Source organism: Grus americana, chromosome 2 (genome assembly GCF_028858705.1).
Source record: "Grus americana isolate bGruAme1 chromosome 2, bGruAme1.mat, whole genome shotgun sequence".
Classification (NCBI taxonomy): Eukaryota; Metazoa; Chordata; class Aves; order Gruiformes; family Gruidae; genus Grus; species Grus americana.
Window position 1 is genome coordinate 30,000,849 of NC_072853.1, and position 60,948 is coordinate 30,061,796.

Here is a 60,948-nt window from a genome sequence, read left to right on the forward strand (position 1 = left end):
CTTACAAAAACCATTTATTCTCAATCCTTAGTATTGACCGATTTGGTAAAATTCTCAGTCTTAGGATCCGAACGCACATAAGGAAAATCTGGAAGAGAAACCCTCACTCTTTGTAAACTTAAACAGCAGTCCCACTTCCCAGTCTAAAATGCCCCAGCTCTTACTCTTTCTCTGACCATGTTCACAGGAGCATGTCTTTAACATAAGACATTTATGCTTCAAATGCCTTTAAATAATCCATTAAATGGGTTAGATATAAAACTAACCTGAGCACCTTTAGAATTATGGTCCAGATCCTGCCCCTTACGTACCTTTTTGGAAGGAATGAAATATATCAGAACTGAAATAGTTCTGCAATATAGCTACTGAGAGGCAAAGTCCTAGGACAGAAAGCACAGCATGAATCCACATTCCCTACATGTCATGGAGAAGTGCTCAACAAAAGCATCTTCTGTGTCAGTAAACTAAAAACTCTGAGGAACACAGTGGGAGGGTAGATCTGCAATTGTGAGGATCCATCAGCCAAAGCCTTGATGCTACTGATCATGTTGGGGACAAAGATACAAAAATGACTTCCAGAAATAGATAAGAGGTTGTGTTTGCTCATGTTTCATAACCCACTTCCAGAAAGCAGAGGAGGTTGCTATATCTAGTAATCCTGACATAGCGATTCCTCCCAAATGACTTTATTTAGGCTTTGCTCAAGGGACCAGGAATTAGTGCAAGATCCTTGGCTGATTAGCAGACTATCACCTCTATATATTGTTTCCATCCCTCATGATTATTCACTTCTTAGAGATGTGTAAGACAAAAGATCATTAACCCAAGAGTACATAGTCTCATTTTGAACAAGTACAAGAATAATTCCAGTTCAAAGAGGCAAAGGCACGTAGTTGGCTAAGAGATTTAGGTTGGGCAGTTATATTTACTTCTCATACATATGCTTGGACTTCACACTTCAGCTAGATATGTTTCCACATAATACTAATCACCATTAAAACTAGGGCTTTGTCAGGAGGGATGAAGAAATGATTTGAAGCTTATTCTGAATTTAGGTCCAGGGCATGCACAAAAATATTTTAATAAAAGGCTATGTACATTCAAAGTAACAATCTAAGAATTACTATATTTCTCCGTAGCATAATTGTGTCTTCACACCTGGATCTAGACATACGCATTTCCAAAACTCATCAAATCAGAATGTATAAATTTTGCTTTCATTATAAATATAAGGGTACCTTTATTCTTCCAAGTTATTCACATATTTCACAGAAATCTCAGCAACTAAAATGTTTTCATCTCTAACTACAGAAATTTCCCATATTGACATTTTGCTGAGAACATGAGAAAGAAGCTATGAAGCTATGGCACTAGCCAGCCACACAAAGGGCCAAATTATAGAGCCAGTGAAAAGACTTTCAACGTATAACCATAGAAATTAATGTAATTGCCAGCCTCCTGCTTTCATAACAAAAGAGTAAAGCTTGAGAAATTGCTGTGGTACTTTTGTAATTCCTGTTATGAGGTCTAGAAAGAATCAGCTCCTGCTGCATGAGGTTGTTAGAGAGTTCTCACCCAAAGAATCTTGTTCCTTGCATGTTTTCTTTTCAGAACTAAGTGAAGAAAGATATATAAAGAGTGGTCGAGAAAGTCCACTATTAAAATAGAAAAATTCCTTCTTCCTTTATGAGGCAGATCAATAGCAATTACAAGTAAGATCAGACTCACCTTTCATCGCATGCTGCCACTTATATAGCATTCCCCAACCCCAGTTTTGGCTTATTCATATAAACACTGATACATACTGCGTCTTTAATTCAAGCTTTTTTTCCCAAGCAGGAATTCTTTCATTTTCTCTTTGCCTCTTTCTCCTCATCCCGACGTTGTTTGTACGAGGAGATCAAGGCAATGGAGAAGCATTGCTCTCAAGACCTGAGCCTTTGCCAAAAGGCTGTGCGTACTAAGGCCACACGTACTTCTCCAGGGTTGTATCTGTACTTGTAATACTGAATTATTTCTGCAAGAGACCGAGAATGCTAACAACCGCTCATTTACATCTGTTTCACCCCTAAAGTAAACTTTTAATATAGTATGTACAAAATGGAATACAGAGCAGAAGAGACAGGTAAGAAATGTGTGGGAGAGTTATCCAACCTATCTGGGGTTCCCAAATTGTAAGCAATGAGACCATGGCAGGTGTTTCACACTGTCCTCAGAGATTGCATCCAGAGCCTTTCAATGTGAAGTTTGGTGGCAAATATACACAACAGTGTAAGCAGAGAGAATTTGAGAGCTGAAGTCCCTCTGGATATTTTGCACATCACCAGAAGAGAGCAAAGAAGTCATACTTCACAAGAATGGCTATCAGCTGCTTCTAAAGAAAGCTGGCAAAGTTATCTATAATTTTACTCGAAGAAAGGAATACTTTAGTTGTTTGACCTTTATTGAATATAACACACACACCCCCAAACTTGAAAATCAGCTTGTCACACCCAGAAAAGTAATTGGCTTAAGAAATATTAAGTAGAAAATATTTTCCCATTTGTCATTTCATTATTGTGACTCAGCATAGTGGTGTATTAATGATAAAATGTAGGTAGAAATGATACCATAAGATTTTCATATTTTATCTTCAAAAATAATTGAAAATATTGCTGCTGGCAATGACATGATCTTTTAAGGGAGTGAATGAAGTACTGCTTTTCAAAAGGATATAGTCAGAAAGTGTCATATTAGTCTCATCCATACATGAAAAGCATCTGAAGGGGATAAAATCCCAGTATTTTTAGCTACTAGGGAAGCCCTTTTACTGAACTGCTGGTCAGCTACAGTGCTACAGGTATTTGTACAGTAGGCATGTTATTCAGTAAATCTGAAAAATGCACATATGCAATAGAATAAAAATCTGAGAGAGATGTCTTGCTGACAAAAGGGAGGCATTTTAGTTCATGCCACTTGGTATATATAAGCTTGCCTAAAACTAGCCAAGAAAGATCCAGCCTCAGAACTGCAGCATATCTCAAAAATGTGTTGGGATTGGCATCACATAAGCCAGTTGGCTAAGCGTTATGACATCATCTTGATGACATTTCTCTGTTTGTCTGCTTGGAAGTAACGCGATAACTATGGAATGGGTAGCACCGTAGCACTCTAGCAGCTTAAATACCTCTGCAGTTTTCTGCAGATCAAATAAACAGCCAGCTGGTCACACCAGTTAATACCATACTACCCAGCTATAAACTGAATGTTTTCCCTGTTCATCTTCCCAATTAGGCATATTTACTTATAAATCACTGAGTGATTTATTGGCTGAGCAGGAAAAAAAAGAAGAGATAAATAGAAGGAAGAAGAGGGATGTGAAGCCTCTATTGTGTGACAGAGAGAATAGCCTGGGCAAGGGACATAGGGAGCCCGTGCTGTAAGGAGAATGGGAACTGAGAATGGGAAAAGGACAACAGAGACTGAAGCAAGCAGAAAAGAGAAAGGGGACTGAATAGGAAGGGGCAGCAGTGAAGAAAAAGATGGAAAAATATTTGTGGCACAAGAATTATTTGCATGATAGAAGATAGGCTGGTTGCCAGGAGCCCGTAAAACAGAAAGGAGAAAAGGAAGGCAGCTTACAATGTCTGTGAGTGGAGAAAAAGGCCAGTGGCAAGGTCAATAAATGCATCCAGTAAAAGCAGTAATGCATCGGTACAATCCTCCAGTATACACAGAGTCTCCATCCTAGAAATTTTGTACATCTATGATCAAAAAGAAAGAGGCAAGTCAAAGAGATTATGCTAATTTAAATGAAATTAAGGTAGCTATTTCTTCAGATACTATGAACAAGATTTGGTACAGTACTGTATCCATTATTGTCCTGGAGTGACATTTCATTTGTTTTATTTACTGGCAAAACTTTAATGACCTGAACAGTGGAACAAAATACAGCCTCAGCAAGTTCAAGGATGAAATCATGGGCTGCTATCCAGAGGAACCCAGACTGGCTGGAGAAACAGGCTGATGGGAACCTCATGAAGTTCCACAAAGGCCGTGCAGAGTCCTGCACTTGGGGAGGAACAGCCCCACGCACCAGGACGGGTTAGGGGACGGCTGGCCAGCAGTCAGCTTTGCGCAAAAGGACATGGAGATCCTGGTGGACAACAAATGGAACATGAGTCAGTGGTGTGCCCTTACTGTGATACAAACTGAGCTGCATTAACAAGATCGTAGCCAGTGGGTTGACGGGAGTGATAATTTCCCTGTCTTCAACACTTGTGCAGCTGCTTCTGGAGTCCGATTTTGAGCCTGGTAGTAGAAGAAAGACATCGAATAAGTGTTGCGAGTGCAGTGGAGGGCCAGCAAGACAATCAGAGGTTTGGAGCACATGACAGGCACGGAGAAGCTGAGAGCGCTGGATTTGTTCAGCCAGTAGACCAGGCTAAGATATGCCTGCTTTAATTCTGTTTCACCTCAATGCCTGACTGCAGAACAATTGCACTATATTACAGAGCAGTTTTGGAATGATTGTTTTGCGCCTAGTACAAATATTGATATAACATACCTTCTATTTTAATTAGAAATTTGTAGAAAATAATACAACAAAAAAGAAGCTGCAGAAAGCACCATATTGTTTTGCAGCTGATTGCGCATAGCACGCCTGACAGTGTGCAAAACACATTCACACGGTGCTTTTCATTGAGCATGCCATAGTTGGTGTGACATGTCACAGCCAAGAAGGCAGTTTGTCATATGCCTTCCACTTCACTGAAATTCGTGCCAGGCTATGGAAAACATGGGAGGCATGAATGGAAATCTATCAACAGCCAGATCGTTGTCTGCCAAAATAAAAAGAACAACATACTGAGTTAAATTATGTTGCTATTATGTCACAATCCCCATTTTTTTACACAGTTTCTATTGTCAAAGAGTAGAATCTGATACTTAAAGACTAAGAGTAGATAGCTCTATAAAACATCTTTCTGCCACGATTTATTCTATTTTTATTGCTACTCATGTACAAAATCCCAGAGGTGCTATGGCATACTCTCCACCACCACTTACATTATTTAAAAGTCCACAAGAACAAAAATCTATACAGAAACAAGAAAAAATTCAAATTTTGCTACAATCAGTAATTTTGTCACATTCTTAGGTAGCAGTTTTTATACATGGATGAAATAGAAAAAAAACCCCACAAGTAAACACATCTAGGTGAATGTTAAAAATGTGTTGGCACTCTTGGCTGGAACGCTGGGTAAAACACTTGCTGTATTTCAACATATGTTCCAATCTACCCACTTTGCAATGCAGTGCAGCTACAACACATAATTGTGAGCTCATTTGGATACTTTCTGAATGCCATCTAGCCATTTCTGTCAACTGCATTGTTTTGCCTGCTACCTTTCAATTCCTTTCAAAGCTCTGGAAAATATTTGCTTCTGCATGTGCGTGTGCACATACACACATAACCCATGTTTAACTGCCAGAGCCAACAGGTTTGCTTCGTTGAATATACAGCGGGCTAGGTTAAACAACCAAAATATGCTCAAGAAGTATATTTCTAGATGGGCAGAGGACCACATTAGGTTCAGGATAACAACTTGTATCACTACAGCAGTTGCGATGGTAATGCACGATAAACCAGAAACATGCAGTTCTGTAGAAAGATCTCAGCTGCAAAAGTCTGCGTGGTGTTCATGAGACGGGTCAGCCAGACTGCTGCCTAGTACAGGGAGCTCGTAAAGTACTGCCACAGGTTTGGCAACTCTTTGCAGCCTGCTTGCACAAAAAAATCCAACAGGTCCACATTTCCTACACCAGCAGAGTTTGCAGCCTGCAGTGACCATCTCCTGTGCAAAGAGAAGCATGCTTTTCTAGATCAGACATAGGTAAGCAAGCATCACTAGGAGAAGGATTGATGATGGAGGGGCCCCCAAAATCCTGCCAAAATTTAAAAAAAAAAAAAAATAATGAGAGCAAACCCTAGAACAGAGCCCACTGCTAGAGACAAGCCTGGCACCAGTTAAGCAGTAAGATAGATAGCCAGTGAGACAGACTGGCAAAATACTCTGTAGATCTTATCAAGTACATATAGATAGAAAAGCATGAGGAGGAACCATGTCCACAGCGAGAGCTGATGCTGGATACATAACAGGGAGCCATAGATTATTTTGGAAACATAAGCAAGAGAGGTTCCTGGGCAGTGGACAGTGTAATAGTGTATGTGGAGTTGGATTTACCTTCTGTTATGGTGAAGGCCATGTCATTTCCTTCCCCAGGTGCAACCCAGGGCATATTCCAAATGGAGTTGGTGTAAATAACAGTTATTTGTATGCTGTAATTACATGTCCATATAGTGATATAGAATCAGATCATAAATTCCAGCAAACACTAACAGGATAGATGTATTATACAGATTCCCAGTGATGAGGAGTAGATGGGAAAGCTTTCTGCAGGTAATACTGCCCTGTTCCCTATTCGTCTGGGCTCTCTGGCAAAATTCCACATCCTACTTTAAGATTATGTGAATGTTCTCACATATTCCCTCCACCATTTCCAACTAGGGAAGACTGACATTTGTTGTGCATCAGACAAACCAGACAGTGAGTCAGAAGCTGAGGCAAGGAGACGTTCAACAGCTTGTCATCTTCTGACTGGCTATAACCATGCATTGCTATGATCCCTGTTTACCAGTCGTGAATTTTCCTCTATGCATGCATAGATGGAATTCATCTACTCCTTTTCCTGCCACATAAGGTATTCTTGAGTTCCCTTGCTGACATGGAAATATGTGCACTTACATTCATGATTTCTATCCAGGAAACAAGTTTCAGAGGATGTCTTTTATTCAACAGCTCAGTCACAGTAAATATTGCCAAGTGGAGAGGCTACTCACTTGAACAGGTGCATTATGAACCAGACCTTACAATCCTGTAAGATGAAGATACAAACACAAGTATGAGAAATGAATCCACTGTTTAACTTGAAGTTTTATGGTTCTATGTGCAGTGTTGCCTAAATGTTACTGTGATGCTGTTGCAGGCAAATCTGAATCATGGGACTTCACTTCCTGATTAAAGACATTTTGATACAGCACGAAAAAAAATAGAAAAAGAAAGATAACTCTAATGCAGTGTTGCTTTTTGTTCAGCATTTAGAGAATCACAGAGCAAGAGAATACCAGAAACGTACTTAAAAATGGCTAACCCTTCAGTCAGATCCTGTGACAAGTGGACACCTTGCTTCCAGCATGGATGACAGAGAATAACTAGGACAGTCGAGCTCAGCAAAGTAACATGACCAGCAGATTTTGTCAGGTTTCAAAAAATGACTATTGACTGGCAATGCTCACTTTTATTACATTTAAAAGATACAATTTTAATTATTTTATACTAGTAAATATTAAGCATTGAAAGTTCAAATTGATTGGAATAGAAAACAGCAGAAGGCAAAACTCACTGTAACTCGGATCATATCCCTGGGTAAAAGGTCACAATCAGGGTCCAGCAAGAAGTTGCTTTATAAAGAATTGCCGGGCAAGATTCTCTGCATTAGACCTTCGCTCCCCATCACCTCTAAGAGGAGGAGGAGATACCTGTATACACAGCAAATATTATGATTTGAGGGGTTTAACTCTATAGGAAGCACATACAGGAACTCTGGTTGGCAATGTTAAAAATATTTTATGGGATTTCTCACAGTGGCGTTGAAATAGACTGATGATGGACACCAGTATAAGAACGTAATTATTTTCAGTTAATTATTTTCACTGTTAATACTGTACCATATTCTTTTTGATCTAAGTCCTAGCACAATTACTACTTCAAAGGCAGAAGACATGTTCCATATCCTCTACTTTATTTAGATTACAGTGACTCCATGCCTTTTTCAGAAACTTTCAATGGAAGTTAGAGCAAAGTGCTCTAAGGCATTAGGCATGGAAAGTTGTGTTTCTAAACTTGCATCCCCTACCTTTCCCAACAGAGACAATGAAATCAGTGTTTCAATTATAGGTCTTACACACTGTTGGGCAACAAATCAACTTTCGTCTGTTTATTCAAGGGTCAGTAGCATTTGTTTAGCTATAAATTTAAGAATGCTGCAGACACCGATGCCATCCATTGCTCAATGATGTCTGACAAGAAAAATTATTCCTTGATTATACTCTTTCTCCAACAGGGATTTATTACACAGACAATGCATGACACTGGGGGGGTTCTTAAATTAGGGCTTAATGGCTGGCAGCCTGCAGTGTTAAGAAAGAAAAAAAAAAATCACTGTTCTCTGAAAGAAGCAGACTTTAATGGAGATGTCTTTGGTTTTTAATTCAGCGGAGAAATGATCATAACCATGAAGGATGATTGAGACATCATGTGCAGAGACAAAAGGAATGTGTAGACTGACACAGCTAGTCAGACAGGCTGTCACTAGTAGGAAGGGCAATTTGTCCTGCAGTCCTGATCTCATACTTACTCACATCAGCAACCAGTTTGGTGCATAGCAGTGAGAGATTTTCATCGCCTTACCATGTGATAAGATTCTTTGGGACTTTAGGAACGGGATTAGAGACCCTAGCTGGACTTTTCTCAGCCTACAGAAGCAAAAGCACTTACATACAGAGGCTCTGCATGCACAAACATGCAGGGAATATATGAAAGCTTTTTACACAAAATGGATGCCAATCCGTTACTAACAACGTTTATTTAAACACAGGATCTTATAGCTGAAGAATAACTTAGATAAACTGCATTTTCTTTTAATGCTTATTTAATTACTCCCGCTGGACTAGCAGAATCTGCACTGCGTGGCAGCTCGGGACTCCTGTTAGCTGCAAGTGGTATCAGAAATGTGAGTGTTGAGGAACTGGCTCCACCGTGTGGGCTACAGAAAATGAACAAGTCAGCAAGAAGTGTCCCTTCACTTCAGTTTTCAGTAAGGATGCTTGCATTGTCTATGCGATAAAGGTAGGATGAATAGCGGGAATGTCAGGGGGGGGGAAAAAAAGGAAAAAAAAAGTACTGGGAGGAATTGGAAGAATTAAAAATCTTAATCCAGTAAAGCTTTATTATTGCCACCATACAGGTCTGAGAGAACTGGCCCATGGTCTTGCTTCCAGCGAGGGTGCAGGTCTAACTCCAGGAAGGAGTTTTGAGTTCTTCAACAGTTTTCTGACAGACCTGCAAGATACTAACAGTAAAAGAGTGCCAGTGTGCTACTCAAATTCACCAAAGGCTTATTTTTTCCTAACACCTGCTACATGTTCTGCTTACCGATGGCTTGACAGAATTGTGAAAGCATCGGTTAATGTAAACCTTTGGCTTGGAGAATTAATGGCGCAGTCAGGGAGAGTTACTTTAAGAATGCCTGTATGGGTATCATTCCGTGTAAGTGCTCCTGCTTGTGCTAAGTCCAGGTATGGTTCAGTGGTAGAGCCACTTCTTCTGCATAGCTGATGGCATCATCACTTTCAACCTTCCTGTTGGATTTTCTCCTAGAAAGGCAGGATGCCATCTCCAGGGAGATCTTGTTAAATAGAGTTGTTAACAGAAGTGTTGCAATCTTTGTGCCAATCTTTTCAGTTTTCTGAAGCAGAGACAACTTCTTCGACTGGATGGAGTTTGCTCTACTGTCCTACTTAATTTACCATCTAACAATGATAATTTTCATTCTCATACATATATATTCCTATCAATCCTTCTTCATTTGCATCCATGTTCTTCACAGTCATCCTTACTGAAAGTGAGGTATTCATTTAGACTGTGGACTTAGATTATCTTTGGCTCATCCTGACTGCATAGAAGCTGTATTTCTTTCTTCTCCATCTTCCTTTTTCATGGCTGATTTTCTGTCTACTATGTACTTTTTCAAAAGTAAAAATTGATATGACTTCTGACAAAGTTCACTTTACCTGTATGATCTCTGACATTAAAGATACACTTTCCTTGGCTAATGATTTGCCTTTTCATTTCTTACTGTCACTTACTCCCAACAGCCCTTTTGGTCATTATTCATCAGTAAGTGCAGCATTCCTTTTCTGTGGTTCAAGAGATTTTAGAAGTTTTTGCTTTCAAGAACAGCAAGTGTTTTCCTCATTTCAGTGCATGGACTTTTTCAGTTCAGTTAACCTGTATTCACACAAATACTGAATACTTGCCTTTTAGAAATTAAAAGCTTTGAAGATTCAATTTTATCTGTTCTTCTTTTAATTTGAATGGAAGCAACTTGCAATAACCAATGCAAGATTAATTTCAAGGACAAGCACGCTTGTTCACTGAAATCCAAACTATAATTGCATAGCACATAATCTCCTGTTGGATTCATGATTAACTGATAAAGAAATCTGGCATTTGTTGCATACAGGATTAAGTGGATTCTACACATTCTTGCAAGTATTTTGCTGTCCAGTCCAAATATAGAAAGTTAAAATTTTCGATAATAACAATACTCTATTGGTGTTTCTTTTCCTAGTAATGTCACAAGGTCTCAATCTATATTCAAATCTGTTTCTGTGTTTTACTGACCACAAAACTTTACAGCCTTTCTGTCTCTCCCTCACAAATAACCCTGAACTGGTCCATTTCATTTTATTGCACATTTTTGCAAATCAACATGTACAGCAGCCCTAAACTGAAAAGAAGATACTTTTAAAAATATGTTCTTAAAGAAAAGGTGAGTCTGATTTGATCTGCGATTCATCATTAGCTGTACATTTTCCATACTCCTTTTTTTGGGGAGAGGGAATGTTATAATATTTTCTATTATATTCTTGGGTTTGGAAATAAAGTAATTCCTGAATACATGCTTTGTGCTGCAATATTGACAAAGATAAATGCCAGAATTCATTGAGATAAAAGGCAGATAGATGAGGTTGAACACACACTGTACAGCTGCTTCCTTTGCTGAGGCACAGGACAAAGCGCCTCAGGAAGAAATAGATATTGGTTTATTTTGCTAAACTCACCGACAACATGAACATTCTTTAACTCTGATTACTCAGCAGATAAACACCAGCAATCAGATCCAGGAGAGTCTTTCCCTGAGATATAGTAAAAATAATACAAATTCATTTTGTAGTAGAAATGCATAGCTGGTTGTATGCTGAGGGTCACACCAGGAATTCACAGTTCAGATATGAATTTACACCCGACTGAAAGATGGCCACAGCTGGTGGGAAACTTATTGCAGTTAATAAAAAAGCTTTGAAACTGTAGGGATAAGCTTTTAATTTTCTAGTAATTGCTCTTATGAGGTGTGGGAAGCTGGGAGGGTTTCAGTCTCTGTCAAAACCTAATAGGTAGTAATTCATTTCAATCATTTACCTGCCTTGCTGGATTTAATGTATACCTTATATACATTAAAATAGTCAAGGATCTTGTGCACCACACTGATTAGGGTAGCTTTTTTTTTTTAATTCATCAGTTCCCAGAGGCTTTTTTCTCTATTTAATATAGATGAAGCAGCACGATGAGAATCCACATAACATATTCTTAGTTTGTTACCAAGGTAATCAGTACTCAGCTACACTATTCATCAAAGGGCAAGAAGCAATGGAACAAAGCTACGTACGCTTTACTCTTCAAGAGAAAAACAAAAGCGTAAAGCATATTAGCAATGAGATTGAAGCTTTTATGTAGTAATAGTTTGAAGACAGAATGGAATCAGAGCAAATGCATGATGGAATAATATAAATTTCGGACTGTATTTTCCTTTGTGCCAACTTACAAAGCATGTGTCTGCTGTTGGAACCAAAACTACTATATATCAGTAGATGATAAACTTCTGCCTGTTCTGCCTTTCAAAAGTAGTAGAGGAAACATGCAAATAAAGTGTACACGGTATCTGATTCTGTGGGCAATTAAGATATTATTTCACTTTAACAAGTGTAGTTTGTGTGCTTAAAAAATATAAATTAATCAGGAAATTTCAGAATGATGTAACACTTCAGCTAACTGATCCACGTGCTTCTTACAAGAAACCAAAATTCACATCCAAGTTAGTAAAATTCAAGATCAGATGTGAATTTACGAATTTGTGGAAGATGTAAGAGCATGTTTATGTCCAGGCAAGAAATAAACACAAGAAAGTGATACAAGAAAGTATCACTTGTTCTCCTGAAAACAGAGAACAAGTGATACTGTTCTGATGTCTCATATTTTTGAGGATCTATTTGACTGGATACACAGAAACCAGAATGAGAGATTAAATTAAACTCCAACAGCTAAAAAGGTGATTACCAGAGTGTCTGTCCACGTTTGTATTAGAAGTGTATGTATCAAGGAAAAGAGTAGCGAGGTTTTCTAGTAAGTTCTTGTTACTTTCTATCATCACTCAGCATTAGAAATAAAACCAGAAATCAATTTTTTATGTAAGTCAATTTATTGGTTCTCTGAAGACACGAAAGCTGTTATTTCAAGTGCAGGCAACTAATCCTGTTTTATTGCCCCAATACAAAGAGATTAAAACATCACAGTCAGTGGCTTTTAGGTAGAAAGACTCAGACTCGTCTCAGTTATTTGTGTTGCAATTTTCTCAACACTGAGATCAGCTGTGTATGGATATGAAAAGAAATTTTACAGGTAAGACATAGTACAGTAGAAAAAAAATGTTGCTTATGAGCTTTCTGTAGAAACATTTTTATGTGTTGAGAAGATGTACAGATTCAGGAGTTTAAAGATCTAAGAGACTCTTAAAATCAATACCATTCCAAGTGCTGCACTCGTATTATCAAAAGCTCATCTTCTGATAAGATTAAGCCAATGCCAAAACATTTGTAAACAGGATTCTATCAATACTTCAATTTGTGCTAACATGAACTTGGTTTTTAAAATGAAACTGCTTTATAGTAAGCAAAATACACTTCTGATAAACTGAAACATTAATCCTCAATGGGAATTCAGGAATTCTTTGAACATTTCTAAATGAATACAAAGGATCAAACTCTACCCTCAGTTTCATTCCTGAATTCTCACTGAATCGTGCTGGTAATAACAGCAGAATTTGTCCAACATTGCCCATTTATTACTTCCATGTTGGAGCACCATTTTTCTAGTAAAGGTGAAAAGTGAAATAGTGAAGGAGAACTGGGAAATTCCTTTTCTAGCCATTTGTAACCCCGCTTTTTTCGGACTTTGACATATACCTTATAAATATTGCTGTGAATGTCTTTGTGCCAACATCTCCAGAAGAACACCTTCTGCCACCTACTGATGAGTTAGAGGAATACAGAGAATCCAGAAACTTCATTTGCAGGAGGCTTTATGCACCACCTCTGACCTCCCAATCTCCTGTATGTACAATACTGAATAATCACCCTGATGGTGAATGTAACGTAGCAGATCTTTACTCACACAGTCTGCATGTGGGTTCAACCTAGATGGCACTTGTGTTATGCTGTTTAGGAAGCATGCTGAAATGATGAAGTTTACATGATGAAGGACAGATTTAGAAGTTTCTATCTGCCAGTGATTCCTTGCTTGGATCATATCGCAAGCTGATGTGTTTCCCCAGAAAGTAGCAGAGCTAATCAGACTCCACTTAGAGTCTCTAACTATACAGAGTTGCAATAAACAAACACTTAGGTGACTTAACCTGGATTTTTCAGTAGTGGGGAAGACAAATGAAATGTATGAGTCATCCACAAAGGCCCTCTCCATATGCAACAAAATCCCTAACAGATGAAATCGTTAATATGCAGACTAAGATGTCAAATATAAAAAACCAGACAGAGCACCAAAACTAAAAATCCATCACCCTGGGAGGTAATGTAGAGCAGCAGCAGAAATGCACTTCCTCCTCAGCAATCCTAAGGCTGCTATACTAAATACGAGGCAATGTGATACCAGCAGCACTCTACAGCTGGATGGGTGAAGTACCAGCAGAAGTGAAAGAAGAAAAGATCAATAGGCAGCAACAGGACACGGCGAAGACGGCGAATGCTGAAATGACAGCAAGGTATCTTTTCTTCTTCACACACAGAAGTTGAATATGCCTGATTGTATCCCCAGAATACAAATCTGATCTTGGATAAAAAACTATGAACAAGAGAGGGAAGGAAAAATCTGGTATGTTAAAGAGGAACTTACTCTTTGGATGTTTGCTCTGGAGGTGGGGTATCTGAGGAAGATCACTACTAGAGATGCTGTAGGAGCAGGCATTTTACCTCCTGTTCATGTACTGTTGACCAACTGTTATGTCTGCTTTCCTGAACTACTGGTTCATTTTTCTGCCTTTACTACATTTCCTTTGAAATTAATTTTAAATATTCAAACTAAGCCCATTTTTCTTCCAAGATCACATGGCAGAGAAGTGACACTATCACAAATGATGAGGCATTTGTGGTCAAGAATCATGTATATCTCACATTTCCTTATTAAGGTTAGTATTTGCATACAGTATTTTTTCTGCTTTCAAAATCAGATTCAGTTTTACCACTCAGAATTTCAAGCTGAGAAACATAGATCTGGATCCAGAGGAAAAGCAGTAGACAGCAAAAACTAACTACACTTCGGGATGCAGGGATTTTCTCACTGAGGTTCAGCAAAGTGAGACCTGAGACTTCACTTGAACGAGGCTCTCACTATCCTGCCCTTCACAGGTTGGAGTGGGCGCCAGTTATCAACCAGTGGGTTCACAGGTTCATTCTCACCGTTCTTGGAAAGGCTACGGAGCTTCGCCATCTGCAAGGAAGACAAGATAAGGTGTTCATGTGAATTCACCTGGAAGCAGTGTGGACCTTGATGCCTAGAACAAACTCTGAGACAAAAAAGGAATTTCTTATATAATGACAAGCATACTGGTAGAGATTATTGGCAGAGATCACTGAGGCCCAACAGCTACCACTGTTTTTGTGGATCTTTACACTCTTCATCCACAGATCAGTGCATCATCTGACCCTTGCCTGGGCTTCTTTTGGATTTTTCCCTGACCCACACTCACAATGTGGAGAAAGAGTAGGGGCCTCCTGTGACCCTGCTGGGGCTTGACTGCAGTCAAATCACTTGTGAAAATAGGGCTATCCATGAAGGAGGATGCATGTCTAAGTCTACGCAAGGAAATCTGATAGAAAAAGCTGGTCTGCAGTTCATATTTTGTTCTTTAAGGCGGAGAAATGTATACCAACTGGATTATTAAGTTCAGTCATTAATTCAGCACTTAGCCATTGTTCTCCAAATTAATTTAAATTCAATGTTGCTTTGTTAATTGTTACTCTTTCATCAGAATGCAAAATAAATCTGTTCAGAAAACAGTCAAATCAGTAAAAAGGCTATACCCTGACTGGTACTGCTGAAGCAGAAAATAATATAAATAACCAAAAGTTTTAATGCAAGAAGGTCACCTTTTCCAGACTGGATCTCTATTATTTTTCCTGTGTAAATGCACATTTGAGCTATATGAATACAATTAGTACTCTAATTTGTATTAACATCCAGGTTTGCAGGTTCTAGCTAGTTTGACCCTTCTCACTGACAATTTTTAGGAAGTCAAGATCTGGACCAGCAATTTCTTAAACTGGGAAACCAGCTGTATGTCTCTCTTGCCACTTAATGCTGAAGCACAGAGAATGAACTGGGGCTGCTGCGATGGCTGAATTTTGTGGCTCAGGGGCATTTTTGCCTACGCCAGTTTTCAAAATCCCAGGAACACCTTGGGAAGAAGACTCCCCTCCTGCTGAAGCTATTCCAGGAGGTGTCTAGGAAGAGAGCATGATTCTCAAGGTCAGTTTTACAGTCCATTTCAACAGTCCATTCTGCAGGCAATTACTCACAGTCCTCAGCTAAAGCTTTCCTTATCAAAAAAATGCAAGGGCTTGCAAATCATCACACTGACATACTGAGACACTGTTGAGAACTGGTAAAGGAGTAGCAGAACCAGCTGGAGTTTACCTGGTCTGCGCTGACTTCAATTGGCTCCCTCAAGAGAATCCAAGTGATGCACTCCTCACAGGGGGGCGTAGTGAACGAACCGTGGTAGGTCCAGTAGTCCCGAGATTTGGGGAAAAGAATTGAAGGATCGAAGTGCTGAAAAGGAGCTTCTTTCCCCTTAGAGAAACAAAAAATAATTCTCTGCAGTAACTTTAGGGATATGCATCTTAAAAGACATCATATCTACATTATTATTAAGGAAGTAAATAAATATCAAGATTCATGCAAGAGATCAATTCCCTTTTCTTCCTGTCAAACATTTGCCCTGCAATTAATAATAACTGACATTTTGATTCCATTAATAAATTCAAAGAAATTACAAACTGAATTGTGAGAGACCAAAGCAAATTCATTGTTACATTGTTCTATTCTGGAATTATCAAAATTTTGTTTTACTTTGGATCACTTGGAATAAAAGTTAAAGGCTGTGGCACTGCAGGTACTGGTACCCTTTCTATCCAATAGAACAGTGGCCAAGCATTTATCCGAAATTCATTACAGTCTTCTCCTCTATCTGAAGGAATTTAAAGCTGCATCTCTCTCCTCCCAAAGCTGTGCTCTAATTACAGTGTCATAGCGACACTCTCAATCTTTTTCTTGACACTGTTACATTTTATGTAAAAAATTAAAATATTTCCTGGAAGACTACTGGATCCTGAATATCTTACAACTAAAGGTGATTATCACCAGACAAGGGAGAACAGCAGCCACAAATAAGTAATCTTGGTAAAATGTATGTGATGTCGGGAAAAGATAAATAAGAGATAAAATACAAGATGTGGTTGTTTGCCTATGTGCCTATCTTTCTCCACTTTTCTTCAGCTATTGCTTTTTTCAGAACCACTACAGAGAATATCTGTATGTAAGAAAAGAGACTTCTATTTTTCTGCAGTTAGAAGTCATAAAATCTCCAGTCAGGCAGTCTCAGAATTTAATGCAGTGGATATCACTGCCATCCTGTCATCATTATATGACACAATGTTTCATAGGGTGATTGATCAATTTTTTATTTACTCTGGCAAACTTCTTCTGCATGTAAATGGCCAAAAAATGACAGAGGGATTATAAGAGAAAACTGAATTTGTATCAAGACAGAGATCATTGACACAGGAGGGGGAGAAATGGGTAGGGGAAAAACAAAAAAAAAAAAAACCCCCAAAAAACCTTCAGCGCCCTCAGCAGAAAGAACTGAATTGTACCTGAAGGCTAAGAAAAGGTTGAATATATAAAATTAATATGACTCTGAGTGAGGAGAGAACAGATTTCAGGCTCAGACCCACACATCAATGGCAGTACATACATACATAAATTAAATGCAAGAAATTTACTAAATTTGGAAGAAAGTGCTTACAAAATTTGTAAAATCCAGTCCTGGTGATCTGGTGGTATGTTCAATATCAAATTAAAAAGGGACTTTTCTTTTAGCATCATTAGAATCATAAAGCTTATCATGAAGTAGAATTGCTAAAGTATACCTAGAGGTTAGGTTTATGTTAAATAATAATGATAAATAACAATAGACACAGTATCACAGTTCTTTGCAAAGAACCCCCTTCTGCAGTTTTATCTGTGCAATAGGTATGGGCTTTGGTCCTTAAATCATTAATTATACTGAAAACCAGTTTAGAATAGGTTTGCAATGCTATTTGTGCTAGTATCACAGGAAGACAGAACCTAGGACTGGTGCAGAAAATGTACCATGTAGTCCTTTTTATAAATGAATTCAGTTCCATCTTAAAACTAAGTTTTTCATCTCCCTTACACTGACTGGGAGCTTGCTCCATCGTTCCTACTAGTTTCTTCTCATTTCAGAGTACCAAAATTTCTGACTCAACTATATGTATTTATTTTGGCCACTGCTGTCCTCAAATTCAAAAAGCTTTTAATTTCTTCTTGATATTGGCACACTAGCATATTTTTACAGAGCAGTATCAATAAGACTATCAATTGTGCATGCAAGGATTGACACAAAATCCTCTACAGCAAGAATATTTACAGAAGTGAGGAGTTACATGTTTACTTAAGTAAAAGAAAGTGTCCTGCTCCACAGTCCAATGTGTCACCTCTGGTGCTACTGTTAGGTATCAGAATGATGCCAAAAAGTGAATCTGAACTTCTGATTGCTGCTTTTGCTGCTTTTCAACTACATTATATCACAAAAAATGTTTTGATACCTTGGTCTTAATGTTATCAATTTCTTCAAGAATTCTCTTCATCTCTGGTTTGAGAGTTTTTCCAACCTGTAATGCAAAGCACAAGTACTGTATTTTCTCCTCATGTTCCACAGTATTTGAAAGAAATTCAGTATATCCCATCTGCCAAGTTAGGCAGCAGTACTCAAGAGTATCCAGTACAGACTGACACAAAATTATGTGTGTTAAAAGAACATCGGGAATAACAGACTCAAGTAACTGGCTTTGCAATTCTAAAATGCGTTGAAGGACTCTACAAAGCATCTCCCACTGTCTGAAGAACAAACTGCGCGCTCAGTGTCATCTACGCCCTCCAGGGCCTAGCCCTTGGCTCCTGGTTTGAAAGCAACCCACAGCCACTGTGAGACATATGAACACTCAGCAAAACATTGGTAGTCTGAAAAGCTAGAGTTACTGCAGACACTTCAAACGTTCTGCAGCACATATGCAGTCAGATCAGTATTGATGTAAGACATATTTTGAGATTCATGTCATGAACTCCTCAAGCTATGGGGTCACTTTATTGCTTGTGTTCATGACCTTCAGCACCTCCAAAAGCTTTGACATGGCTCTGCATCCCAGAGGAGTGAAGACAGTATGCATAAGATATGCTGTTATTGCCATGCCGTGTTCCAAAACAGATAATCTCCGTTTTACCAATACCCAAAACCCCAGTCATGGAACATGACAAACGCAGAGCAAAACAACAGCTCTGAAGGTGAAGAGCAAGAAGGAAACAGGGCAAGAAGGGCCAGAGAAGATACAGTGACACTACTTACTTTTCTAGACCTTTTAGGTGACCTTAGCATGGTTAATAGGAACATAACGTTATACTTTATAAGTTCTGTTTTACAAGATAAAGATCTAGCCTAGAACAGACCAAAAGAAATGACAAAGGAAGAATAATTGAAGGACATAGTCATAGGGGAGAATCTGGGTAGGTGATGACCTTCTCTCACTTTCGGTTTAAACTGACCACACAAAAAAAAAAGTCAGGCTGGCTCACAGTATAACAGAATTAAAATGACATTGGATCTAGCCTGTCCAGGGACACTGTGGCAAAATTAATTGCATCCACTTGCTATTGCTTGTACAACTGCAGCTTACTAGTGATAAAACAATAAAAGGAGAGCTATTCTCTGACACTTTGTTCAAGCTGAAATGCCCACCTGCAGGTAAAATGACAGCCACATAGCTGAAGTTTCCATAATTTATCACTATTAGGTTGTCTGCCTGTTAGTATTTCTCAGTGTCCTAGACCACATGCAGATCTGACACTAGGATCACTTTCCTTCTATTATTAAAAAAATCGGTTGGAAAATATTGGTACAGTATTATTTTGTTACGAAGATGCTGTATTTCAAAGTTAAAATGTTCAGTGAACTTCTTTTACCACCAATTCTTTCTTGAACCTGGAGCAGGTTCGTTGAACTCCTTTTGATTCCCAGCTTACGTGGGAATCAGCAAGAGATCAAGGAAGGGAATCAGTAACCTTACTGATGGGCAGATAAAATATCTGCTAGCAGACAAGGGCAGGAGGGAATGCTCTTCCTACGCAGACTGTCCTCCTCACTCAGTACACACCACAGCAAAGAGCTGGTCAGCTATCAGGGACAAAGTTAGCAAGTGTCCCAGGCTTGAAGCTGTGTCTCTTGTTCAATGCCACCCATGATATGTGCCACTGGTGTCACGAATGGTGTCAGAAGTTGGCTCTGAACGGGTTAGTGCATGGAATCTGGAGGGCCCAAGGACATATGCGACTTCAGTCTGTACATCACTTCGAATGTTTTCCTGTAAAATGATACAGTGCAGGGAAAAACAATGGGAACTTTTTCCCTGGCACTAGAGAAAGATGAAAAATGCAGAAAATTATAAAGACTGAATATCTGCCACTTACTTTCAGAAAAATGCCCACAACGGCTACACCATCAGGTTGTTTCAAAGCTCCAGCAAAATTACCATGTTTTGGATTCCAGTGCACCAGATGTAACTAAAAATCAATGAAACCTCAGTTAAAAATGCGAGAAATTGCCAACAGCGCAATCTTACAAGCTTTTAAATTAAATTAAGAAAAGTTTCCAGTACACAGTAAGTAAAGGAATGGACATGAAAAAGAACACTATATGTAAGTATTTCCTATTGCTGTTCCCACACTTCCATATGCTCACACTTTCTATAAAGCATCGCTTTGCATTCAATTGAAGCATAAAAGAAAGAAAATGGAGTTTACCACACAATACATTTAAAAATTAATGAGACAACGCAACTATAAACAGTTTAACCCAAGCACGACACACACACATGCAGTGCATAAAACACCTACTGACATGCACTTCATCTCAATGTAGATTTTTAGATCTTCAGGTTATGCAGATATCAGCTCAAGGATTTACATGGGGTTGTATGTAGTACATACATTATTGTTTTGTATCCCTTACTACTCTCAACACATTGTACTGGAAAGGAGTGGAGATAATAGCTTGGCATTTCTTTCTCATTTCTACTTTCAACAATGATGTATTTTCAGGATATATTTCAAGTTTTTACATCTCCTTCTAGAAAATCTCTGGCTCCTGCGTATAGCTACAAATGCTGCAACCAGCAGTGTGGAATCTCAAAATAAGTAGCATCTGGAACGTAGCACCATACAATAAAAATAGGATTCTGGTGCATATTTTGAATGCAAATTTTTAACTTTTTTTTTTTTAAAGCACAGTAACATTTATTTAAAATAACAACAACATAAATTGCCCTGAATATAAATTAATGTATTGTTCCCTGTTGCTTTTCTCTTGAGGATAAGGATATCATTGCTATGGATAAAGGTGGAGCAGCCATATATCTTTGGTTGCATTCTGGCAAAATTTTGTACATTTCAGGCTTTCTTACCCTGTCAATAAATATCTGAGTACTGCAAACAAAAGCAAAGTAAAAAGTCTGTGCTTGAACTAACCAAGAAATAGCTTGAGGAAGCAGAATCTGTCTGTTTAGATGGCCACAGAAAGTAGAACACTAACAGTTTGGCTGTGGCTAAGGAATGGGAAAAAAAAACCCCCAAACCACCACCCAGTCATCTCTGAATGTTTGTGCACACTGACCCTGCAAAATACCAGCCCAAATTTTCTCCTACAATAGGTGGGCAAAGCCCCTGTAAGCTCTGCATCTTGAGGGTATAAATAAAGGTAGGAAAGCACAACTGCAGGCTTTTTGTGGGCATAGGCATATATTTTGAGCCTACTCTCACACAAAATGGAGGAAGGAGGTAACATTTGCTAGCAATTCACTAACATCAATAAGTGAATTCACTTATTACCTGAAGAAGTCTTCAGGGCCTAGAGCAGCCATTATTTTTAGCAAATTTGGACAACAATGCAGTAGTTTACATTAAAAAACCCCCAAACACTTGTTTTCTACAGTTCCCAAAAATAAACACAGAGATTTTAAAGCACAGATGTTCAGAAACTAGAAGATACTCTTTACCATTCTGAATCAGTTTTAAGGTGGATCTAATTTTGAATGTCAGTTCATCAAGTGTGCTTTTAGCAAGTTTTTCTATTAATTAGTAATGCTTTCTGAAACTTAGTAATTCAAGCTATACCAGAAACAGCTATACCAAAAAGCCAAAAACCAGCAGAAAACAGATCTTCATATTTGGAAATAACAGATCGCTTTGTCTCAAATATTTTTAAAACATTCTAAAATACCAGCAAAAACTCCTGCTTAAAGAAGCAAATTCCATGTTAGCATATACTTGCAGAGATACATTTGTTGGCAGATGCAACTTATCACACTGCACACTGACAAATATTCACAAGTTTCATAGACAGAGAAAAATCCACAGCTGAAAACTTGCAAAAGGAAGAATGGTTAATCTGTTCAGATGCACGATCAGTTGAATTCCAGTTAGTACTCAATACTACTATTAAAAGTAAGTCCTACCTCTGCTGCGTATTTCACCCCATCTATAACATGCTCAGAGCCATGGTCATCAGATGAACCCCAGTGAAAGTGAAGCTGACGCAGCCTGTAGGCTCCTGTGAGCGGCCCACCTCTCAGCACTGCAATTGATAATCTGCATCAACACTAGCCTACAAAATGCTGATATACATGGTTAACGAAGGGGGACCTTTACTTTAAAAGTGTGGAGCAGCTCTTGTAAATCCAGCTGATTGCAGTGGGGGTAACAACATTCACCAGTTTACAAGATTGGGGCTGAATTCTGTTATCACTTAGGAAAAGTCCTGTTTGATGTAAAAACTGGAAGCTGCTGTGAGTCAAGCACAGAATCAAACCCCAGGTGGTCAACAAGCCCCTTTTCTCTTGGCAAGTGGACATGCTATAGTGCCCTGATGTGGAGAGAGAAGGTCTGTTGTGAAATGGTTGGGGACAGGACTGTGAAATGAACCCAAAGGTGCTTTGAAGTGTACCTCTAGTCCATGACTGACATACCCTTTACAGTTCAGACATCTAAACAATGGTTACAGCATAGTTTGCTGCTTTTTAAAAAAAAACCAAACCAAACCAGGATCTATTTCTTGAAAGTGAGGGAAGAGAAGAAAGTTTAGGTCAAATGAGCTAGAAAAGTGTTCTTGAGCTCAAAAGCTGTAGTCCACATTTAACATTGCCACTGACTAAACAAATTAAGAAGCTATTATTTCTGCTGTTCTTAGCCAAATAATGCTGACCATGCATCAGTCTGACAGTTTGCATCAACTCTGACTTTCAAAACATCACACCTGCTCTTTCAGTTTGGGGATTCTTTTGAACAGGGACTGCTTAAAGGATAAGCTCTCAAATATATTTTTCATTCATTACCTAAGGCAGGAATGAGACGTGTTTCCTTACACAGAAAGCTGATAATGCAGGTCACAACTGCAGTGCCAGAAGACCTTGTTTAAATAGCATTCAGGTTTGAACTTCTACCAATAGCTTTGAAGTTCAAAGTTAACATTGAAAGAATATTTCAATCCTCCTGTGCCCAATGGTCTCAAATTAATTCTTGATATCATATGTGTTGGAATACCTACACAGAGCAAGAGGTTTAACTTTGCAGTTTCTCTTTTTAGTTGGAAGGTGTCACAGCCATTGGGGGGCAGAAACAAAGCACTGTGTTGAGTTTTAGGCATGCAGTTCCTCATATGTTTTGAGTTTGTTCATACATAAATAATCATAACTAACTCAATACAGTATTGAGTAAGCCTTCTGTAGAAGCCTTCAATGAAAAATATGTCACATTATTGTTACTGTTATTATTATTGTTGTCATCGTTGTTCTTGTTTCACTTTTGAATGTAGGAAAAATAAGGCATAGAGTCTAAGGCCCAAATCCTGACAAGTATCTGCTTGCCATTTCACACTAGAAACAATGGGAGGCAGGAACTTTCAGGAGCTGAATTTATGTGATCTACCTACATTTACAAGCTAAATCAGTATCAGAGCTGGAAACTCATTTAGCAGTTGTTTCTTACAGGTGGCTCTTCCCAGAACTCAGATACTGTGAAGCACTTGGAAATAGCACTTCATAACAGTATACAGATCTAACATTCCAACATTTTCCATTCATTTTAACATTCAAAATTTTCCATGTGATTAGATCAAAAAAAGCTATCTTCAAGTTAGATTTCTTTTTCCAATTAAAATTGGATCTGTGACTACTACATATCCTCAGCTGCTGCCACCGCAGAAGCCAACAAATGAAGGTAATAAAATGTTTATGAAATGCTTTCTCATGTAGTTTTTCAGAGCTGTCAGACATTGTATTTGATTCCAATCAGACACATCCCTGTGAAAGGCTTGAGCCCTAAACTACTGTCCAGCAGCTTGCAGAAAGTTTGCAACAGCAGCAGGGAGAGAATGTGCACACTGGGCATCCAGAGGAACAACAGCCAGAGATGATGGGGAGAGGGGAGGCGGGGAGATGATTTAGAGGAAGGGCTGCACCAAGGGCTGCGCTCTCCTTGGCCAAATCAGGGTCCTTCTCCAACACAGTTCCCTGGGCAGATATATTCTTGAGCAGCTTCTGTCTAAACATTGCAGCCTTTAGGAAGCTGCAAAGATGACAGAGCAGAACTGCCAAGTGAAAAGGTTCATAATCAATTTAATTGCCATGCTTTCAGTCATGGTATTGATTTTATGCAGTGTTTGTGGAAGAGCATTCTGTATTATAACAGAAGTGCAATTTATGATTTGTTTGAGGCCACTGTGTAGAAACTGCAGTAATAAATACTAAAGCGCCATACAAATACATAACAAAGAGATGATCCCTGTCCTAAATAGTTTAGATTCCATCTGCGAGATGTGGAACAATAACAGGTAGCTGTAATGGTAAATAAAGGAGTCCAAGGAAACAATGAGCTCATCAAGATAAACAAGAGAGAGAGTGATCTTTCAATGTACTGCAGATGTATTCCATTAATTATATAGCTTACTAAGAACAAAAAAACAATACAAATGCCATCAAAGCAGATGCAGAAAAATACAATGGAAAGTAACTGTTTTCCATTAATTAGATTGCATTCCTTCTTGATAAAAGACTGATCAATATTGCATGCTCTTGAGATGTCTTCACATTATACAGTATTATGAATTTATTATTCATTTTGACTGTTGTTGCCTCTCTGCATTCAGAGCTACACGATACAGCTCTGTAATCAAGTTTCAAACAGTTTAACTTAAGAGGTTCAAGACGGCTCTCTCCCAATTAAATACCAAAGCCATTTCATAGCTTCTAGCTGTTTTCATAGATTTTTCAGGCTGTGGAGGACCTTAGACTTCCCATACAAAGAGAAGAAATCAAGATCACAGTTGGTGGAAACACAGGAGTTCTGTGTTTATGGAGTGCCTCAGAGTGTGCCCCAAACCCCTCTGGGCAATGCTGCCTCCCTCACAGGAACCCTGAGGACGCCGTGTCCGTGCTGGAGGAGGTGCCCTGGGGAAGAGAAGTCCACCTTCCAGCTGGGTCCGTATTTCAGGGGCACCCCTGCAGCTACAACCTCCCTGTCACACCTATGGTGGACCTAAACATGGCTGGATCCACCAGAATAAACTCCGGGAGCACCTTTTTTACGTACCCAAATGGCTTTTCTCGGCCAGCCTGCGTAGGCCAGGTACCACAGAGTGCGTTTTGATTCCCAGCGCTTTGCAAACCTCAATTCCTAACAATCCCTAAAAGCCGAACCAAAAACCGACCTGATCGATCAAAAGTGTCATCGAAGACGACTCGGCAGGTGCGCCCGTTGTTCAGGATAGTTTTCGCTGCCCCGGGATCGTAACTGGCGTGCCAAGGGGGGAGAGAAGTGTCGTGCCGCACGTCTTTGCTGTTGATCTCAATGGGCGACTGCTTGTCTCCCTTGGCCATGGGGTAGTTTTCATGCCAGCGCTCGGGTCCTGGGGGGGGAAAGGCAAGGAGATGTCGCCCCGGCCCGGCCCCCGGCTCGGCCCCGGCCGGCCCGGCGGCCCCGCGCCCCCACTCACCGTTGGAGCTGTCGTAGCCCCACACGAACTGGGCCATGGTGCCGCTGCCCGCGCCCCGTCTCTCACGCCCCGAGATGGCTCCGGCAAAGCGGTGACCTCCTCCCTCCCTCCCTCCTTCCCTCTCGCCCCGGGGGGCTTTTTATAGACCGCCGCGGCTTCGCGTCCTCCCCTGAGGGGTGGCCAGGGGCAGGGCGGCGGCGGGAGGCAGCGAGGCAGACAGGGGTGGGGGGCGGTGGGGAGCCGCGGGGGGCGGGCAGAGCCATTTTCGCCTCCCGGATGAGGCAGGAGGAGGCCGGCGGGGCTCAGCGACTCCTTTCGTCCCCCTTCGCAGGGCACGCCTCAGCCCGCCCTGCCCCGGGAGCGGGAAAGAGGGGGCTGCGCCAGCCGAGGGCCCGGCGTGGGCGGGCGGGCGGGTGGTGGTGCTGAACCTGCGGCAGAAGCGGCGGCGGCGGCGCCCCCAGCCCCCGCAGAGGGACGCGGAGCCGGGCCCGGGTGGGGGAGCCGCTGCCTGGGGAGCTAACCTGCTGCACGGCACGGGGAGCCAGCCAGGAGGGAACGCAATACGCCAGCCCGGCCCAGCCTGCACGGTTTTCCCGTCTGCGGGCAGTGTCGCAGGCGTGAAGTCCGCCCGGATGATTTTGGGGGAGCTCCCAAGGCGGGCAGGTGGCTCACAAATGCTCCCATTTAACAGCTCTGACAGACGTTGTGTCTGCCTGAAAGGATATCTCATAATCTGCAAAACCATGCCGTTATGCAAAGCCAGCCTCTGCCAGCCCCAACTGAGGCCGTTCCTGGCCATTTGGTCAAATTTGGGTTTGAGGTTGCCCAGTTGATTCTCCTTTGTGCAGGGAGCTTTACACCAAACCCGTGTCTCATGTTAGGCAACTTAGCAGTCGATATTTCAATCAGGAAAGCAGCTGTTTTTCAGATGATGGAGAGTTAGTGATCAGTATGGTTGTGTTAGCTGGCTTTGTCTCTACATCTATGTTGAATACTCAAAGCTTTTCTTTCAAATGCTAGCTTTGCTGCAGTCTCCTTTGGCTTTGTCAGTCCATGTTATCACTGCTGCAACTGTATATCTACCTCGAGCTAAATACTACGTCAAACTTCATACCTCAAGCTAAATAATATCCCAAGCTAAATATTTGGGAGTCAGCCAAAAGCATTGCGAACCATGGAGATTTCCAACATAGTTGCAGCGAACTTGCTCAAATGCTCCTTGTACCCATCAGCACTGGAAAGTAGCCTGGAAATAAATCTGCAGCTTTGAGAGGTTGTAAACCCTTTGAATCGGTGAGGTACAGGGAAAAGGTTGAGAAGCTGCAATATGCAGAGCCTATGAGAAATTTGGTTGTATTTCATGTCCAAAAACCAGCTGAAAGATATAGGTTCTCCTTCTAGCTTACCAATATAGCTAGGCTAACAAATAACTAAACATGGACTTTGTTTAGGGTAACTACAATGATTTCTTTAAACTCGTTTAGTAAATTTTTCTTGCTCTGAGGTTAATCGTAAGTAGACATCCCCCTCCCTCTTTGAGATTCACTTAGGAATCTGCATCTGAGATTTATATAGAGATGTATATAGTATCTTTGCTTAGAGAAGATGTGTCAGATGGAAACTCACTAAACCTTAGAAACTTCTATGATATCGTAAGGTGTTCCTCTTATCATCTTTGAAGATACAAAGAGGTGCTCATTATCAAAGTGTCCTTAAAAAAATGTAGTTCCTCCTATCTTCCTTAGGTAGAATTCAATTAAGAAAATACTAGGAGGTGATTTAGGTACAATGGTATGGAAAATGACATCTTTTCATTTTCAAAAGAGAACTCTGAAACAAAAGAAAATACAATATTTTGCTCTGTTATCAATCAAATGGATAATGTCACATTTGTTGCAAGGACAGGCATGTAAAATTGACACCTGTTGCAATTTTAATTCAGAAAGCTTAGGCATTAATCCTTTTGAAATGGTTTCTACCTCATCTTCCTAGAGAGAAACATTTGTGAGCTCATGAAATTCTAACTGGAGCAGCTCATTTTCTGTCTGTATAAACAGACAGCTTTAGTGGACTTGTTTATTGAAGGCTCAGAGAAATTTAATCAACTTCACATATACAAGGAATACTTACTGGAGCCATTTATGGAGCTAAGGGACATGATTTCTATCACACAGAAGAAGGTGCAAGTCAGTTATTTCCCTACTGTTTCAATTCATTGCTCTACATAAGAATTTCCACAATGTTCTCTATTAAGTATTGGGTTTGTGTGGCAAGGTTTTGGGGGGGGGTCTACAGGGGTGGCTTCTGTGAGAAGCTGCCAGAAGCTTCCCCCATGTCCAACAGAGCCAATGCCAGCCGGCCGCAAGACGGACCTGCCGCTGGCCAAGGCCGAGCCCATCAGCCACGGTGGTAGTGCCTCTGGGATATAACAGAGTTAAGAAGGGGAAAAAAACAACTGGCCAGCAGCAACTGCAGCCAGAGAGGAGTGAGAAGATGTGAGAGGAACAGCTCTGCAGACACCCAGGTCAGTGCAGAAGGAGGGGGAGGGGGAGGAGGTGCTCCAGGCGCCAGAGCAGAGATCCCCCTGCAGCCTGTGGTGAAGGCCATGGTGAAGCAGGCTGTCCCCCTGCAGCCCATGGGGGTTGATGGTGGAGCAGATATCCACCTGCAGCCCATGGAGGACTCCACACCGGAGCAGGTGGAGACACCTGAAGGAGGCTGTGACCCTATGGGAAGCCCACGCTGGAGCAGGTTCCTGGCAGGACTTGTGACCCCGTGGGGGACCCACGCTGGAGCAGTCTGTTCCTGAAGGTCTGCACCCCATGGAAGGGATCCACGCTGGAGCAGTTCATGAAGGACTGCAGCCCATGGGAAGGACTCATGTTGGAGAAGTTCATGGAGGACTGTCTCCCGTGGGAGGGACCCCACGCTGGAGCAGGGGAAGAGTGTGAGGAGTCCTCTCCCTGAGGAGGAAGGAGCAGCAGAGACAATGTGTGATGAACTGACCACAACCCCCGTTCCCCGTCCCCCTGTGCCACTGGGGGGGAGGAGGGAGAGAAGTCGTGAGTGAAGTTAAACCCGGGAACAAGGGAGGGGTGGGGGAAAAGTGTTTTTAAAATTTGGCTTTATTTCTCATTACCCTACTCTGATTTGATTGGTAATAAATTAAACTGATTTCCTCAAGTCGAGTCTGTTTTGCCCATGACATAATTGGTGAGTGATCTCTCCCTGTCCTTATCTCGACCCATGAGCCTTTCATTATATGTTCTCTCCCCTGTCCAGTTGAGGAGGGGAGTGACAGAGCAGCTTTGGGGGGCACCTGGCCTCCAGCCAGGGTCAGCCTACCACACGTGCCAACAGCAAACGTCTTCGTATTTTAGCTTTCCAGTGATGCGGTCCTGTTGCACCCAGAGGAGCGGCTCTCTGTCAGCTTCTGCGCGTTGCGGCTTCTAGGCACCGACTTGCACGTAAGTGACAAATGCTAGGATCAACAGTGTAGGTACTTGGAGTCAGCCCCAGGCACTGAGTCATATCACTGTGTCTCACTGACTTTGTGGTGGTGGTATTCATTTCCTCTCGCTTTCATCATCAAAGGCAGAGCAAAAAGAAAATGTAGTAGCCTTATCTGCATTAAGAGATAATCACAATAAAATTATTTTTGCATCCCTTAGGATCTACCTTCACATTTATCTTTTTCTTCTGATAGTGGCTCAGAAATACATTATCATCTAACTTTCATAATATCACTTTATCTGGGAAGCAAATACTTCTGTCACAGAAAAGCCATTATAACTAAGAAAAGGCCACAGTTTTAAACATTTAAAAGTGGCGTTACCTAGTGCATTCACAGCTGCATTTGCAGTGTTTTGTTTTGTGGGTTGGGTTTTGTTTTTTTTTCTAAACCTCTGACATGTTTAGAAAGCCAACAGGCATTTGAAATAGCAATGGTGAGAGCATAACAAGATCAACCTATATCATTCATGAACAATTTCGGGGTTTCTGCGAATCCAGCTGCAGTACCTTCACCCACACTATCACAGCATGCCACTAATGAAAGCATTTTCACAATATCTTCTGAAAAGAAATTATATTATACCTATTGTTCAGGTGGAGAATTGAGGTATAACATTTTTGAGGATGGCGTTCATACAAGTCATCCTACATCTCTTATACACTTTAAAAATCCCGGCTGAAATTGTTTACCTGTGAGTATGCGAGAAGACTGCAAACCTTCAGGGAACCCATACAGCCTGTCTTACTCTATGTTTTAATCAGAATTTCACGCTCCCTCAGGACATATCTGCATCCAGTAATACTCGGTAGCACTGTAAGACATAGCAAGTTGACATCTGTTTCATCAGAAAGATAAGGTTTGAGAAATCGGGGAAGGAAAGGTAAGAGGAAAAATGTGGAATTGAACCAAACTGACCAAAGTGAATGGCTAATTTCAGCAGCATCATTAATGGCCAGGGCTAAAAAGTATTAGTAAAGTCATTATCTGTGATTTTAATTGCAGAAGGAAAGCTGTGCATTTGTTACAAGTGCAACATTTTGTTCTTAAAGGTAGAAGTGATCTGAGCATCAACTGGAGATTGCTAGTTGAAGTGCAGGCTGAATAAATACTAAATCTGGCTTCTCTCAGACTGTCCTTTTAGAATGGTCCAAGAATACAGTACATATAATGCAAGGACTTACGTAAAAAGCAAGTGACGTAGCATGGAAAGTGGTGTCGTTAAAGAACGCAGCTGATGTTTTAGCTTTGAAAGATGCCTGCCAGACTGCTTCCTATCACTGCTCTATCTGTAAATACGTAACATCAAAAAGTAGCAGAGTCTGATCCCAGTAGATGCAAACCAGCAATCTTCATGCTAAACTGCTGCTCTGTTACAATAATAAAACCACCCAGGCAAAGCAGGCAAGTACGTGCTTCATATATTCTTGTAACTGATGAGAAAGGCAGTGGGATGAAATGAGACCGAAAATGAGAGGTTTTAGCCTGCATGGTAATTGCAGACATGCTTTTGTCTGAAACTGGTACCAAATCACAGGATCACGGCTGGGCACCTGGTGACAACAGTTTACTTCAAAAGCTTGACAGAATAAAGAAAACATAGTGGTCTTGTTGGATACCTAACCAGTAAGGTACTCTTCATCCGAAAGAGGATTTTGTACATTTGCCATCTAAATGGAAGATCGAAACAGAGACACCGGTAGTTATTAACATGCTATAGCAGTGAGATGCTTTCTGTTGGACTTGCAGTTCAGATGCAGTATTTGCTTCTGCTGAATTAGCAAAAGGCAGAGTCATGTTCATCTCGCTTATGAAAATACCTTACCTGAAATCACAGACACTTTCTTTGAGAATAGAAAGAAGGAATAAGCGGAGTCTGGAAAATGGCTCAGAGCCATGGCTTTACCCACAGTACACAAAGCACGTACAGAATGATGCATGGAAAAGTGACTTACAGCAGCTTTGGGCTCTGCCAGCCATGACTGGCTTGGCCAATACCTTGACCTAACTAGAACAACCAAAGTGCTGCTCCACCTCGGCATGCCACTTTCCAGCAGCCCCCAGAGGCCAGTGTGACAGCTAGGAGTGGCTGACTGTAAGGGGACACACAGAAGTAAATATGCCAGCAGGATGTAATTCAAGAATTCCCTGTTGAAGCTAAGCTTTCCAGGTTCCACCGTGCTCCGGGCTATTTCCCACGAGTGATTTCATGCAAAGGGCTTTACCGGAGCACAGAACGTGCCCACGATGAGCACACCGTTAAATGAGCAAAAGCATTTACTCAATGCCTGTGGCCAATCTAAATATAAAATTTCTTCCACTATATTTAATAGCTTGTGGAAGAAAACAATACAACAGAAAGGAATCTGATAATACACACTATGGAAGGGGCAGCAATGTGTTTTGACATATTGCCCATTGCATGCCAGGCAGTGCAAGAAAGGCATGTCACTCAGTGCTTTTGATTGAGGGATGCCATGGTGGCATGCCATAGCCAAAAAGCCAAATTGTCATATGCCTTCCACTTCACTGAGATGCCATGCTACGGAAAACATTGTAGGCATGAATGGAAACCCCCATTGACGGCCAGATCCATGGAAGATCTGCCAAAGGAGAAAGAGAAACATTGGGTCAATTTTGTTGCTTTTATACATGATGAATTCTTTAGCTACATTTACTTTTTTCGATGAAAAGTAGAATGTAGCACATCTAGTCAAACATTAGGCAGACTTTTAATGCATTTTTCTATTTCAGAAGGCATGTAACTCAGCAGTCTGCAATTTGGACTCTAGGACCTTGCTTGCAAAATCCTATCATTCTCCTGTTGTGGCTCAGAACCTACACTACCTTTTGCAGAACTTAATATTCAGTACATGAGATATGATAAACATGGAAACAATAAGCTAGACTTCAGATTTAGCAAAAGAAACTAAAAGATAAACAAGTTTTCCTTGTGGCAACCTATTAAAATGAGCATAGACTTAAAAGTGTATTGGTAGCAAAAAAAAAGAAGTTTATTAAATGTCACATACAGATCTGCTACCAAAAACTATACTGCCTGTTTTTTAAGACACGTCTGCCAGATCTGAAAAACTAAACTGATAAACTCCGCAGGAAGATGACTCTTCTCTTTTTCCCATAGGGATTTGCTTGTATGGCATTCACACTGAAATCCAAATCTGAGCTGGGCTGTCTACTTTTATACACACTGGCACAGTCTGACTTGAAATAATCCAAGTATGAGAATCTGACCTATACTGTTTGCTTTTATAAGCTCTGGACGTGTCTGTCTGGAAATTCCAGCAGTTTGGCAACTCTTTTATATCAAGGTAGAGTTTTATGTATGACCTTCATTTTGCATGATATTCTGGCAGTAACATCTACCTGGGAACAGTCCTAACCAGACCACAGAAATGCTAAGGTGAGGCTGGAGGAGTTCATAAGAGCTTTACAAAAGACATCTCAATGATATATGTCACATAGTTAACGATGCAGCAAATCAGAAATACTTCATACATATTTTCCAGTGAGACACATCCTCCTAAAAGAGAATTTTATAAGAAAATCATTGGATGTGTTTCCAGCCCTTGAAATATGCCCTCTGCAGGCAGCGGAGACTTCAGCTCTTAATCATCTTCCAGAAATCCCTTGAGATGCCTGTCTCCCCAAGGCCTGAGAAAGTCACTCCTTATAAATCCATACCATTTGTGCACTTCGAAAGGTCAGGGCATAGCATCCCATTTCTATCAACACCTGTGCTTCTCTTCAATTTAACGGAGTCAAGATTTCACTCTGAGACCACAAAACAACTTTGAAAGCATCATCTGTAAGTCATAGAAAGATACCTTGATGTGTGGAAGTATAAACATTTATATGTATATAGCAAGTGTAAGGAGTATGTCATTAAAAAGGCGTCAGTATAAGCAACCACATGCTTGTCAAATACACGAATTTCAGCAACACATATTGAAGAGCAGATATTACCAGAAGAGAGGGGTAAAAATACATAATAAAAAGCCCTCAGTAACTGAGAAACAATATGAGCCAGAAATGTTAATGTTCTTCTCAGAAGAACAGTTTAAGAAATGAACAATATATCAAAAGCTTTTTTTTTTTTTTTTTTAAACAAACCCCACAGAAGCGACCAAAAGAATGATACATGGTGATCCTAAGACGTAATTTTTAAAAATCTGTCTGAGGATATGGTAATAGAGCAGTACCTAATTTTGCGGTTGGTAGGACGTTATAGTCTTATGGACAAAATCCTCGGATTCCATCCTCTGCTTTCTAAGTCTCATTTCTATGAATTTATACTGATGTATCTCCATGGGCTCCTCTGCAATATTCAGCTTTCTCTAGCATGACCGCTTACAAGCTTGGGTTATGGATTCTACAATACAACTGCTCTTTAAAGTTGCCAGTACGACTAACTGAAATGCTGTTGGTCTGACAGTTCAGCAGGACTCAGTACAGTGGTCTGTCCAGCACAAAAGATTTTGCTGGTTTCTCTCCCTCCATTCCTACCTTTCTGTGTCTTCCTGTTCCTCGGTCTCTTTCCTCAAATTTCTTTAACTTTTTCTGTGGTGTTGCTCTCCATTCTCTACAAATGTGTTGGTTGCCCAATACATCTTTACATTATGTATTTTGAAAAAAAACCCTACTTTTTTTCCTCCTGAATGGATGCCAGGACTTCATGATTGGTTTTGATGATCGATGCTAGACATATCTTACGTGATCCAATCAAACTCCGCCATTCAAATCTCGCAGTCATTTCAGTGACCTTACTCGCATACCCACAGTAGTGCTGAGGTACAGAAATACGTTTGAAGTACAGACCCAAAATACTCAGACCCTGTCAGAACTAAGCTCTTGACTCCTGACCTTAAGGATGCTTCAGCACTACCTATAAAAACAGTGAAAAGTATCAATGTAATACTTATCTTTTAGATATTTTGAGGGTTTTTCATCAGTAAACCTTTTATGTCATTGTGGAACTGTTCTTCCTAGACAAGGACAGAATATTTTCTGGCACAAACACTCCACGTATTCCTAACTTGTCTGCAAAGAAGACTAGTAAGGGCCTTGATGTGGTAAACTAGCGGTTAATAAAGAAATTATGCTTCATGCTTGCAATGAAGACAGTGACTACTGTCACATTTGCTTGGTGCTAGGTTGCTGTCTTTCTTTGCCTCAGTTCTAGTGATTTCAAGAAACTCTCCTTTCTACATACATCGTGAAGCAATTCTAGACTTTAGAAATGCTTTTGGTTTGCTCAGAGTTAGGATGAATGAAACCTCCGTGTTTGGGATGCACACTGAGGTGGATTCTCTGAGGACATGAATGATGCACCAGCCCACTGCTGCACAACCCGGATACAAAATGTAACTGACCTAATTCCTTAGTAGATCTTATTGGTTAGTTTTAAGAAATATGCTAGGCTGAAATGGAGAAATGAAGATTAAATATATGATAATGAAGAATCACAGATCAGGAAATGTCTGTAAGAAATCTCAAGCTGGTCAATACTAGTGGTTTATATAACCAAGCAGTATCTGCAATTTCTCAAACATCCCACGTGGACACAGCAAAGATTTCCCCGCTATTCAGAAAGCAAATTCCTCCAGGACAGCACAACTGTAGTGAAAGGGATATGACAAGAAATGAGAAGCCATTAAATCTAGTCCTGTCTCTAACACTGATGTCCACTGAGGACCTGTGGGTTTCACTCCCTGGCCAGTGTTCACATTAACGGTGCAGAGAACACAGCACCCTACTCCTTGTCTCACAAGACTGTGTTAAAGATGAATAATATGATCACTGCAAACTCTTTCATTCATCGAAACAGGCACACAAATGCTAAATGTTAGCTACCTACTTGTTACAGCAACACCTTTACTGAAGGGAGGAAATCTGATCTGTTCTGGGTGTCCGCACTGCACAGCATCACCAATCCATTTCATTATTTTCTTGTAGAGTTACAGTCTACGAGTACCATGCTGGGTGGAAAGAACAGCAGATTGAACACCCACAGCAACCTGAAATTTATGTTAGTGTTTCTCAGTTTGCATCTCTAACCATTAGTGTTTGTAAAGCTAGTTTCTCTATTCAGTCGTCTTCTGTGTGCTTCTGGCTGGGCATTTTCCCAGCTTTAACTACGTGCTTTTTGCAAAGGTTCTCTACAGAAATTATAGCAAAGTATTTTAAGGCATTAGACATGGAAAATATTTTTCTAACCTTGCATCACTATACCTTTCTTGACAGAGGCAATGAACCCAGTGTTTCAATTATAGATCTTACACACACAATTGGGCAACAGGCCAACAATTTTCATCTGTGTATTCCAGGACCAGTAGCATTTGTTTAGCTATAAATTCAGAGATGCTGTAGGTTATGATCTGTTGGGGCTGGGAGAATACTTGCCATGATTAAGCCCTTTCTTAAAACAGTTTAATCTAATTAATTACTTTCCAGTTAAACTCCAGAGACTAAAATCTAATAAAATGTAATAAATAAAGGTATTTCTGATGGGAGATCAAGAAGGGAGCATAGGCTACTGCACTCATTGTTTGTCTTCCAGATGTCTTGCATCTTACTGCTATGTAAAAAGAAAGGTAGAGATTATGTGAGAGGAACATTACAGTCATGCAAAGTGTCTTTTCCCTCTCTCACCTGGAATGTCTAGCATTAGTTTGGACAAAGCAAGAGTAAAGTACAAGAGACATATTGAATTCCACAGGAGGCTGGAATTGGATGACATTTCTGCCTCAAGTTTTTATCTTTTGATCATTTGAATATACTAACCTGTAAAGGTAGGGTCAATCTATTTTTAAATGCAGATGTATCTTCATTTTCTGGTAACAAATTTTCATAAACAGAGAACACACATACTTGTGTAACCAAAATATGTTTGCAGATGTATACAAGTAACTTCATAATACTAGAACTCAAGTAGTGAAAAATATAACATTTTGAATAAACATTAGTGGCACCAATACCAAGTAGTATCATACGTCAAATTCTTTCAATTAATGTCAAATGTCAGTTGCTAAACAGAACATTAAAAACAAAAACAAGGTAAGAAAAAAGGTATTTTGAGTTAAAACAATTTTTAAATCCACTTCTATCACTAACATAATTTCATGATTTAGTTTATTGTGAAATTTTAAAAATAAATTTAATTTGAAAACACAGTGTTGCTTAACAAAATGGAAGTGCCAAAACAAAATGTTTTATTTTCTAGTATTTCTTTCCACAATCCCTATCACCGGGTTCATCTTAACCCCCTGACAAGAAACTGCATAACCTACCTGCCTAAAAAATTTTGTTAGCTCTGTTCTCAGTTGTACTAATATGAAACCCAGGGAACTGCATGAGATTCCAAATAGACTTATCATTCTAGGTGCAGCAAACAAATGAAGGTCTGCAAACTCAAATACCTGCTGTCAAAGGCAAGATTTCAATGATTAGGGTCTTATTTTTTACCCAAATCATCCTATCACCCACAGATAACTGCCTTTCTCAACTGCAAAGTCCAGTGACCTGTTTTCATGTGCCTTCACTTATGATGATCTGGAAAGGAAAGGCAGATAAGGGTTTTCCTCTATCAGCCAAACAGCGCTCACTTCAGCAACTTGTTAATGCTTTTTAAGAGGGGTTTCTCCCTCTTGAAAATCAGTCAAAAAGAAATTTCTCATCAGCTGAAAGGCAACAGTACAGTTGGTAGAACTGCAAGCTGGTGCAGTTGTAAAGAATTAATCCTTGCATGTGCTTTCATGGAGTGCTACTAATAGTTTCTTAAAAACATATCTCACAAAGGCTGAAGAAAATCCTCATCTTGCAGTTCCACCCTTCTTTTCAAAAGGTTTATGTTCAGAACAAGTTTCTCCACTTGCAAAGAATCAGAGAACCCTAGGCAGAAAAGAGTAACAGCAGAGTTTTATACTATCGATAGAAAATTTGATAAGCCTGCAGAATGTTAACAAGAGTTTTTCAGTAAAAGAGCTAGTTATGATACGTTCTAATGCTCATGTTTTATTCTGTAATCCAGCAAACTAAGCTCCCCAATGTGAAAGGACAATAAACCAAACCTGAGAAAAGTTACGTTGTCACAAAAAAGGCATAAGAGCACCCTTGTCTTGCATTAAAAAAGCCCCAGTCTTGCATCTTTCGTGCAATAGGTGGTTACCCTGGACCTTGGGCTGGTAACTGGAGTGTTGGGGGATACTGTAAACACAACTACTAAAGGATTGCCTGCTGTTGGAAGGAGTGGGGAGGGCACTATTTCACTTTTATAAATAAATTCTGTTTTACTCAGCTATTTTGCTGCAGTACTCCAGATTGCCCTGTGCTTAACAAAGAAAAAAGTTTAAGTAATACCATCACCTGAGTATCCAATGCATTGTTCTTAAGTTTTATTTCTATTTCTCTGACTTTAATAAAGGTCCGGGTTTAACTATATCTTTGAGTATAACAATAATAAATTGTAATCTTGTGAAAAAAAATAAAAATGTATTTAGTATGGTAAAATAACAGCTAATCTACCCAAAACACAGAAGCAAATACAAAGAATTCCATTTAAATAACTGGATACATACTCCACAATCTCTAAAATTGAGGGCTTAAGCCATCTCCTATGGACTAGCAGTGCTCTAATGCCAAAAGTTTTTTTTTAAAAAAGATGTATCTAAGTCTCCTTTTTTATTATGCACAGGACAACGCCTTCATTAAGCCCTGATGAATTTACCAGCTTTGATACTGGTCTTTTGCTTTTGGTAATAATATATATGGCTTTCCTTTTTTGGGTGGCAGTCTACTGACTAACATCTAAAACCACTGGCAACTAAGCATCCTGAAATACCGGAAAGCAAACATTCTGGATGTGCAGAGGAATTTGATAACCACACAACGTACTGTCATTCTGCACACGTTTGAGCTGTCTAGTGTATTGGATGTACAGCGAGTAGACTGCAGGCGCGGATCAGTAGTGCAGTAATGCAGGCGCTGGTTTGACACCGAAACATAGAATCATAGAATGGTTTGGGCTGGAAGGGACCTCAAAGATCATCCAGTTCCAACCCCCCTGCCATGGGCAGGGACACCCTCCACTAGACCATGTTGCCCAAAGCCCCATCCAACCTGGCCTTGAACACTTCCAGGGATGGGGCATCCACAGCCTCTCTGGGCAACCTGTGCCAGTGCCTCACCACTCTAACAGTAAAGAATTTCTTCCTAACATCTAATCTAAATCGACCCTCCTTCAGCTTAAACCCATTCCCCCTTGTCCTGTCACTACACTCCCTCATAAACAGTCCCTGACCATCTTTCCTGTAGGCCCCCTTCAGGTACTGGAAGGCCGCAATTAGATCTCCCCGGAGCCGCCTTTTCTCCAGGCTGAACAATCCCAACTCTCTCAGCCTGTCCTCATAGGAGGATCAGCTTCACGGCCCTCCTCTGGGCTCGCTCCAACAGCTCCATGTCTCTCCTGTACTGGGGCCCCCAGAGCTGGATGCAGTACTCCAGGTGGGGTCTCACAAGAGCCGAGCAGAGGGGCAGGATCACCTCCCTCGACCTGCTGGTCACACCTCTTTTGATGCAGCCCAGGACATGGTTGGCTTTCTGGGCTGCAAGCACACACTGTCGGCTCATGTTGAGCTTCTCATCAATCGATACCCCCACACCACACAGCTTGGAGTTGTCAGCAAACTTGCTGAGGGTGCACTCGATCCCGCTGTCCATGTGGCTGACAAAGATGTTAAACAGTGCCGGTCCCAGCACTGGCCCCTGAGGAACGCCACTCGTCACTGTTCTCCACTTGGACATTGAGCCGTTGACCACAACTCTTTGAGGGCAACCATCCAGCCAATTCCTTATCCACCAAGTGGTTTGTCCATTGAATCCATGTCTTTTCAATTTAGAGACAAGGATGTCGTGCAGGACAGTGTCAAATCCTTTGCACAAGTTCAGGTAGATGATGTCTGTCACTCTTCCCTTGTCCACCAAGGCTGTAACCCCATCATAGAAGGCCACCAAATTTGTTTGACATGTTCTGCACTTACTGCCTATGCACTGCACAGAGGCAACAGGAGCGCACTGCATGGCTGTACTAGATTAACTCCTGACCCACTGGAGATTTATCTTGGAGTGGTTGGTTGTTTTCAGGAATGACTTCTTAAAGCCCTTCATAACCCGGAATGGGTACAAATGCCTAAGGAAGCATTTATTGTCTCCTTACCCTGCTTCTGAGAGGTTTTCTAATTGCACAATTGACTTAGCAGGCTATTGGTGTTAGATGGTTTTCCTCTACGAACATATTCACCTCAAGCTGTGGTTCAGGAAGCCCAAGGTCCCATACAACAAAGTGTTTCTTCACCAAAGTTTTATATTTTAATAGTCAGTCATGCCTCTATACAGAAGGCAATTGCAGAAGTGATGCTAAACATGAATCACTTGGTATTATGAGAATTTTGCTGGTTTTCAGAGAGAAGATGCATTAGAAACTGATGTCTTTCCTTCAACAGTCCCCATTGTAGCTCTAGTGCCTCAGTGAAGGCAAGTCACGTCCCCTGCAAGGGATAACCTCCTTATGGATCACATAATATATATTTATCATTCAAACAGATCATAACTCTTAGCATTGGCTCAGAAAGTCTAAGATTTGCTGTTACTAGACTGTCACTTAGACATTCAGTGAGTCATTTGCTTCTGTGGCCTAATCACTAAAGCTTTCATTTATTTAATACAATGAGGAAGAAAACGGGAGTTCAATGGACAACTGATAGACTGTTACAGTGACAGGTTTGTGCTATGGAAGGCAAGATGCTTGCTTATAGACACAGTTCAGATGAGTAACATATTTTGTCACAGATATTGGAGTTTTATTTTAAATAACAGCAGGCTGTTTTTAAAATCACATAGAATTTAAGTTTTGAAGACACTATGAATTTGTTTCAAAAATTAATATAACTTGATCTTGTTATGGAATTAGCTTACCAGATGTTCTTTGGGTGTGCTGGGGTGGACTTGGGAGAATCAAGCCTGCGTTTTCCTATTTAGTCAATGCATGTCTCAGCAAAGCACTTTGTGTTCTCCTGCATCTCTAGCAGATGGTACAAACTGCCTGTCCTTTGCAAGACTCCTGAAAAGCCTTCACATTGCTAGTAGTCCTGCTTCTTCTCTGGTGCTCCTCTCTGTTACCCACATGTTGACAGCAAAGGCCAAGCCACGTTTGCTGGTCCTTTGTGAGAGGATCTCCCATGCCCCTTCACTTATCCTCCATCAGGGTTTGAACTGTTGCATATCTGTGTACTGTGAAAACTCTCTGGGGGCAGAGAATAAGATTCATGCAGAACAGACACAGTCATCCTTCATCCGGTTATTATGTTAATACCATGAATACTTGTAAACAGTAAAGAAAACAGCAATGAAACCAATTCTGAGAAAAGTAAGCTCGCATTTAAGAGACAAAGGATTCTGTTGTGTTCAGCAACCCATCTGCTTTCTTCGGAATTTACAGCACAGATTAGAGAATAAAGAAGCAACACCTGTGGACATGTAAAGAAAATTAATATAAATTGGTGACAATTCATTCTGATGTGCTTATTATATTCCAATATAATAAGTAAACAGTCCTTCAGCAATCACAGCATCAGGAAAGGAAAAGTATCTGTTTCAGAGAGTTTACAAGATTGTCCTGAGATAATGGCAGATGATATTGCGTTTGTAAGATTTGTTTTTCTGTCTGCACTTACTACATGATACTTGATCTCACTATGGTATTGCACTTTGGAATGGAAAAAACCCAACAGTTTAGTTAGGCTTTTAGGAAGCATTAGCTAATTATAGCTTTTATAATCCCCTTCAGTTAGAACTAGTCTCCTGTTTATAATAGCTGAGATCATCCCCACCTTGCAACATCCCACACGGTCACTTGCTGGATAACCTGTTTTTCCTACAAATACGCATCTGTGAACTCTCAATTCCATTAGTTAATCTTAACAAAGTGATAGATTCTGGACTGTTTGCTGGTTTACTTTATTCACACGATTGATTTCACCACAGATAAAAATTCAGAGAACAGCCATTATCTATGTGTCTTAATCCAAATGTAATGAATTTTAAAAATCATTGCACAACAATGTTCAGAATTCCCTAGGCGATGCCCACATCTCTGACTCATTCTTCTTATCTTTAACTCTGGACATATTCTCTATGCAACACATTCTCTGATTGCTATGTCTGATCATAGAAAATAAAGAGAAAATAAACCAGCTTTGCTGAAACTCAATATAATTCTTATCTAGTGTTCCAGTATTTTTCACAGTGACAGGGAAATGTTTTAGAACATTCCAGACAGAACTTCAGTCACAGAACCATAAAAACACTCAGATTAGAAGGGACCTCAGGCAGTCATCCAGTCCAACCTCCTGCACAAATAGCAACCCCAAAATATCTCACATATGCTTTAGAACATATATTAAGATGGCATATATTAGTTTCACTTAGCATATGACCTGCTGGCAAAATTTATTCTTAAAATGGTTGCTAAAATTTCATTTCACTTACTTACTGATACAAATTTTGGAAAGAAATAGCAGAACTAGTGGTCTCTGGATGAAATAGATATACTTCCAGAATGGCTGGCCATGTAAAAGAAATGTGTAGGGTTTATGTACAAGAACCATCCAAGTACACTGTATGCCGATGTTCAATAAGTTAATAGTGAAACAATAAGGGAAAATAACATATCTGAAGTCCAAAGTCTCGCATTAGTAGGCATGGTCGTGTTGGGTTGATAGTCGGACTTGATGATTAGAGGTCTTTTCCAACCTTAATGAGTCTATTATTCTCTGAGTAGGTAAGGTTAACTTTCCTACAAGGACAGCAGGTTTTAGTGCAAAGGCAACAACAGCATCACACGGACAATTAAGAAAACATCCAGAGCACTACTTCTGTAAGAAAAATGGTGAACAGAAATTCCGTGGTTGCTGTATTTGGCAGAGAGCAATACAAAGATGAGAAAAAGAAGGACCAACCTTCTGATACTTGGATTAGTATCTCCATCAAAGTACAGAATGATTATTATAAAGGACAGAAATATTTTATTGCTAACATCAAGCAGCACTAAGATAACCTTGTTCTATGTATCTGCATTAGAGGCACTCAAGGTGTGTAAGTGAGGGAGCCACAGGCTAGAACTCTTACCCCACCAGGTTCTCCTACACATGTATTTCCTTTCCATCTTCCCACGCCTTCAGTTCCAGTCTGGCCCCGTTTTATTCTGCACCTCTCAGATTTTTTTTTTCTGCATCCCAAATACTTCTGCAGGTCCTCCATTTCCTGTTGGCATCTTACAGCCTCCCCCCAGACTCTTCACAATTTCTTGTACAGTTTCTAAAACACAGAACCCAAAATATCTTTATTTAGCACTGTTTTCTTGTCACTCTAGAAAGCTGTCAAAGAGTGCTGTTACTGAGATCAGCAGAGTGGTTTTAATCTTCCACTAAAGAAACACAAGGGTATAGTCATTTTGAGTAAGAGCAGGCATTTTTTAAGACGCTGCTACTGGGAAGTGTGAAATTGGGGAAAACTGCAAAGAAACACACAGAATGTGAATTCTTCACAAAAGTAGTAATTCTGATTTTTTATTATCTGTCCTGCCAGGTAAAGATGTTCTTCAGAGCTGAGGAGATAGCTGGGAGACTCTTTCTTGGTCTCCCACATCCCTGCTCTGTCAACATGCAATGGGATGGGCAATGGCCAGGGAGATGGTAAGGGACAGAGAGATTTCTTCAGGATTTCCTCTGAAGAGGTAAGAGCATGAACGTGCGGGCGTGCCATCATGCGCTTCTCTTCCTTCAGTAAAACTCTTGCTTCCTGTCTGTTGTCACACTGAGATCAGCTCACTGGATCCTTTCCTCCATCTCAGTCTGTTCACATTGTTTCAGGTTTTCAAAGCCATCTCTGCACAGAAAAAGCCTGGAAAATTTTTCTTTTTTTAAACTGCGAGGAGACCTGCAGTCTGCTCTGTTGACCTGGGACTCACAGAGTTCTCTCTGATCCTTTGCCAGTACACCAGAGTTTATTTTCTTGTTGCCTCTATGAGAGGAGTAGGATAACTAGGTAGTACAGAGTGTGATTTCATGGTGACAGGGAGCATCGGGCATGCGGTTAAACTGCAACAGAAACTAGGGGAAACAGGGCAAGCAGGTCCTATTTTTGACATTTTAAGGCATGTCAGTGTTTTATCACAAATTTAGGAAAGCTGCTGTTCATTTAAAAATAGAAAAGTTATCATGACTTATCTGTTAAAAACAACTAATTCCTCTTCGTCCCATTAAGCATCATGGGGCTCAGTTACACCTTAGTGGAACTGAGTAATGAAGACGGTTATGGACTGAATATGTGCAGTTTCTTGCAGAAAAACTTGCTCAATTTCTGTACAATTTGCATTAAATCTTGATCCTTCATCACATTCCTGTACTTCTGGTTTACACGCTGGGATGCCCCAATTGGGATGCCTGATAGTTTCACTTCTGTGAGAGCTCTACGCAGGGCTGAGTTGGGGTTATTTTAGTGCAAATACCCAAATGGCATGTCTGTAGGTGGCAGAATTGGTTTAATGGTTCTGGGTTACTCATGAATTCTGTGGCATTCCTGAAGCTCCTTCAGTTTCTTAACAAATATGATTGCTAGATTGCAATCGTTAAGTTGCAGTAGGTTTCAAACACGCCCCGGTGAAGAAGGAAAGGTCGCACTGTGCACCAGCCAGGCTGCCCACCTACCATTGAGCGGCTGGATGCATTTGGATACTTCTACAACTCACACTATGCCTTTGGAGTTTAATGTGGAGCATGAAAAGAGAGAACACTGCTAGCACAATAATATCTTTAGAATGGAAATCAGTGAAACTACATCTATGCTACATAAATATGCTTATTTGCATAGGTACATATGTGCATTTTACATTTGTAACAAAACTTGCATGTGTTACCTGTGCAGGTGTTTTTCCAGCAGTTTAGGAGCTGAGAAATACTTTTGCAAAACAGCTGATACTGAAATTAGGATTTTCTTCCCTGTCTCTTTGTTGAGAAACTCTGACAGAAGCACTGCATCCCTAACTGGCTCACAGAAATTATTCTTTGTAACTATCACCGATGTGGACAGAAAATTAAACGGGATGGCAAGTTGAAGTCAGAACAGTGAGCCAGAAATATAGCCAGATAAACCTCAAATCGAGTTTTAAGCAGCATTTGATGAAAAAAGTTCAACAATAATAAAAAGAACAATAACCTTTGCAGTAGCCATGTACCATTTGTTTTGCTACTGCTGTTTTGATAGCAGAGTTAGCGCTTTTTTACTCATTTTTTCCATTAATTTTAATGCTTTGTCACGGAAAAGAGAAAAAGAAACTTCTCAGAATTTCTGTTGCTCCTGTTTTTTCACTGCTTAGTCTCTTAGGAGACTAGAAACAAGCAAACAAACATTCTCAGCCACCCAATGCAGCTTACAATAAAACACAAATTCAATCTTTCCGTAGCATTTTGCCAAAAATCCTAAATCAGAACTTGCTTTCAGACAACAACCTTACCCTCTAAAAATAGTTATGATAGAAGACGTCTTTGAATTGTCGCATTTCACCCGTGTTTCAGGTCAAAGGTACGCAGGCTGAGTTTCTGACTGGTGTTTCTTCACTGCACTGAAGCAGGCAGCAGAGGGCACAGCTCCCTGCTGAAAGCCTTCAGGGCAGGAGGAGGGGGGTGACTCTCCCTCATTCTGCTTAAAACGGTTTTTGTCCATCAGGAGCGATGTTCTGATTAAACCACTGCAGTTTCCAGAGTCAGTAATACCTCTGAAAGAAGGCATTTCTCTTTTGCTATTTATCCGTCAGTCGATTTTGTATGAAATCATGAGATTCAGTTATGCCTAATGCAACTTCCAGAATATAGGTGTTTTCACCGACCACTGAAGTAATTAATTACATACTCTTTGGTGCAGAACTCCAAAATTTGAACGTTTGGTTACCTTGGACAAACATCTGCTCCATCCATACATCTCAAATTTGTTCCCAAGCAATAGCAGTAGTACTTGGCAAAGCTATATTCAAACTGATCAGCAGCTCCAACTAAAGGGTCCAAATCCTGAAAATGTATCACAGAGGTAACAATTTTCAGCAGTCTCATGGCACAGAAATGTGATTTTCAGCTTCTGCTCCCAAGTCCTGGGGTCTGTGGATTCTTTTCAAGATGAAAGTTAACCAAGAAGAGCAAGGTTGCTTTCAGTAGGCTTTGATTTTTTGTATCTTTGCTGGTAAATGTTTAAGCATGTGGAAATAAAGGGCTAAAAACCCCTCACGCAGGGCAAGTAAAACTTACCATCACAGCAGTCTGTCTTTCATATGTTATATCTATAAACCAGATTAAGTTTGTTGCAGCTATATATGCTTCTTTCATAGTAAGGTAGAGAATTGAAAGGAAAATAAACCCCATAGAACTACCCCATCATTTCTGCTATAGATTGTTTAATCTTGTATCAGTAAAACTGCAAATAATAAAAAGTCTATTTATTACCATGTCATGTCCACCATATGAGGTTGATTTTGGTTTTTTTTCCCCATACAAATCTGTTCCAGTATTTAAACGTATTAAGTCAAATTCAATATATTCCCTGAATATGAGGTACATAATGACATTCATAATGTTTTGTTGGTATTTGCTAGAAAATATGCACTACATAGGCTCATGGAACACCTGGTAAAAAGGAAAGATGATGGATACTTCATTATTTGGACATAACCTTTTTTCCTTGCTTCAGACTTCGGGTGTCCTCATAACTGGGACAGGGAGTTATAGGACAGATAGTTTTATATTTTATAAGTCTGTCTGCAAATAGAGATGTATTATCTTTCATCACTTGAAATTAAATGCTCGGTTAGCATTAAAAAGATATATCCCATAGCAGATAAAACTCCTCAGTTAAGCTGACATTTTTCCCCTCACAAAGAGGGGCCAGGTTTGATCCTACCCACAATAACCAGCCATGCATGGACAAACTGAGCTGTATCTCTCCCATTAGCAAAGCCCGGTGCAGGAAGCAGGCACGAGGTAATATGAGACAACAGCTCTTTAACAACTATTGGGGTCCTATTATCTCCTGCCTTTATGCCACAGGCCAATATTTACTACGTCTTACTTTATTTTTAAGGCTATCCTTATCTCTTCCACCCTATGCGTTACTTTGCTTCCTCAGATCAAGCGACACCTGATGGCTTGGAAGTGCCCTCCTTCTACTTCACTCCAAAACTTTCATAACTTTGCAACTTTCCTCCCACTGGTGTATTTACAATAGCTGTAAGGGAAGATTATCTAATACAGCTTATTTAATTTTGACCAGAGCATTACAAATAACATTATCTTGATTCTCGGTAAACATTAAAAAAGATCACTAGGAGAGCTAGTGAAATATTTTTAAAACTGTTTGTAGGGTTTTTTTTTTTCACAAATAAGTTCACTATCAAGATGTAGCATTTGACACTTAAAAAATGAAAAAAAATCCTTTGAACATTCTTGTAATCTAATGTTTTTCAGAAAAGTTTTCTGTTTTTTCTGGCCAGTGTGCTTAAAACAAGATTATTTTCCATTAATTCCTATACTATGTTCAGTTTTAATTTCCTACTCACAAATAAGGTCAACAGGTGTCCTGCTATGCATAAAGTTAGACACATCTATAGTGGTTTGCAGGCTCAGGGCTTTAGACATTAAAACTTTGTCCACAATCATCTGAAAAGCCTGGGATCCACTTCTATTTATACTGTGAAGGTTTTGCCAAGGATATCACGTTTCTTTAATCCCAGTTTCCTGGAAAGGTGCTAACACTTTCCCTGCGGAGTGTGGATAGCCTAAAATGTGGAGGCAATAATCAGTGGTTGATGGCATACAGGCTTGTGTTTGAAGAAGCTCGTTACCATCCCTGATCCTCAGCCTTCCTATGCTCTCTGTGCTGCTGGGACATTTATTGTGGTTGCCGTTTCAGCAATTTAGTCCCATATTTCTGATGCATTAGTATAATGTGACAACATCTGGACTACAAATACTCTGGAGGAATGCACGAGAGCCACAAAAATAATTATAAAATGCTTCAAATCATAGTATTTTAACTCGCATTTATGGATCATTTACTTCAATCCCTGTTGCAGTATGCAAAAAGCTTTTATTTTGGAAATAAGTTCAGTTCTCTTTGAGTTCAGAAGTCTTTCCTCCTAGCATGAAGTTGTTGTAAAAAGCCTTGAAATATTTTTGGTCAAGTAGAAGAGGGAACTGAAAGAAGTTGCCCAAATGGCAAGTGCTGTGCAACAAGCAGTGAGATATCAGCCACCCTTCCTAAGTTGCATCATCTTACTTCCTGGGACTTTGTTTAAAGTCAAACCTAATTTCTTTGTCATCTGGAGAAAGGCTGATGGTACAGCCACATTGTAACTTCAGGAATTAAAAAAAGTGGTAAGTCTATTCAAAGAAATACTGGATTCTTCTCCTTTGAATCCTAGTTCATGAGCTCTTCGTGAGCTCAAGAGCTCTTCCGTAACATTAACCTTATTCTCTACATTCCTGCAGGAAAAAAATAAAGTTTTTGACAGGTTTTAATTTAAAGTTGTAAGAACCAGCAGCTTAGACTTTAATGAAGAAATGCTAGCAATCAAATATTTTAGCAACAGTGATAGGGCGATAGTTAAAAGCTGAAGTGCACTTAGTGGGGTATAAAAAGGTGCAAGGGGAGGAATCATAAGCCAGTTGTGTTGGGTTTCAAGAAGCAAACCAGTTGTCATGTCAGTCACACACAGTCTGCTGCATTTAAATCGGAGGTCTAGAATTACTTTAGAGCCTGGCTGATGAGACAGTAAAAAGGTCACAATTCTGAAATCTTGGCTTCTCTTCCAAGAGATCATTTTACTGAACCTCTGCCATGCTCACCTCGCACAGAAAGAATATTTTTCATAGTCAGAAAATTGACATTGATTATCTGATCAAGCAAAAGATACTATGGCAATTTTTCCACATTATATTCCCATTGCATCTGTCTAACAAGGCAAGATTTATATTTTCTTTGGCTGTTATTCCTAAAACTTCATTTCTTTCTTTGTTAGAAAATTCAAAATGATCATGCCCCACTTTTCTGTATTCTTTGTCACTGAATTTCTTTATATTGTATGGTCCCCATATCATGTTGGAACGCATCATCTGTTTCATTCGAACTACAAACACAATTTCAGATCTCTCTGGGTTAGTCCTAGCTGGTCACTTGGTTTTTTCAGTGGTCCAGCCAGTAGTTCTTGACCACTGACAGAAGGTCTTTGGTATTATCTATATAATTAAATCTCAGTGACCAACACCATCTACAGATGAGTGATAGCAGAAAAGGAATTGAGGGGTCTCTGGCTCTTCCACCCTGCTGTAAGTGTGACAAACTGCAGTCAATTTGGTGCTGTAGCTCTCATAGGAGTGAAGGTACTTATCCTACATTATTCTAAAGGAACGGTGATGATTGACATCAGATCTGGTCAAAAGTCAGGATTTCTGTTCTGCAGGAAACACATTCTGTTTCAAAACAGTTCTTTAAAGAATTTATAAATTTTACTGATGGCTGCTAAATCCCCCCAAAATACATTCAAAAGCGTTCTGATTCTCAAAATGAAAAATATTACTATCTTTGCCCCGATTTACCAGGTTTATCTGTCCCTCCAGGACACCTAACTAGCCTAGAGGACAGGCAGGAAGCTGGGAGGCTTACATGTCACTAATAACCTTGTAACTTGGACTCAAACCCCAAATCTTCTCCTGCAGCAGGAGAGAGGCTACAAGTTGTGAGTGCCCGGGGTGAAGGTGGCTTTTTCGGGGCTCCTGGGCTGCCTGCCTTACAGCTCAGTTCTCCAGAGCTGTGGGCTGAAGCTTTTTAGCGTCTGGTGTCAGGTTTGGTTTCCAAAGTCTCAAAACTTATTGACATCAACCCTGAGTGTGTTTCAGTGCTAAACAGGGCGGTAATTTATCACGGCCATTCCAGACCATAGCAGCCAAGGCAGCGGCAGGCCTTCCTCGCCCCAACAGGGTGTTGAAGGCTTGACGCAAGGCTGGTTACTGAGGTCTTCAGACTCTCTGCTGGAGAACTACAAGTTAAAACCTGGCCAAGTCCAGCATACCTAATATTTCCAGCTGATCTATTAGTTTTGCTATCTTCGTTTCTCACATAGTTTGTATAGCAAGGTTCCCCAAGGACCGTAAGTTGTGCACCCTCCAAACAGCAATTTAATGACGTAGTGAAACACTGATACCATCTTAGTAACCTGGGTAGGAAATTGGTGAGGTGAAACTGTCTCTTTCAGGAGAAGTTTGCGGTGGTAACATTTTCCATTCTGATAAAACATAATTCCTGCTCAACAACAAAAATTTAACAGAAAATTGCAATCCCCCTATAACTGAGACTCACCTAAAAGCTGATATATTCCTAGGCATCCATGCCACAAGTTTTACAGGTTTTAACATTACTTGCACAATAGTATCTGAAGTTCCTGACGTCAGCTGTGGACATCTGCAAAGGCAGATATCAGTAGTTTCCTATTACTGAGAATAGTCTGTAAGAAAAACAGAAAAATGTCAACAGGTTCCATTTCTGCAACTTAGGATGACAAGGCAATGCTTACATAGTCTATGGTAAACCCTATTTTATATAGAAATAATTATGCCATGCGCTCAGTTCAAATGGTTACAAATATAGATAATATCACAACTATTTAACTACGCTGCAGTACTTGTCAACCATATGATCCTAAAAATACAATCCTGCTTTTAAGCATGTATGAGACAGAGTTTAAGCCAGGAAAAAATCCTGTATGTATTAGTTGAACTTAGCTTTAAAACAGAGTGTCAGATCATGGTATCTTACTACTGAAGAAAGAGGTGATTGTGTGTAAATATTCTTGAACTACAAGATAGGACCTGCTTCAGGAGAAAACTTTGGAAGTTGGACTTCAATCAAGCACTTAATCAGGTATCAGTCCCCAAGAAGATTGCCTTTACAATTCCCAGCAGTACCAAAATGGCTTGAGACCATTCCCAAAACTTCTGAAACTGGTAGGACTTAGTAGGCTTTGGACTTCCTTTTTTTTATTAATGAGAGCATTGCTAGTCATATTAATGTAATATTTAAGAATATATTGACCATCTTGTTTCACATTGATACTGTTATTTCTTTTCCACCACCAAAAGCTACTGAGATTGTCTATTTTTTAGTGAATGTCAAAATTAACGTTCTAAAATCTACTCATTGTCATAAATCATTGACATGGATTTTCAAAAACGCCAAGCGTCCATTGCTTTCTGTGTAGTCTGCACTTTTATACCATAATTATACTTGGGATTCTGAAGATTTAGTGTAAAGGTCTTTGGACAACATTTGAACAGTTAGAATGATGTATATTTTAATTTGGCATCTAACTCATATGTATCTTAATATATGTACTGAATCTAAAAGTAAACCGATTGCAAACCACACTGTTTCCTTATTGCAATCCTTTCTCTTATCACAGTTTCTCATGCCATTCTGAAATCATATGAAATCAATAAAGGTTGCTTAGAAAATATTACTGTCTTTACTGTTTAAGCAGGCATATAAAAGCCCAGATGTAAGTTAGAAATTCAGAAGAAAATCAAATCAGAGAACTTAACAGCTTTCATCAGTACCAGTAGTTTCTTTTTGAAGACGACTGCCTTGCAAGGAGAAAAAAATGGCAAGTTTGAACTGGAGTTATCAAGGCAACATTGGTAAAAGCTATCTTTAATAGAAAATCAGATTTATTTATAACGTATTTAATATTTCTTTCTTTTTCTTATAAAAATTCTTCAGAATTACATGGATTCTTAACATATCGAGTATCTGTATTATGTATACAAATGATTCCAAGGGAAAGTGTCAGGAATTCAGTATTGATACAGAATTTGAAGTAGAAAACTTCAAAAATTTGTTTGCTTTGCCTAGGACCTGACCATTGGCACAAGTTATACCCTATTGCCAACGGAGACCGTCAGTCTCCTATTGATATTAAAACCAAGGAAGTCAAAAAAGATGCATCTCTGGGGCTTCTCCAGATAACTTGGAAACCCTCTACATGCAAAGAGATTGTCAATGTTGGACATTCATTCCATGTGAATTTTGAGGATAAGGACAATCAATCAGGTTAGTAAAAAGGGGATCTGGAGAGGGGGGACGTAAGACTCTTTTCTTCTCTATTCTCTTCTTCTCTAATTTATGTAGAAAACAAGACTAGTTGCCTTTCAAGAGTATTTTTATAGGGTTGCTTGCTAATTTTGTTATACTAGTTGGTGACACCCTTTAAGCATCACAGAAGATCCAAATTATGTTCTTTAAAATTAGGACTTGTTGGCAAGTGTTCTTGTGCTAATGGTAATTTCCCAGTAGGAAACCTTCAGGATAATCACTGATTTGGGGAGGGGAAGGTAGGAGAGAGTTTCTAAATACAGTTACTCAATTGTGCTGGGGTTTTGTTGTGGGTTTTTTTTAATCAACATGGGGTGGGAGATTTATACTTACGTAAAGTGGCAGTATAACTCCATATGGAATCACTCGGGACTAGGTTCCTCCTCAGAGAGTCTTATTACCTTGATAGCAAAGGAGGAGATTTCTTTGTGCTGATGTGTAGTATTACAGATGCTGCAAGAACTCCAGGCACGTATTTCTAAGCATCATGCACAATTACAGGTGCCTGTCACCACACTGGTAATCAATACATATTTATGTGCTTGCAAGCAAGCAATTGATGGTAATGACCAATAAACAGTGTCAATAACATCCAAGTACACCTGTGGCATCTCATAATCTAAATTCAGAAAACATCAAGTACCTATAACTGTTACTTCTGTGAAGAAAGACACCTTTAAAATACTGTCATTAATAATACAAATTTTAGTGGGAAGTGAATTCCATGAGGTAGGACTGTTTCTTCTGCAGTTATTAAAATCCAGTTACTGTTTCTGGCTGGATTTCTGCATTACTTTTCCTTTTGTTTTCTCTCTGGAGTAGAAGGTGTATTCACATATATATTTCACCTGAATTTTGGAACTGTATCAGGGAGACATGCAGGTTTACTATAACCAATGCACCCATATACATACCTAGAATTAAAACCTTCAATAACTTTAGCTTAACTGCACAAACTGTTGTTGGGAGTTTTTCTCTCCAAATGTTTAAAAATTATCTAATATGAAAACATGTTAACATGGAGAAAACTGCTTGAACGTTATAAAATCTTTGAAATCTATAACTTGGCTGTCAGGAAGACTTTATTGATTGATATTTTTACCTTATTTCATGCATTTTGCAGTGCTGACCGGTGGACCTCTCACTGGAACGTATAGATTGCGGCAGTTTCATTTCCATTGGGGCCAAACCGATGAGCGAGGCTCAGAGCACACAGTGGATGGAACGAAATATGCCTCAGAGGTAGAGTCAATGAAAGAAAAGTCAAAGTCATCTTTTCAAAGTCTGGTCACATACATCATCCCTAGGAAAAAAAAATGCATACGTAGATAACTTTGGTAGTTATTTTATTTTGCAAAAGCGATAATCCCATCTCTGCCTGTGTGAAGTTGACTTTGCAAGAGCAAATGGGTTTTGTGGTCAGTACTTATTAATCTAAATTTAGATAATCTAAATCCATATTTAAATAACAAAATAGGGCTGAAAGGGGAAGGTACAAAAATAGGTAATGTCTGCTAAATGTTAATAAGTTAAGCTGTACAAGTATATTCATCTTAAAACTAAATCAGATGCTTTTTAGAGTCTGCTCACCCAATGCCCCATTACAATTGTAGCTGAAGCTCCTCACAGGTACAAGCATGCTGATCACTGTAAGGTGGGGTTTTTTTCTGGCTGTTCAAGAACAGCAAATAAGAAGGAAACCCAGAAGAAATTAATGAAGAGAAAGAGGTAAAAAAGTTATCTAGCAAGGGCCCCAGCAGCTGTCATGTACGCTAAATGTCTTCAGATAATGAAGTAAGGTCCATTTTACAAAAATTAAAAACCACCTCTAAAGTAACAGATTTTATTTGTTTTCCAGTGTCTTAGTGCCCTGCTAATAGTCATCAACATGCCAAAAAACAATTCATGTTCAATCCATGTAATGTTATCTTTGGCAGCTTTTTGGATTTTGCAAACATTACAACATGACAATCTAATGAGATGGATTATACATTTTAAATTTGGGCATTAGGAACACACAGCCAAAAGACTGTTCCTAATAGGAAATTTTCTGCTGTTGAGAATACTAAAGCTATCTCATTTGATACCACCAAGATAAGAAAGGGGTGTCCCTTTAGAATTGCTTTCTGCCGTAAAAAGATAGTGCACTTAAACTGTGTTTAAGCAGCACATGATTAAGTGTTTATTAGTTTGCTTTGAATCAATAGTTTAAAATATGTGGAAACAGTAAAGATGTGAAGTTGAAAAGACAGCAGTTCAGCTTTAAAAATACCAGGAATTTTTAAAAAATCTGATTTACATCAGAATTTTAAAATTATGTGCATTATATGGTAATTTCCATATTCTGTCTCTATATTTTAGAATCTCCTATTTTAAATAGTTTTGATATTTTCTGTGACCATGTTGCTGAAACATTATAGAAATAATCCTGAACTATCGCCATAGAGTTACGTAGTTGCTAAGGAATTGCTAAGCATATTCATAGGTGAGAAGGCATTTAAAGAAATTATTATTATTTTCAAGCTCTGTAAGTTTTTGGAAATTTGTATTTCACACGAAAAATAGCTCAAGATATGTTAAGCAACATACTAGGATGAACAAAAGTTCCTCAAAACTCTATTAAAGCAAATACTGTCAAACTGAAAGGTTGTTGAAATATCTATGTTGAATATAAACCATCCACAACTATGATGTTCATGGCCATACCATCAATCTTTTGCAATAAATGGGACTATTGTGAATAAATATTGCACCATGTGTAATAAAGCGCTTACACTTCTCAAAATGCTATTTAATGTGGTACATTTTTAAAGACATGGAAATACAGGCATGCACAGGAGACTGTTAGCAGTAGGGTTAGAAAAATATGTGTCCCTTGTAAGTTGTGATTTTCCACATCTCTGTTTACTTACCCCTAAATTGCTTTCAGGAATACGTGCAGTTCTGCCTACCCCAAGACAAAGCCTGAGCATGAGTCCTGACAGTGCCAGGGCAATTCAGCAGAACACCGTAAGTCAGCAGGAGTTCACAAAAACGTTCTCAGTTTCATGGTCAAACCCTAAGAGCGCAGAGTGGTGTTTCTAGCTATTTTACTCTAATTGCAGAATTTCTTTGTAATACAACCAGCAAAAATGATCCTGTCAATTGCTTTTTAGCTTCATCTTGTTCACTGGAATGCGGACAAGTATTCGAATGGAGCTGAGGCTCTTGACAAGCCGGATGGCTTGGCGATTGTCACTGTTTTCCTGAAGGTCAGTTACTGACATACTGAAAACACGTGCGTCTCTCTTCCCTTTCCTTATCAAAACTGCAGTCAGTGATGAGGACTAGGAAAAACTTTGTATTAAATCGGTGGAGGTGACTCTCTCTTATCCTGATTTAGCCCATATTGCCAACTTTGCCTGTGCTTCTACATGGCTGTTTTACCCAAATCCCCATTTTATCCACAGAGCCTTCGAGAAGAGCTATACTTTAAAGCACGGGCACTAGTGAGCTTGTGGTGTTTTATCCACTGTTTTAACAGGCAATGCTCGTACCTTTTGTGTTGGCTTTCCTCTCCATTTACAGCAATGTGAACTTTCACAGAAAGGCAGCTTGAATCGTGTATGCTATTACTGTCTATCAATCAGAAAAGAAAATTCTAAATCAGAACTCCAAGAAATCTTGAATCCATGCACATGACATATTTAGCCTTTCAAAAACCAACTGAGGCAGGAGAAAGAATTCCTTATTATTAAGGACTTTGTTATATTAAGAAAATATCATAAAATAATATTATATATTATTATATGCTGCTAAAATATAATTACTCATAGTTCACATTGCAAAAAGGATACCAGCAAAACCATCTCTCTGAATGCTTTCAAAGCAAATTTCAAGGATAAGCACATATGATCAAAGCAATTGTATACTTCTGAAACACAGATTATTTTCACACTACTTTTTGCATTAGTCTGCAACAACAGAAGCAAAATTTCCTGTTATTTCCTCAGAAGTTCTCAATTTTGTCTCATTCATAGTGGGTTTGCAAAGCTAAACTAAGCAACATTTATAAAGCATATTCTTATTCTTGATTCTGTTAGAATAAAACTATTGTTACTTATTTAGGAATTTTAAGTATTTTTTTTTTATTATTTACAGCTTGGCTTATTCAATGAAAACCTGAAAAGTGTCTTGAAGGCCTTGGATTCAGTAAAGACTAAGGGAAACACCATGACAGCCTGATCATGATAATATACAGAGTAGTTAAATTAAAATCTACGCAGTCTCTCATCTGACTTTAGAGTAATGCAGGGGTTCAGCTGAAGGAGGCTGTTGAACAACTGTGGGAGCTGAACGTATGATCCTGGACATGATTTTATGGGATCCCATAAAATATTTTGTATTGTTGGGGCTCCACCCTGTAGATAGCTATGGGCTTTTTGTGTAAAAGTAAGAGTACACAGTTCCTGATTCCCACCTAATCCTACGCTTCCGTGCATCTGTCTGACTATTTTAAATTACCCCTGATGTCCATCACCAGCACAGCTTCACAATAACTTTATTAAAGGAGGGGAAAAAAGGGAAAAGAGATAACACTAGAACTGTACTTTTCTTAAGCTGTCTTGTAAAGCAGTGACTATTCCCACTAAGCATCTCATAAAGACACAAGATAAGCAGAGAGAGAATCTGAACATCTGAATTTTAGTGGAGCATGTTAAAAATACAATACAGCATCTCCCACAGGATTTTAAAAAGGAATGTACGCTTTCACCCTGAACTTGCAAACATTATCAACATGTGTGAATCCTCCCTTTAGCCTCAACAGACAGCTGAAAATTAATTACACACTGAAGTGTTTTGCTTGTTCAGGAACACAGAGTTCAGTATAAAAAAAACCCAAAACCAAACACAACCCTTCAGTGAGTGACAATTGAATTCTTTGGCATCTGATACCATTTGGGGGGGAAGTTGGTTTTTGTTTGGGGTTTTTTGAGTAACACTGCTCATGGTCAATGGTGCCAGCCTAGATGTATCTCAGTGTCAACACCAGGGCGAGCAGCTCACCTATGAGAAAACACTAATCTCTTCAAATTACCTCCTCTGATTTAGGAACACACTCCCTTGTAGCCTGAGATGTAAATCCTACCTTACTCATGGGTTTCATTAGCCCAGCATATCTTCCACAGGGTAAGCAAGCTCCTTTTTCTGATTTTGATCCTTCAAGCCTACTGCCTAAATCCATGGATTACTGGACCTACAACGGCTCTCTGGCTCATCCTTCCCTCCATGAGAGTGTCATCTGGATTATCCTTAAAGAGCCAATTACTATCAGCTCAGAGCAGGTACGGTATGACAAGGAACAAGAGCCTTCTTATCTTTTAGCTTCAGGGACATTATCACTTTACATTGTATTGCTGCATTTTATTAGGCTTATTTGTCCCATTTTTACCGTAAAATGAGTACTACCTTTACACAAATTATTGCTCTTAATAAACACTTACGATTCTGCCTCAGCTGAGTTAGGCTACTCACATCTTACAAAGCCTTGTGGGAATTGAGATAAGATGACTTCAGATTGGTGGAGTTGCTGCCATTCCTTCAGGAAAGGTGATTTGCTTATTTAAACTTCTTTGCAATGCTGTGCCTCCCAAAGCAGCAGTCAGGCAGAAGGCTGACATCTTCATTCCTACAAGACTCCCCAAAAGAAATTCGTATTCTCATCAAATCTCAGCCAAAGACCTGCCTGAGCAGGAAGTTTTGTAATGTGCCACAAGATCAAATAGCCAGAGAATAGTTCTCCATTCAGTGCTATCATGGAGTGGTTAGGAGCTGTACCAACTGCTTTATTATTGCATTATTTCCTAATAATGTCTGTAGGACAAGCTAAATGTCCCTCACTGGCCTTATTGAGGTAAGTATTCTTTCTGTTCTAAACTCTTATGAAACTGTCTTATGCAGTTAAATTATTGCCACCTGTCCTTCCAAAGGTGTTTGAATTAATATCTTTCCAGGTAAGGCTACTTTGAATCTTTGAAAATAAGAAATAAATTTGGTATTATGAAGATCCTTAATATTTGTTCAAGGTGTAATTAACTGGCTATTCAATGGATAAGGGACAGAAATTAAATACAAATAGGTTGACATAAAAAGCAATGTTTCAACAAAGTTAAATTAGTTCTACAGCATTGTATTTACTTTCACAATTGGTGAGATTTTTAATTTATCAAACCTCAGGTTTTTTACACAGGTGACAACACAATGGTACCAGCAGTGTCTGAAAGTTTCTATGATAGTTGGATATAAGGGTGAATAGGATATTCAAAGACGGTTGTTCATTCCAGTACTTCTGTGGCAGCATAAATCCTGACTCACCACTGGATTAATTCAATATTATGAAGCTTAATTTCTTTAAAAAATAGAAAGTTAGAGGAGAAGTATAACTATTTCTCAATGACATGCAATATAAAAGTGAAAAGCTAAATATATCTCTTCCTTCCTCACCCCATTTAGCTGGCTCGATTCCGCACAATCCTGTCTTCTGCTGAAGGGGAAGCACCTTGTCCCATACTGAGCAATTACCGGCAACCCCAACTGCTGAAAGGCAGAGTGGTCAGAGACTAATTCCAGACAACCAAAGCAAATCTGGAGCATGGTCTGCTCATCAAGAGCAATACATCCAAACAAAGACTATGGAAAAATGTACCAAAAATATGAGAACATGCCTGTGTTCTTAGCTGCAATATCCCTGTCCTGCCAGAAGCTGTTGTTATTCTCTATGGCATTCGGCTGGTGCTTTTACTGGAATTAATCTATATTCTTTTTGTGGTAGGCAACTAATCTGTTTTAATGCATGAATTTTAACAGTGAAATGTACTTAAAAATTTTTAATGAATCTTCACATTCCTTCTGATGTACTAAATAAACAGTGGTGATAAGAAGCAATTCAGAGTGAAATTAGTCAGTACTCAGCTTCCCATAAGGAGAGTTTATGCTACAGTATGAGATGTCTGTTGGTTTTTGCAATGAAATTGCTACTGCTAATGGCAATTACTAATGGGTTATTGTTGATTTGGCTAATAACAATGATTTCTTTTTCTAGTTTAGCTGATATACACCTGATTAGAATTAAATTAATAAAGGAAGCTCTTTGAAATGAAAGTGCTATGCTATCAGTGTTTTAAACCAATTTCTGTGATAATTGCTGTTTTATTTCACTTGCAGTTCTAATAAAGAATTATTAGACATATGCCCATGGAAAAATAAAGCACCTTGGTCTGGCTGTACATTTAAGTGACACACTTACAGCACCAGTTTCTTGGGCAGAGCAGTACTCAGCTTTGCAAATGGCTCCAGCAGTGACAACGGATTTAATAGCCAGCAGTGGCAAAGGTCTGAAGAAGATAAAGTCACTCTACAAGGAACAACATAAAGCATTAGAACAGAAATGAGATTTCCAGTTGACCTCATTATGTAACTTAAATGTTATTTGACTGAAATGACAAAGTACCTTCATTGAATTACACAGGTGACTATTATCGGTTTTGCAGCACATGTTGCTACAGATATAGTTTCTTCTATAACATTTGCATGCCTTTGACTATACAGTAAAAGCAGTGCTGTAAACATTTATAGTTCCTCACACTTCCTCTATAAAGTACAGAAAAATTTCAAATCCATGTTCCAAACATATTCAAAAGCTGAATTGCTTTAAGTGCAAAATACCACCTCTGCTGCAGTCAGGTGCAGTCAGTGGGACATACTCCTAGGTCCACCTAGGTCCAACAACTGGATCAATAAAGCCTTGATCTGTGACTCGCCACCATAATGTAGTGGCAACAATCATCATACCAGAACATACGAAATGAATAACTAATTACTTGCCTCAATCAAATTATATAGTACCTGGTTGGATTGTGTACCCTTGCTGCCTTGTGCCATTAGCCTGTAAAGCACGATGACAGAAGTCAGAACTCTCACTTAATTTGATACAATGCATTTGTAAGAAACACAATAAAATCATTCCAAGACCTTTCTTTATTCCATTCCAAAACAGGTGTCACATTTATGGCTAACTTTCTGTATGAAATAGGTTTTGAGATATCACAAGCAATTTACACCTGAAAAAAATGGAGAGGTCATTTAATCTTATTCTCCTAGCGTGAAGCTAAAGGAAAAATTGTTAATTGAAAGTGCAGAAGAGTGAGCACAAACTGCAGATAAGCACATGCAGCTAAAATGTAATAATTCAGCTCAGTCTTAGACCTCCACCTTTATGAACAAGAATCTCCCTCTTATCAGAAAAGCTTCTTTTCCTAATAATATCAATCCCTGATGCAGAGTCATGAACAAAATGGGAGCTCACCCATGGGCATGGGAATGAGGAGCTCAGTATTGAAAAGCAATTTCCACTTTGGTGATAATTAAAAAGCAGACAAGTCAACATTCAGTCAGATATTCCTGCTGTCCTCATCAGCAACACCTATTCCTATTACCTTATTAAGGAAAGCTAGTAAAATGCCTCTTTCTGTTCATAAACTTACAAAAAGAATTACAAAGAGGCCAATAATTCCCTCAGGTAATTGATACCTTCTTAATGAAACCGCAACACTTGTCTCTGCCTTAGTGCAACAACTGCATCATCCCTTTAACTGCCGTGACCAGGAAGATAATAATTTTCCCTCTTCTCAGTTCTCTAGAAAAAAATCTGATGGTGCCTGTGGGAAAAGTGAGAACAGAGACACAGCTATATCACTTCAATTCATTTCAGAGGAGGCATCTTCCTTCTGACGGCAAAAAAAATATTAAACTTCACAAAGAGATCACAACAGGCACACAATTGGGAAATGGGAACAAATCTGTTAGGCAGAACAACAGCTTCCTGTACAAAGCTCTGTCATTCAGAGTCTCTTAAAAAAGCTAACCAGCGTCCTGAGCTATATCTTGTAATTTCTCAGATTTAGAGTGGGCCTGAGTTGTAGAGCTGTGGGTTCAATCATTTGGAGACCTCTGCATGTGTGCACACGGCTGACAAGAAGTGGGCAGCTGGATCTACTGGTTTGTCTCAAGTTCGTCTCCAACATAAATGACTTCACCCTGCTTCTTTTTGTGTAACTCCTTTGGAAAATCATTTTAATAAAATACAAGTGAAAATATTAAGTAGGAAAAACTGAAAATCAAATGGACCTGATTATGACAATGAAGAAAATGAATAAGCAATTCATGATCTAGAAAATGGTAAGACAAAGGCAATGTTGTTGACTTGATCAAGGAAAGGCAAGGTCATTTCATAGTATCTCTAGACTTTGACTACCAGTGGAGGAGAGATCTCTTATCTTTATAGCAAAGAAAGAGAGCAAAATACAAACAGAATTTTATTTTAGGACATAAAGCTATCACTATATTGACATCTAATGGTATTTACTGGCAATATAAAAGAGATGGAAAGGAAAATTACCCAGGGCAGGAGTTTGAATTGGTGGTTTCTCAATGCCAAAGACTAGAGGAAATTACACAGAAAAAAAATAGTTTCTTATTTTAAGAATACCATTTCTGCCTTTTATCAGAATGAATTGTTTTCTCATTTGCTGCTCAGTATTTTATCCATACAGAAAAATATTGGTATCTGT

The 60,948-nt window shown here is 39.5% G+C and overlaps 2 protein-coding genes and 1 long non-coding RNA gene across 6 annotated transcripts; 1 reads left to right on the forward strand and 2 right to left on the reverse strand.

Moving 5' to 3' along the window:
- Window positions 1-12,355: 12,355 nt before the first annotated feature.
- Window positions 12,356-26,070, reverse strand: LOC129202725 (carbonic anhydrase 3-like). Its single transcript, XM_054816140.1, has 7 exons — window positions 25,570-26,070; window positions 25,285-25,482; window positions 22,037-22,155; window positions 19,995-20,087; window positions 18,080-18,145; window positions 15,867-16,022; window positions 12,356-14,660 (listed from the first exon to the last, which is right to left on the reverse strand). The coding sequence occupies exons 1-7, from the start codon at window positions 25,604-25,606 to the stop codon at window positions 14,541-14,543; spliced, it is 789 nt and encodes a 262-aa protein (XP_054672115.1). The 5' UTR covers window positions 25,607-26,070; the 3' UTR covers window positions 12,356-14,540.
- Window positions 26,071-28,556: 2,486 nt separating this feature from the next.
- LOC129202794 (uncharacterized) lies at window positions 28,557-52,575 on the reverse strand. Of its 4 annotated transcripts, none has more exons than XR_008575833.1 (6): window positions 52,443-52,575; window positions 51,674-51,741; window positions 49,553-49,697; window positions 42,281-42,469; window positions 29,773-29,894; window positions 28,557-29,194 (listed from the first exon to the last, which is right to left on the reverse strand). It is a non-coding gene; the product is annotated as an uncharacterized LOC129202794 (long non-coding RNA). The 4 variants fall into 4 exon arrangements; XR_008575834.1 differs by lacking the exon at window positions 42,281-42,469 and adding an exon at window positions 44,667-47,679; XR_008575831.1 differs by having other exon boundaries at window positions 42,281-47,679.
- On the forward strand, window positions 49,696-59,285 carry CA1 (carbonic anhydrase 1). Its single transcript, XM_054816335.1, has 7 exons — window positions 49,696-50,886; window positions 51,101-51,298; window positions 52,464-52,582; window positions 54,496-54,591; window positions 55,481-55,541; window positions 56,507-56,664; window positions 57,833-59,285. Exons 1-7 carry the CDS (start codon window positions 50,850-50,852, stop codon window positions 57,941-57,943), a joined length of 780 nt encoding a protein of 259 aa, XP_054672310.1. The 5' UTR covers window positions 49,696-50,849; the 3' UTR covers window positions 57,944-59,285.
- Window positions 59,286-60,948: the final 1,663 nt, after the last annotated feature.

Bases quoted from the DNA above. Each gene is read 5' to 3' on its own strand.
- LOC129202725 (XM_054816140.1), bottom strand. From the start codon at position 25,606: ATGGCCCAGTTCGTGTGGGGCTACGACAGCTCCAACG. The intron at 20,088-22,036 runs GTAGGACTTACT...ATTGATTTTTAG, and splicing joins GGGTGAAATACGCAGCAGAG to TTACATCTGGTGCACTGGAA. The intron at 16,023-18,079 runs GTATCAAAACAT...TGTTTCTCTAAG, and splicing joins TTGATAACATTAAGACCAAG to GGGAAAGAAGCTCCTTTTCA.
- CA1 (XM_054816335.1), top strand. From the start codon at position 50,850: ATGGCAAGTTTGAACTGGAGTTATCAAGGCAACATTG. The intron at 54,592-55,480 runs GTCAGTTACTGA...TATTATTTACAG, and splicing joins TTGTCACTGTTTTCCTGAAG to CTTGGCTTATTCAATGAAAA. The intron at 55,542-56,506 runs AGGGAAACACCA...CATATCTTCCAC, and splicing joins CTTGGATTCAGTAAAGACTA to AGGGTAAGCAAGCTCCTTTT.